Source organism: Tachysurus fulvidraco, chromosome 4 (assembly GCF_022655615.1).
Source record: "Tachysurus fulvidraco isolate hzauxx_2018 chromosome 4, HZAU_PFXX_2.0, whole genome shotgun sequence".
Taxonomy (NCBI): Eukaryota; Metazoa; Chordata; class Actinopteri; order Siluriformes; family Bagridae; genus Tachysurus; species Tachysurus fulvidraco.
Window position 1 is genome coordinate 17,973,709 of NC_062521.1, and position 55,000 is coordinate 18,028,708.

At 36.7% G+C, this 55,000-nt stretch overlaps 3 protein-coding genes across 5 annotated transcripts in view; 2 read left to right on the forward strand and 1 right to left on the reverse strand.

The window, feature by feature from the left end:
* The window catches only part of bcl11aa (BAF chromatin remodeling complex subunit BCL11A a), a 45,454-nt gene extending 36,098 nt beyond the window's left edge, over positions 1-9,356 (reverse strand). The window contains exons 1-2 of the mRNA XM_047812575.1: positions 8,928-9,356; positions 5,363-5,698 (exon numbers count right to left, since the gene is read on the reverse strand). Of these exons, the coding sequence (XP_047668531.1) occupies positions 5,363-5,698; positions 8,928-8,982 (391 nt within the window). The 5' untranslated portion in view covers positions 8,983-9,356. The remainder of the gene's footprint in view (positions 1-5,362; positions 5,699-8,927) is intronic.
* A 15,108-nt stretch (positions 9,357-24,464) lies between these two features.
* papolg (poly(A) polymerase gamma) lies at positions 24,465-39,236 on the forward strand. Of its 2 annotated transcripts, XM_027136327.2 has the most exons (23): positions 24,471-24,623; positions 27,741-27,806; positions 27,943-28,110; positions 28,969-29,035; positions 29,119-29,200; positions 29,329-29,438; positions 29,546-29,599; positions 29,678-29,789; positions 29,927-30,016; positions 31,038-31,176; positions 32,600-32,672; positions 32,774-32,894; positions 33,288-33,372; positions 35,086-35,139; positions 35,604-35,723; positions 35,862-35,971; positions 36,072-36,196; positions 36,394-36,557; positions 36,664-36,773; positions 36,964-37,172; positions 37,501-37,581; positions 37,674-37,733; positions 37,815-39,236. In XM_027136327.2, the coding sequence occupies exons 3-23, from the start codon at positions 27,956-27,958 to the stop codon at positions 37,911-37,913; spliced, it is 2,220 nt and encodes a 739-aa protein (XP_026992128.1). In that variant the 5' UTR covers positions 24,471-24,623; positions 27,741-27,806; positions 27,943-27,955; the 3' UTR covers positions 37,914-39,236. The 2 variants fall into 2 exon arrangements, with proteins under 2 accessions (XP_026992130.1, XP_026992128.1); XM_027136329.2 differs by lacking the exon at positions 27,741-27,806 and having other exon boundaries at positions 24,465-24,623.
* A 1,470-nt stretch (positions 39,237-40,706) lies between these two features.
* Positions 40,707-49,346, forward strand: rel (v-rel avian reticuloendotheliosis viral oncogene homolog). Of its 2 annotated transcripts, XM_027136324.2 has the most exons (10): positions 40,725-40,856; positions 41,271-41,291; positions 42,063-42,202; positions 42,304-42,452; positions 43,012-43,103; positions 45,355-45,495; positions 46,831-46,935; positions 47,215-47,430; positions 47,621-47,746; positions 47,851-49,346. In XM_027136324.2, exons 1-10 carry the CDS (start codon positions 40,850-40,852, stop codon positions 48,654-48,656), a joined length of 1,803 nt encoding a protein of 600 aa, XP_026992125.1. In that variant the 5' UTR covers positions 40,725-40,849; the 3' UTR covers positions 48,657-49,346. The 2 variants fall into 2 exon arrangements, with proteins under 2 accessions (XP_026992126.1, XP_026992125.1); XM_027136325.2 differs by lacking the exon at positions 41,271-41,291 and having other exon boundaries at positions 40,707-40,856.
* Positions 49,347-55,000: the final 5,654 nt, after the last annotated feature.

Consider the following 55,000-nt stretch of genomic DNA (forward strand, 5'->3'; position numbering starts at 1 on the left):
AACCTGAGAGACAGATTGAGGAAGAGGAAGAATGGAAGTATCGATAAGCTTGAAAAGGTGACAGTCATATTTCTAGGAGGTGACTGCTTCTATAAAATGAGACCAACACATAACATGTCATAATTTCTCTCTCTCTCTGTGTGTGTGTGTGTGTGTGTGTGTGTGTGTGTGTGTGTGTGTGTGTGTGTGTGTGTGTGTGTGTGTATAGAACAGTAAAGGTAAACAGAATAGTAAAAGCCTAGCCCACCCTTGGCTGCCAGTCCTGATCTGTGCCAACTCTCCTCTGGCAGCGTCCACTGAGGGATGTCCTGTTGCAACATTGCCAACTCACATAGCCTTTCATGTTTTTCCACACCCCAACACACAACTCGCGCACATACACACATGCACATATGGCTTTCAGTGACCACAAACAAATGTCGAGTTGCACACAAGCTCATATAAGTGCACTCTCAAACATGTAGCACAGTAATTTTGCATCCTTCATCATCTGTTCCCAAAAGCCCACTCTCTAATCCACTGGAACTTATAAATACATTTTGCAGTACATAAACATTTTTACGGATACACACTCTAAAACATATGACATAATTTCAGAGCTACAACATGACAGAATCCAGTGGGTCTGCACACATATAACCACACACACACTCCAGCTTGGCAATGATATCCCAAAGAACAACTAAAAAAGTTTTAATGTGAAAAAAGAGCAAAAGCAGCAGAGCTTTGAAGACAGTGGTTACCTGTACTGAGTTAACTATTCCCTAGTCTCTGTTTCGGAAACACAATGCAGATCTCTGATAACATTAGAAAACAGGGATCTCTTATTTCTTTGAATTGCTTTAAACTGTAATTCTGGATCATTCCTGCTCTGAGGCAGAACAACACCATGCACTGAACAATAAGAGGGGGAAATACGGGAGCAGCTTGACGAGAGCCAAGCTTTTCTCCTGTTGTGATGGAGGACCCGCCATTGTCCTGTTGTGGGAGGGTCGCAGGGAAGAAGCGTCACAGGGTGGTGAGACAGAGAGGGTGGCACTGTGCCAGGATGTGCCCGTCTGCCTGCTAAATACCTTTGTTCCCAACAAGCTGGGTTTCACTGCAAGAGCAGGTGAAAAGAACATTTACGGGGTGATGATTTTTTTAATGTTTTCACCCCTTAATAAAAATATTATTATTATTATTATTAATATTATTATTATTATTATTATTATTAATAATAATAATAATAATAATAATAATAATAATAATAATAATAATAATAATAATAATAATAACCATTACTATTGTTGTTATTAATTATTATAGTTCTTGTTGTTATTGTCGTTGTTCTTATTATTACTTTTTTCTTTAAGGGCAGCACAAAAATTCACAAGTCAACAAAAGTGTGTGCCATGGCCCATTAAATGAAAAAAGCAAACGAGCAAAGCCCACCCACCCCCACAGTACACGGCCGACTGGATCATGCAAATCAGTGCTGAGGATGCTGGATATCACAATGCATCTGTGAACTATGCTCAGAGTAAGATCCACCCAAACACATAACTGCTCCAGGAGAAGAGAATTAAACATTATCATCCACCATTAATTAAACTCCATCCCTAAGGACAGCATTATGCATCTTCTTCTATGTTTCTGTTACTCTCTCTCACACACACTAACACAAACACAGCACACACATTTTTGTCTTAATATATTTTTAAAGCTCAAACAGGAGTAGTTGTAAATATATCCAAGCCGAACACTCTGTGGAGCAATCTCAGCAGAGAAAAAGAAATAAACACGCTTTCTTCGGGAAATTGTAGCCAAGCTACCAGTTGGATGCATATTCATAAAGAGGACCTTTGCAGGTGTTGTACACTGTCATAGCTTTGCGAAGATGGTCATGCGGTGAGCCACTTCCTGATATTTTATGTAATAGTGAAAAAAGAAAGGAGGAAAATGCAGAGAATCAGAGGCTGTGCGTATTCAGAGGTGAAGCATTGCAGCATACAGAGAAATATGTGTCTGTCTGAGCCCCAGTATCAACCTAAATAAAAGGATTATTTTTTCTTTTGTAATGCCTACATAACTCTGATGTAGACACACACCTATATATTTTCTCATTTTCAACTGTTTCTACAGCAACTACATCACTATCCATTTATCATATCTGTCATCACCATGATGACTTGCACACATGCACAGTTATGTGCAAACGCAAAGGAGTTTCAGTGAATGCTGCATGAGAAATGTCATGTTCAAATGCACACAGACACTCACTGCATTTACCAGCTTGATTTACAAAATCTGATCGTTGATGTACTGCTGATAATTATGATCATGATAGATGAGTTCAGAATTTTTTATTTTATTAAACCCTAAATTAAAAAATTCCTGCCAGTGAGGTCACATTTTTAGAACAGAAACTTGCAGGCTGCTCATATGCAAACTAATCATAAAATATAAATCATTGAACACGGATCCAGCAAAGAGCATTTTTTAAAAAAATATATATTAGCTGCACTGAGGGCTATTCTGCATGGTTTCAGTATTCCATTGAATCAGTCAGTGTATCTATTGTAGCGGAGTCATCGTTTTTAAAAGGACACCATGGCAAGAGTCTTGACTGTCTAATCTGAAAGTTCACAATTCCAAATCTGGAACCAACGCAAATTCAGTCTGCAATGTGGACACAATTTCGATAATTAATCTCAAAACAGGAGACAATCCATTTTACTACTTTCAAACAAACATAATGCACTGAGTATCAAAGAACAAAAATAACTTACTTTTTTAAAAAAGGCACCTTTTATTTGTTAGTCCTCTTGTCCAGAATTGAATATATTAATCGCATGAATGACTAACAGAATTAAAGGGCATGTTCAACATCAAAATGGCACGGAAAGGTATGAGTAGGAAAAGAAGAATAAAGAGAGGAGGGAAGTAGAAAAGAAAAAGAGTAGACAGGAGATGATAAGGAACACGAGTAGACATGAAGAGAAAGCTGCAGAGTCGATTAGCTCTATACTTTTTGGCTGGGCCCCTTAACCAGGATACATGGTCTATTTGGGGCACACGCACACACACCTCTGCTCATTGCTCTTTTTTATGTACACACACACAGAGTCCACACACCATTCCTCTGTGACAGCGACTGCCTTTCGTCTCTCTGAGTTACTCTATATGGGAATTGTGATGTTACATCACACATGTAGCTCCATATTTGGTGGCTTGGGCAACACTCTAGATGTAATTAGTTCAAATCTTGTCAAGATATATCTTAAACTAATACAAACAGTAATAATAGCAATGCAATAAATAAATAAATAGATAGATAGATAGATAGATAGATAGATAGATAGATAGATAGATAGATAGATAGATAGATAGATAGATAGATAGATAGATAGATAGATGATAATAATAATAATAATAATAATAATAATAATAATAATAATAATAATAATAATAATAGTGAATTTCTCCAGTTCTCCCACTCACAAAGGCACTTAAGTCCTCTTTATTAATATGGTTAATTAATATTTCTGTTGACCTGCCATAGCAGCAACACAGAGACAGGTTGTTAAGGTCCTTCCCACAAAACTGCTTTAAAACATCACAAGCACACATAATACCAGTGACCCAGTGATATCAGCTGAACCCTGCTACATTATGATGTAAATGAGTTTAATAACCCGCTTAGGGTCTGACAGAAACATGAGACGTGTGTGCGATAGCTAGTGAATATAAAGAGGTTGTATAATTTGCACAGAAATGGCATCAACATTTTTTAAAACAAAGGGGTTAACTACACATAGCTGACCCTGCTTACCACAATTATATATTAAAATCTACATCAATCTAATGTATGTGCTGGCTTCAACAACCACAGCTAACCACAGTGTTCGATGAGACTTACTGACTCTAAAGCGTAAGTGAGAAGTGGAAACAGAAACAGCTGTACGGCTGAATTGTGAGGCTGATAAAAAGCCTGTACTGACAGGCCCAAATCACTGGACATAGGACTGAGTGGCCCAGGCATTTCCGAGAACCTGATCTTTGAAGCAGAGGATGGACCTGACGTACGACCAAGGCAGAAAAACAGGCTGGAGAGACTCACTCACACTTTTTTCTGCTCTCTGCAAATGCTCTGTCTAAATCAGCTAAGGCAGGTCCACACACATACATTTGTGCAGTCATTTCTAATATTACATAGATCACAAAAATGACATATTCCTATCGCTATTCATGTTCTTTCTACTTGAATTTACTCAAGACACAGGATTACAGTGGGCCGCATATAAACACTTCTTTTGTAAGGTTGTTTACCATCAAAGTGATAAACTGCCTTGTAATTTTCTGTTACTTTCTGTAGCAGTATTTAATGTTTTGTTGTGCAATTTTAAAAAAATAACTAGCAGTGTTATAAGAGTGTCCCCAAACATTCAAGGAGAACTGACTAGCCTTCCAATGGTCTTTGATTTTCAGTCAGAAAAGCATGCGGTTACACTTATATGGATAAGACGTGGCCGTTAAAAAAAATACAATGAACTCAAGCTGCATCTGAGTAAACCACATGAGAGCTTATAAGCTATACAGAGCAGGATTTCCCATGGGTCTGTGGATACACACTGAAGGGACTGGCTCTCCTGAAACACCAAGGTCTTCACCATCTAGCCCTAAGGCGTCCCAACTACCCTTTTTTGTCTTCTACCCTCAACTACCCTCTCATTTCCTCATTCTCTTGATGGGTATACACTCCTCCTGACAAACGCTTAGTGCTCCAATCGCCGATCACAAAATGGCAACTTAAAGCGAGGAGTGGATTTAATTACTGTAAAAAAAACACCAGTGTGAAACCATAATGTATTTTGGGGTAATACCTGAGCAGGTTTAACTGCTTAGCTGCTCAAAAACACAGACAACTGAAAGGACAGGAGGTAAAACTAGACACACTCATTTGCCAAAACAAGCATACAGCTAGTGGTTTAGACAAGTGATGTATGCTTAAAGACTGAGTTTAATTTAAAAAATCCCACCCAGTCAGAAAGTGAGAGCTATGCTGACTCTAAACTGTGCAGATCTTGTGATGATAAATCACAACAAAGATTTTTTTTTCTTCAACTTCATGCTGTAGCAGAGCAATGCAATATTATGATATATAAGCCCTCATCCCCCCATCTCCACCCTCCCAACACTGAAAAGTGTCTCCAGAGTTGTGGATGAGAACTCCACAGAGAGAACATGTGTGTGCGATATGTAGACTACACATCCACAAGTGCATCACAAACGTCTTTAACACATACCTACAAAAAACAAGCACACATACAGCATGCAACCGCATTCCTGTCCTTGTCACAGTCTTTTGGGATATATTTACCTGTTATGTGTTCCTGTTTCGGACAGATTCCTCGAGAAGACGTTGACAAGCAATCGTCGTCCTCTGGTGTGACCTGGATGCCCACCTCCACGGGGTTGGATGCTCTCCTCAGCTCGCCATGCGAGGGAGAAGGGGGCTTATCCACTGTCTTGTCCATGCACATGGTGCCATTGCATTGCTTCCTTTTGTGCTCAATAAAAATGAGGATATCCCCCAAAGGGAAGTTCATCTGACACTGGCCGCAGGTAAGCAGGTCCTGGTCTCCTTCTGGAGAGACCTGTACCAGCCCGTGATGTTCCTGCCTTTCCTCTGAGACCACGGACGACAGGGGCTCGGCTGCTCATGGGAGAAAGCGCCGTTCAAGACACAACAAATAAGAGACAGACAGAGGAGAGAGGCAGAAAGGAAATCAGTGATTAGTGGTGTTCTGATGGACACAACAAGACTGAGTAGCAAATTCATAGCAAATTCATAGCAAATATATTGCATATATTTCTAGAATATTTGGCACAACCATCACTCTGCAAAGAGGCAATTAAATTACTATTATTATACTTATTTTAAAGAATGCTGTTCCGACAATAATTAAAAGAAAATCTGTTATATTAAGCATATTTACTGTTCCATAATTTGACAAACTTACACTGGAGAGGGTTTTATTCTTTTACCAGCAAGCTAAAAAGTAGTATTGCTGGACTAATGCAATATCTTGGACAGGAAAGTGTATTTTTCTCCCAGATGTTACTGGAGGCATTTTCACCACTTACAAAGCTGCTAGAATCACACTTTAAGAAAACTTCAAACCAGCCTTAAAGTGTTATTATTATTATTATTATTATTATTATTATTATTATTATTATTATTATTATTATTATTATTCGTTTATTTATTTATTTAGAAAATACATACAGGACAGTTTTTTTCCCAAGTGTTCGGATCACGTGAATTAATTTAACCTTCACCCCAAGTGCACAGAAAGGGGGTAAAATGTGTAGTGAGCGCAACCTTCATCACAAGCCGCGAAAGCTAAAGCGCGGAATAAACGCGATGTGGCCACAGACTACTGTTTTAGATCTTAGGTTATTCAACAAAACCCCGAAGTGTAGGTTCCTGGGTTGACTTGCTTGAACATTTGTCTCTTTGTGCACCAATTCCACAACAAATCGACAAATCAAGTTGTTTACATAAAAATGAATTGTTTTGACTTCTATTCTCCCTAAACTTCTTCTGTTTTTTCCTAGCAGCCTTAACTGTACAGTATAAATCTATAAATAAATCTATAAATACAGTCGCTACTATATTTAGGCAATATTTAGACATTCTTAGGTTAATTGATGCAGGCCATCCTGTTTTTTTTTTTTGTTGTTTTGTTTTTTGCAGGAATCGTGTGCAATAAATAAATAGAAATGTTAGATAAATACGTTCACTTCACTCTCTACTGTTTTCTATAACTAAATAAAACTACACCGTTTCCTTCTCTCTCTTTTTGTCTATATAAAAAAAAAACACGTAACAGTGAGTGAAGAACTAAACACTCTCAACAAATGTAAACGCCTATAAGAGCATTTTCAACGATTAAACTGACCAGGAGTGTCAGTCGGATATGGAATAGAATTGTCTTGTAAAGGTGCTGTTACGCAGTTTACCTTTACGCGCGATTAATTCCGCCTCATTCCCCCCAAAAAAAGATCTCACTACAGTCTCAAAAAAGATCAGTCAATGTATGCGTTTTAATGGTTTAGATTTTTAACTATTGATCACGAATACAAGCGCGAATAAACCGATGAATTGCTGATGTGTTTGTTACTTAACTGTTTGTTTAAAAACAAGAGGAACGTGGTCACTAAAAGTTTTTTAATGGGTTATACCAAGGAATTGGTTTTAGACAATCCAAGTAGGTTAGGAGTTATCCAAGACGTTGAAAAGTCAGTGTAAACGCTGATTAGGATTGTTCATTCAAAAGAAATCATATTCTGTGTATGCATATTTTCAGTTCGATTAGAGTTTTTGTGCAGTTTGCGCAACAGGCCAAAGCACGCATGAGTCCAGGAGGAGAAACCGATCGATTTGTTTTAAAGCGCTTAGAGGTGTCTATAATACCTCTATCTCTATGCTGTCGTTAAATATGTAGATAGAGGTGGCGGTAAAATTGCTCAGGTTCAAGTTCATTTCCAGTTTGTGATCGTAGTGTGCCTCCTAGCGACGGGTGTCACACACACATACGCACACTGATCATTGGGACACTACGGAGCAGCTACGGGACGCCGCTGTGTGTGTGTGTGTGTGTGTGTGTGTGTGTGTGTGTGTGTGTGTGTGTGTGTGTGTGTGTGTGTGTGTGTGTGTGTGTGTGTGTGTGTGTGTGGAAACCTGATAACGTTACACGATACGTTATGATGTTACAACAACGCGGATTTGTATCAAGCATGTTTATCCTTAAAGGTAGTGTAACACTTCTTGGAGCTCGGTGCCGTCTGATAACACGGTCCTGTCGTTTTTCCATAAGCTCCACAGTCCGGAGCATGTTTATGGTTCTGTTATAAATGATAGAACTTTGTGCGGTGGATGACTTCTCAATGAACACTTTTTGTGCTATGCTATATCGCCAAAAAAGCACGCGAGCTTCCAGGACAAGTCTAAAATGGTGTTCCTTGGGAGTTTTAATAAAATAGTTCAAATTACAGTGCAAAGTCGTGTTGCTGTAAGGTCACCAGGTAAAACAAGATGCAACTCATTAAAATAAAATATAACTAGACTATGTTGCTACTTTTCTAGTTAATGCGTTCCAGTCAAGCAGCAATGTTTATCTGCGAATATAGTCGTATTCCTGTTGCTTTCGATAAAATATTCAATATTAACTCGGGTTAATCCACAGGATCTTTACATTCTGATCAACACCTGCCGTGCTTCAACTTTGGAAAAAAAACTCTTGATTATAGGTTAGATCGATAAAATTGTGGCTGATATACGTGTAATTTCCTAAAAGCGAGCGAGCGTCTTTCCTCCGGCTCCAGCGCTGCTTCTTACGGTACACGCGGCGCTTGTAAACATACAGACACGAGATTTTTTTTCCCAATCAAAATGCACTTCCACTTTTTTTTTTGAAAATCTTCCAAAAACGGCGCGCGAGGAGGGGAAATTCTGCCAGTAGTCACTCTAAATCAGCCTTATGACAGAGTCGCAACAGTCAAACCTAAGCATGCGTACCTACCATAGTCCGATACCTTAACGCCTCTTAGGTGGCCGGAGAGACCGTGGCACGTGCGTGCAAAGAATTTAGTTCTATAAAACTTTCCAAATTTCAACAAAGCGGCATTTGTACGAAAGTTAGATTATGACTTTGAACGGGAAAAAGCTACGCGTAAAGGTAATCTGGTCAATGGAAAGGCTTGCTGCGCTCCTCGGTGAAGTCCACTTGACCGCGATCTGCGCTGTCCGCCGTCCGGTGTGCCTTCGCAGTGTCACGCTCTCCGTTACGGGTTTTTTCCTTCTTTACGGAATATTACAACACCGGACCAAGAAAAGATGAAGGTGCACAAGACGTGCACAACACAAAGAGTATACTTACGCGAAAAATCCCGTTTGCTTAAGTGCTGGGGTTTGCCTTGCTTGCGGCGAGACATGGTGGTTGGCGACGGCTTTCAGCTCGGTTCACATCGGGAGAGCCGGGTTAGCGGGGAGACTCCAGAGAAAATATCTTCATCAATGCCTTTGACATCCAAAATAAATTAGAAATAATGCAAAGATGGCGCGAGGAAGATAGATAGTGGGATAGCCGTCATGGCTTTTTTTTTTTGAAAAGAGAGAGAGAGGGAGAGAGGGAGAGATGAAAAAAATGGCAAAAGCCCCCCTGAGCTGCAAGTTCAAGTGCGGACGTGACGTCCCTGCGAACTTGAACGTCAGGAGATGGATGGACACAGACATACAAAACATGGGCAGGGCAAAACCGGGGAGTGGGAGGAGGGAGTGGAAATAACAAAACCAATGGACACTCATTAGGGGCTGGACATGAAAAATAGACCCGGAGAAGCCAATGGACAGAGAGATCAGGGGGCCGGACAAGAGGCGAGAGAGAGAGAGAGAGAGAGAGAGAGAGAGAGAGAGAGAGAGAGAGAGGTGTTTAATGAAAGCAGCGTGCACTGTGTGTGTGTGTGTGTGTGTGTGTGTGTGTGTGTGTGTGTGTGTGTGTGTGTGTGTGTGTGTGTGTGTGTGTGTGTGTGTGCGTGCAGGGGGTGGACGTAGGCACACAGACCACGAAAAGCCAATGGACATGGGGGGGCTGGACATGCGATATGCAAGGGGAGGGGGGAGAGAAACCTTTAATATAAACGGCTTCAGTGGACACCCATCGGGGCTACTAGGTACGGTGGAGCCGAAACACGCGTTCAGCTCCTGCTCTGGATGAAGTGCACCAGACTGTGCAATTTCTTCAAATGGAAAGAACACTTAGAAGTACACTAAAACAAAACAGTAAGAGCCAACAGGACAGACAGGTTCCGCGCAAAACGGTGAGATGTCGAAAGGGCGTGTTATGACCCAGACATGCGCTCCGGGAACCTCTCCAAAATATTGCCTGGTAAATAAAGCGTCAGCGAAGTGAAGGTGTTTTTTTTTGTTTTTTTTTTTTTTTGCTAACGTTGTAGGTGGGGCATACTACAAATACTACACAAGCAAAGTTTTAAAACACACAACACAGTGACGAATATATCACGGGAGCAGCCCACTAAAAAGGGGGGCCGCCGTAATAAGTTTCAGATGTGTTCGGGTCAAGACGGCACTGGAAGAGAGGGAGGGGGAGTGGGGGGTTCATGTACGCTTTTCAACTCCGCGCGGATTTTGGTTATAAGATGCTCAAAACAGCTCCAAAGCTTTCTAAATAATGATACGTAAAGAGCGTATTACAAAGGCGATGACTAAAAAGGCTTCCATACGAGGTGGGAGGAAGAGAGAGACACGCATCTATGCTGAAGTAGCTCAAGTATGAGTAGACTAAAGCGAGCGCGCGACAGAGAGAATCACGGAAACGAATAACCGAGGACAGTCTGCAGGGGAAGGGGAGAAAAAACTAGGTGATGAGAAAGCAAAGGACCTGCGCTGGAAGGGGAATCTCCGAGATAATGTGTGGCCAGTGAGTGAGTGAAAATGTTTTACAGGTTATGTATGGTGTCTTCCGTTTTGGACGAATATCGATCGACGCGCGCGGCAGCTTTGCGTTATCTACTGCAGCAATAAGTGTCAAGCCCCATCCGAAAGTGTCACGGGGTTTGGATAAGACCTTCGTCACGCAAGATAGACAGGTCATGCTCACCAAGTGATATGTGGACCAGAGTTAACTTGGTTAATGCGCAAAAAAGATTAAGGCGTGTATTCCATTTTCCCCGCGGGCTTTAAGAAATTCTGACAGTATAGCTAACATATCGAGGACTATGAATGTCGTGCGTACACGAGCAGGACAGACTAAGAACTTCCGTTTAATGTTACCTTAATGATTCTCATGTTGGCTACTCGTGTGCATTACCCAGCTGCAATGATCTTTTGATTGAGTGGTGTGATGGTCTGTCGGCAGCGACCACATTAGACGACTTTGTTTCCTGTAAGCTTTCTGAGTCCGACTGGCGCTCAATACTTTGCGCAACGAAAAAGAAAAACATCTCTGTCTTACCCAAGGGACTGTATATAAGGCTTAAATGCTGTAGACTCTATGACAATACCTTAAACGCTTTGTGATGCGTGTTCAAAAAACAAGTCGTGCGTTATATTTAGCGTTCCCATCGTGAGTGTTTTATAGAATCTGATTAAATGTGCAATAATGCAAAGTCGCACGGGAATTGGAGAATGCATATTGCATCGATTTCGGACAAATGTACAGCATTAAACCGAATTAATGTTTTTTTTAAACATCCGATATCGAGTTGAGTAAAATCTCACTACATAGTTTTACAGTGTTTAACCTTTGGTATATTTTGTGCTTTTTACATTCACGTTATAGCTGATATTGCTCACTTCGGATCGTCTTGCACAGGCAGTCACCAGTGATAATTAAAAACATCCAGCGTTTATATTATACTTTCTTCTCACGCGAGCCCACAGCTCATATGCAGCGACCACTGATCAAAGTAAATCAACCGCTACACCTCCTGCGGGGGTTTGTTGAGGGTACGAACAGACAGATCCCGCACGGGAAAGAGGAATCTCAATATGTAAACGACTGATCCCATCACACATCAGCTAGCCGACGGTAAATATACTGGAATATCCGTCTCGCGCGGACAGACACATTTCTGAGCTGCCGCTTTCATTCTAGACGTTAATTGTGTGTGTGTGTGTGTGTGTGTGTGTGTGTGTGTGTGTGTGTGTGTGTGTGTGTGTGTGTGTGTGTGTGTGTGTGTGTGTGTGTGTGTGTTAGAGAGAGAGAGAGAGAGAGAGAGAGAGAGAGAGAGAGAGAGAGAGAGAGAGAGAGAGATATGAATAAGATGAATGACCGATACTTATAAATAAACACTTATAGCTCAATTCACGGGGCCCTACGCGTAAAATGTCAACTGCTGCAGCCAGAAGCCAGATTTACAGCAACTTCCAACTTTCATGATAAGATTAGTCTAAAGCTTCACTTAGATTTACTTTCATTCTGATACAATATTCGGTCATATACAATAGGGACGAATTAATTAATATTCCAGTCAAAACTTGTGACACTTGGACGTACAGGTTTAGTTGCATGCCTTTCATGCACTCTGATCATATTGTATTCTTTTCATGTGTACATTTCATATGCACAAGCTAATCTCTGACTACCTTTCACTGACATTTTTAGTGTTTTTTTTGGAATGGAATGGAATGGAATGGAATGGAATGGATTGATATATGTCCAAAGGTTATATAAGTTGTGTATAGACTATGTAAACAAAATTAACTCATATTAAAACATAACTAAATGTTCTAAATTGATGTCCGATGACTTTCCAGGGTTAACAAATTACGTGTTTTTATCAATATTTTAAATAAATATAGCTCAGAAACCACTCTCTTACGTGTATCGTGAGACAATGCTGCACATATGGAGCTGGATTTGCCGTCGGAAATGGCGACACATCCTGAAGCAACTCCATATATAATCGATGAAATAGCATGCTTAGTTATTTCAATTCGTTAGATTGTGAACTGGCAGAGCTCATTTATCTTTTATTACACTTCACAGGTCAGCAATCAAATAATGCCTTTACTGATAGTAAACGGCGCATAAATGTTGGCACAGCTTATCCTGTTATTAAATGAACTAACTCATCTTTAACGAGGGGAGGAGCCTAATGAGCGATATGACAGCCTACATTTATTATCAGGTATATGAGGAAATATAAGTTTAATGTAAAGTTTTGGCTTAAATTATTGATTAAAATAGGGTAGTCATTAGGTTTCAAGTGTACCTTGTTCCAAACATGTTTAGATAATACTACTACTACTACTACTACTACTACTACTACTAATACTAATAATAATAATAATAATAATAATAATAATAATAATAATAATAAGTAGTAGTAGTAGTAGTAGTAGTAGTAGTAGTAGTAGTAGTAGTAGTAGTGGTGTTGTTGTTGTTGTTGTTGTTGTTGTTGTTGTTGATGATGATGATGATATTTTCGGTATAATAACTATTTGTTTTTAAACAAGTTTATGTTTTAATGTACCTCTCAAACACTAATGTGTATTGTGTGCATTGTGTATTGCTCACGTAAATGCTTACATCATGAGCAAAGGTATAAGGAATCGATCGATCAATAGATAGATAGATAGATAGATAGATAGATAGATAGATAGATAGATAGATAGATAGATAGATAGATAGATAGATAGATAGATAGATAGATTGATTGATTGGTTGTTTGATTGGTTTTGGTCGTTTCTTTATAACCAATATTATTGTTTACAAAGAGCAATTACTTTATTTAGATTCTAAGCCTGGTAAAATACCTTTCTATTTATCTCTTGGCGTCTTTTTTATACAAATATTTTTGTACAAATGACTGTATATTTAACATCTCTGACAAATGTATTAGTTCATGCAAGCCGATGCCATTTTCGCGTAAGAGCAGCCATTTATTAGATAAACTCATAATTCTTTCCTTTGATACACAAATGCCTTGTATAGCAGATCTCTTTAGTGTGCTTGTTACCGGTCTTGAACACATAACGCAAATTAAGAGCAGACTTAAAGAGTGAGGTGGAGAATTTAAATAGACCCACTAACACATTTAAAATAACAAGGCCATGATGGTTGTCCTGAACACGTCACCATTTGAATTTCGGGATTCAGTGTGCTGAAGATGGTGATTAGGCCTACCTTTAGCAGCTTGTACACCCGTGACAAATACCTTAATAGTTCTATTTTCAGTGCCATAGGAATTAAGCAGAATATGTATTAAGATAAAAAAAGCCTACAAATATCCTGTTAGTTAAATGGGAGACGTGAAAATCATGAAAACGTGAAATTCTATATGGTGCTCGTTTTAGACCGTGAGCAGAAAATGGAAACCTTTTAAACACCTTAAGCCAAAATAGTGAGAGTGATTCTCACTTCAAAGGGAGGAAAAAGAGGTGGAATAGGAATTATCTTTAAAAATCCCTAGTAAGTCATGCCATGGCTTTTTGAAGAAATTTCAAGCCTTAGCAGTTCAGACATTTGCGGAGACTGAAAATTAATATTAATAGGTAGATTCCACAATGGCATTATCACAGGGAGCGATGTGTGGGCATGCCATCTGGGTTTTGGCAGGTATTAGATCTAATCAAAGGGATTAGAGCTCTGTGGAAGGAAAAATATATATAAATAACCAGTGCTCACCTTATATATATATATATATATATATATATATATATATATATATATATATATATATATATATATATATATATATATATATATAATGTAATATATATATATATATATATTTTTTTTTTTAATCAACGGGTTGTGTCTGTGGAATGGAAGACAGAGAAATATAGATGGGAAGGTATAGAGCGGAAAAAGACAAACAAAGAGGCAAACAGACAGGGAGAAAGTAGAATCAGTTCCATCGTTAGTATTATTTTACATTTGAAATTTTAAAATGTTTACTTTTGGCAGATTTTTTTGGCATTTACATGCTCTCTCTCTCTCTCTCTCTCTCTCTCTCTCTCTCTCTCTCTCTCTCTCTCTCTCTCTCTCACACACACACACACACACACACACACACACGCGCGCCTGTCAGTTGTAGTCTCTGCCCTGCACTCAAAAATGTACAAGCTAATACATGCCCATTGTTATTTGCTGTAATCGTTAAGTCGTTGTTAATGTTACACTAAACGGTAGTTATTATGACGAATATGGAGACCAAGACGGTACACTGGGGACTGTGGTGTTTGTCTGTGGGCCTTCTGTGAAGTCTTGCTGTATACTTTTTTCTTCAGACTTGTTTCATATTGAACACCGAACAATTTGATTGATTTTATAGAGATGAAATGATGTATATTATTTAAACAGTATCCACCCTTCTGGATATGTAAGCAGTGTTTATAGCAATAGGTATATGCTTTCCCATTTATAGGAAACAGTGGTGTAAGATAGATTTTGATCCGGACTATTTTCTCAATCACGAAGAAATGAAATAAAACTTAAAACGTAAAAAAAAAAATCCAATCGAATCTATATATTTCACGACGTCTATGTACGTGTAATCTTTTTGGATGTATAAAATTTTATTAATGGCTGATAGAAAACGAAAACGAATTTGATGATACGTTGTGTTATAATATGGATCTGTCGTGATCCATGCCCCCTCTAGTGTCTAAATGCATTATGACAATTTTCAATTTTGGTCTCAGCCATAATAAAGTAAGACGGTACGTGGACCCACAGCAGTCCTTTGCACGTTCACAGTACTGACAATCGAAGAGCAATACTGTCCTTGTATTAAAGCTGTCGCATAAACTGAGGTTAAAAACATTTATATCGGCTGAGAATAAAAAACATTTCTATAATAGCCAAATTAACCTATCTTTATTTTTAGCATTTGCTGACCATAGATACCACTTTCATGAAGTTATTTACGGTATGAAATTTCTACTAAATACTAAAGAGCAGACCAATTCTGTATAACAGGATATTTGTCAGTTTATGCCTATTCTAATCCTCAAGTGATCTTATTCTAAAGATATACAGCACTGCTTAAAGCACAAAGGACAATTTTATTACTTAGTCCGTTATCTACGCAGTATTTTTATTATTAATATTCATATTAGTAGTGGTAGCAGTAGTAGTAGTAGTAGTAGTAGTAGTAGTAGTAGTAGTAGTAGTAGTAGTAGTATTAAGCTGTTTTTGTATTTTGTCAATACTATTTCAAAAGTAGTTTTTAACTCTTTTAAATGAATTGCAATATATGAATAAAACTGTTTCCAAAAATATTGCCCGCGCAGATGCAAATGCGTGCTTTCACAACTATATATGGCTCCTAAGAATTAAAATGATAAATTTAAAAAAATCCTTCTGGATTAACTAAAAAATAACCAGGTTTTCTGGTTCAAGGAATATTCTAACACTTATTTCACTGCAATTTATTTAAAAATGTATATTTTAACTAAATGAATCCTGAATATGTTTTATTAAATGGAACTTGGGTAAGAGTGTGCTGGAAGTGAGTGTGTGTGAGATCCGGTCAGTGATTCAGTACCATGGATAGCGCCACATTCACTTCGAAATCAGACCAAACATGAGCAAGTACACACTGTACAAAGATATTTAACATTTAAGAACAAAAATTAAACAGCTTAAAAACCAATTCATAAAAAATATTTGCCATATTCGTTCAGATTGAGACTATTACATGCAAAACTAAAGTATTTCAATTTCAAACAAATTCCCATTTAAAGCAAATGATTAAGCTAATATTAGAAAGGAATTTTCCGATTTATTAGTTCGATCCCAGCTGTCAGTCCATATGCTCTAACCATTTTAGCAACGTTTTTATGCAATTTGAACGAATATATTATATATTATTCTATTCTATTAATATATATATATATATATATATATATATATATATATATATATATATATATATATATATAAATGAAACAAGAAAATGCAACTGTCTCTTCATTCATACAATATCAAATCAAATATTATAACATTTTTATATCACAAGAAGTCATATAATGTTTTTGCGCAACAAAAATGAACCCGTATATTTATATATGTGGTGCATTGTGCCATAAGATAATAGCTTAAATTCACCTAACTTTCAAATACATATAATAGAAAGGTAAAATGTAATGTATTTATTACTCTCTGTGGGCTCTTGCTCTTTATTACAAGTTCTCGCAAGACTCGCAAGATTGCATCATTTCCAGTTTGACTGAGTGATCTGGGACCATATCTCTCTCTCTCTCTCTCTCTCTCTCTCTCTCTCTCTCTCTCTCTCTCTCTCTCTCTCTCTCTCTCTTTCTCGTACTTGTCTCTGGTCAGCTGATTGGCTAAACTTTGTGTTGCGGGACTTATATAGCTGTCAGCATACTGAACAATTAGAATTGGGTTCTGCATCATTTAGGCCTCTAAGTAGATGCCAAATGAACAACACATACTAAATGTAAATTTAATAAGAAGAGCAAAGTCTTAGTAATAGTTTGAGCGCACTTCGCAGAAACAATAGACAAAACTGATGCAAGAATTTGCAATATTCTTGCAGCCCTGCTCGAAACAGTTATTAACTTGCAGGCAGAACATGCCAAAACAACTCCGGTAGTCAACCAAAGACAACAATCTTTGTTGTGTCAATCTTAACGATCCGGACAACAGTGTGTCCGCATCCGCCAGAAATCCAGCTGATACCCGATACGTCGCTGCTTCCCAGCACGACGAATCCAGCCACACACTAGTAATTAATCAAATATACGAATAGACAGAAATCTGGATAAAATATTGTCAATTTTCTAATTAAATGCAGTACAGTTATTAAACACGCGATGGCGCTCCTTAGTTTTTTGACTAATTTTAAATATTAACAGCACATTTGTTCCTTTCATCTCAGATTGCTTTATAAAATGAGTTCTCAGCTTAGCTTGGTTGTACGACACAACATGTCTTTGTAAAAATAAATAAATGAATAAAGTGATAACAACAATAAAATCAATACTGATGATGATGATGATGATGATGATGATGATGATGATGATAAAAGAAAAAGGACATTTTTGTAAAAGAAAAAGGAAAAGGCTTGTAAAGCTAGCTGATATGAGAAAGAAACCTTGAGAGGAACCAGGCTCAGAAGGGAAACCATCCTTGTTTGTGTGACACTGGACAGTAAATAATAATATTCTTTCTACAACAGTTCATAATTGTGCAAATTCTGAGTTCACCAACACTAATTCTTGCTAAATCCTGAGATATCAGATACTGTAACTGAATTTAAACCTAAAATATGTATTTTTAGAAATAGATTTTTACAATTTTTTCCTTTGGCTAGTATGTATTTATTACAATGAATACTATATATAACTATTAACTAAATATATAATAAATACATATATTACATATAAAACAGACACATTTTCAGGGATCAGTATCAATTGACACTCAAGGTTTCAGTACAAGTTTCTGAAAAGAAAAAATGGTATCATGTCATTTCCAGTTATTAGACTTTGTGTTGTTGACCATATTTTCACTTAGTATCTAAATGAAATAAGTATGATGGTAAGTACAACATATATATAAACTGGAGGCTAAAGCTAGGCAAGAGCAGATAATGTTATTTCAGCTGGTTATCTAAAATTTGCTAGCTATAGCTATACTGATGTTTTAAATTCATATTTCATACAGTTAGCTTTAATTTTCTGTGGACTGTAACACACTGATTCTGTCTGTTGTTCTCATTGTCCATTTGAACTATTTCTTATTTTAACTGAGGATTGTAAATTCCTCAATGCTGTATAATTGTGATATCTTGTATTAGGCTGAAATGAAATGATTGCTATAATAAACACATTTTTGAATACAGGTTATTTTTGACTCTATTTGTCTATTTTCAAGTTACTATAATTATACACAGTCATTTTCTACATTGAACAACATTACAAACATTATTCCTTCCCTTGTGTAAAATATCATCCATCTTGCATCATTTCATACATTAACATATTTCAAACATGAAGCGCCCATTTCAGTGCATCCTACCAAATTTAGTCTAGGAGCTGTCTGAATAATTTGAAAGATGTCTCAAAGAAGTCCAGAGTTATATCAAGGGATCTACGGGAAACGTCCTAAGATCACTCACAAAAAAATAGAAAGGAAGAAAAAAGGAAGAAGAAAAAAGAAGAAATCTCAAGGGTCAACCAAGAAATAAAGAGCATACCAATGCAGCATACACCTGAGGTAAAATAAGGAAGAAGCATCTACTCTTCACAAGAATAACTGCATGGATGATGATGTTTGGAGTATAGGAGTAAAAGAACAAGACTTTTGTTACACAGTTAAATACTATTATATTAATCCACTGACACAAGTTTAGTTTTTTAGACTCATGATGTATATGAATAATTAAATAAGTCACGTTTTATTGACCGGGACATAAAATTCTTAAGCAAATGGTGGATCAACAGCATGAGTTGATTTTTTTTTAAAATTAGCAAACATGATTATTGTCTACAAAGTAAAAATCCTGTGCAGGATAATCTGAATCATTTATATAATTTTTTCTTCTTTTTTTTTTTGGAAAAGTATTCTTAAAAATCTTTTTATCTATAATACAGAAGTCATACATTTAAAACAAAAATTGTAATTCAAAAACTTTGTCTTTTGCAAAGCACAGTATATATTACAATTCTGTTGAAATCTAATTAATGAATATTAGTGTAGAATAAACCATTTTGTTAACAATTATATTTTTATGTAAATAAATACTTAAAATACTTTAGAAATCGAAATCCATGCCTTTTTTAGGCATTGATCACTAGATGGCAGTGTGGATATTTAGTTTCCAGCTAACAATTCTCTTTATAGAAAGCCAATAAAAGAGAATCAGAACAGTGCCATTAAATAAAAATGTACAGAAAATTATTAGACAATTTATATGTTGATTTATAAATAAATATATGTGGTCACAAATATGTTTCCCATACGCACACAAAGTTAACAAAAATGCTGCACTATAAAAAAAATTATTATTATTTTATTATTATAAAAAAAAAAAGATATTTGCATCTATAAGTCTAGACATTTGTCAGTATTATCTGAAATCTGCATTTCTACATTTGGACATTATTTCTACCTAGAAAAAAAGCCTATAATAATATCTATTACAAATTGTTCACACATTAAATCACTGAAGCATAATATAAGCCTCATCATGAAAATGTTCATTTTAAAGGTTGTGGGATTTAACTTATTTAAAGCAGATTATCTGAATAAAGGTAGGATCGGGTGGTAAGCTTAAATGTCTTGAGAAACAAGAAGACTATCATACAGTCACATTCACACAGCCATAGCTTTAATTTGTGCAATATTTCCAAAACTGGTTGTGAAAAGATAGAAATTAAGGCATGGAATTCCCAGTGAGAATTGACTCACAGGCAATGTCCAGGGATGTCCATAACTGGGCCATCATGTCTTTACTTAAATTGGCCCAAAAAAAAATCAATCTGGTGGCATTCAAGTTATTCCACTTTAATCTGTTTCCTAAAATATACCATAAATTCTTTTGTGGACCAAACAAGTTAAGTTAAACTTCATATATAGAGCATGTTTAACACAGTTAAACCTAAGTTCTTTACAAATAAAAAAACAATCTTAAAAAGACAATAAATAACTAATTAACCAAAAGTATAAAAATAAGTCTTAAGATAGTTTTAAAGACACTGACTGTTGGAGAAGCCCCTAATGCTGAAAGGCAGATTGTTCCAGAGCTTAGGTTCAGCTACAGAAAAAGAATACAGTCTGCCTTAGATTTACAACGAATAAGGAATAGCTCAAAGAAGTTCACTACTGCCCCTTTTCCACTGAGGCAGTTTTACCCCTTTTCCACCAAAAAGAACCAAGTGCTGGTTCAGAGCTAGCACTGGTGCTGGTGATCTGACCTATAATACGTCTGAAGAAGTTCACAGAACTACACAGATATAGTCAGGAGCCATTTGGGCAGGCCTTATAGATAAACAGCAGAATCTTACAATGAACTCCAGATTTAATCAGGAGCCAATGCAATGAGGCAAGAATGGGTGAAATACGATCCTTTTTCTTTGTTCCCGTTTACAGTCTGGCTGCTGCAGTTTAGACCATCTGCAACTGAGACATGGTGGACTGAGCAAGTCGACACACAGGGAATTACAGTAATCCAACTGAGATAAAATGAGCACATTGATCACAATTTCAAGGTCCATCCAAAAAATAAAGTGTTTTAATTTTGAAATAGATCTAAATTAGAAAAAAAAAATAAAGCAGCATTGATTTGCTTCTCACATTAGAGCAGGGGATCAAAAGAAAACACCAACAATTTTCGCATTGCTCAGGTTTGGTACACAGCTACAGTAGCTGCCTATATTAGTTACCTTTCTACACATATTAAAATATACTAATTCTACACATATTAAAATAATATTAAAATCCTTAACTTCATCAACACTCCTTAAAAATCTTTTAAACATCTTTGTGCTTTCTTACTCAGTATTGACCATTTATTACATTATGCTGAAACACACCTGGTCATGATAACTGTTCATGAAGAACATCTGTTCAAGAAAGCTTAAAGGTGTCTTGATATTTTAAGAGGCTTGATATTTTAAGAGGCTTTAAGTTGTCTTGATATTTTATATTTTTATCCGAACCATCTATGAGCAAAAACAGTGGAATTACAAACTATAAAATTCTATGCAATTTCAATTTATGCTATATGTTTTTTTGTTTTTTTTTTGCATAAACTAAAACCAACAGCTTGTGCTGCTCCACATCCCTGTCATTGTGTTTGTATAGTACCTTGTGAACATTCTTTATGTCCACTGAAGAGCATAAAATTACACCCATATATTCTACTGCAGTTTGTAAAGAAATCCTGATAATATTCACAATTTATCAACAGACTTTGTATCTTCTACATATAACCTATAGCATTTTTTTAATAATAACCCGCATAAAATAAATCTAATATATGTCTCTCACTTTTGGTTAAAGCCTTTAATCGTTTAAGGAGATTACAGTGGCTAGAGATCTCCGGTCTCCACCAACAGAGAGCCAGATCTGCTACAAATGAATTTTGGAAACAGACACATGGCATCAGACATACATCCAGAGATCTTATACAGTATGAATAGTACTTAAGACTTCAAGCTGTACATGTCTATGTCCCAGCATGTTTGAATATGTTAGTACATCATTCCAGAACATTACTTTACAAATTGTGATCAGGTTATTATTCATCTAAGGCAAACACAATTTGCTGTAGGAAATAATATCAGTTGGACACAATATGGAATATGAATGCTTATATGCTTAAAAAATGATAAATGGGTTGATGGGCTGAAAGTTCAAGACAAGATACAAACAAAAACAACTAAGGAATTTTGCTCAAATTAAATTTGTAGAATTCTTTTCTTGCCTCAAATTTAATCAATCAAAACCCATGAGTAATCAGGCTACGAGGTTAATGGAATGTGGCTCACTGGGATATTTATACAAAACCCCAAAATCCGTGTCATTAATTTCAAAGTTAAAAAATATATAGATCGACACCTTCTGCATTACCACAGAGGACCACTAGAGGGACCGAATAGCACAAGTTCAGGCAAGTGAGCATTCACAATATGATTTCTCACTTTTGAATTTTTTTTTTTTTTTTTTTTAAGTTTTTTTTTTAAAGTGACCCATGGGAACTTATCTGATGAAAATTTGTAGTATCACGACCATGGTTAGGGTGTGAATTATTAGCAACCACAAAATATACTACATTTCTTTGTTTGTCGTTTTTTTCTGGTGGGGTGGAGGTCGGTCTGCAGATATTGCTTATAGATATTACTTATAGATGTGTCAGACAGCAAGTTCAACATTTTTACTTACATTGTATTACATGTTAATGTCTAGTTTATACACAACTTGGGGGTTTTGGGAGGGGAGGAGTTGTGTTGTTTTTATTTTGACTATGTCTCTCTTATCTCCTAATGTTTACACGTGCCCAATGAGTCCTTGATAGTCATGTCAAATTCCTTTTATTTGCAAGAATACTCGATGCCGACATCAATGTGAGAAAATGAGTTCGTAAAGAAAATAATATGACATGACCACATAAAATCTTTTACAGTGTGTTTAATAGATGAGCAATTTGCCCCTACCCTTCTGTGCTAACTGAGAAAGACCATTTCTGATAATTTTTTGTGTTCTGGTTTAGCTTGCATGCCACTTAAGCACAATGACAATCTGTCCTTCTACGAGTATCTTAGTTTTGTTCCACTGGATGCTCAAGGACTTATATTAAGGAGAACATAATGTGAAATGCAATTTCTCTGCTTTAGGAATCTTTACTGTACCACCACAAATATTAGATTTCAAAGACTAGGAATATTTTGTTTAAATACTATTGTGAGACCCTGGCAGGTACAGGATGGAGTTACAGGAATCTTCCTAAGCTCCATACTGGTTCTCAGCAAACCTAAATAAATGCAAAGATACAAAACAACCAATTGTTAACTTATCCGTCAGAAGAAAGACAGGAATAGATAGTACAAAGAGAAGGAAAAATGGGGGGTGGGGTAGGAGAGATGTAAGGCAAATAGACAAAGGAAAATAGATGTAAAAATACAAAAGGTTGAAGACTTGGTTGAAGAGTTGAAAGACTTAAATATGAGTGACTAAAAAAGACAACGAGGGATCAGATGGCTAGAAGAAGATTCCAAAAGAAAGGAAGATTATAATGCCTTAAGTTGTGTTTTCAAAAGTTCAGGAGAACTCTGAATTGCTTTCCTTTTTATTATGTTCATGTATTCTAATATAATAGAATTGATAAGATTAATATTGCTTATTTTGACAGTAAACCTAGATAATCTTTGCATTTTAATTACTTTTTACTTATTGTAATACTGTTTGATTATTTGAAGATTTTATTTGTAATTTTCTTTTATTTTACTTTACATATATTATACACATTTATCTGTATTACTTTTTTTTAATAAAAACAAGACCTCCTATTGTGAGGACCATGAAAAGACAAAAAGGTCTAAGTCTGACTCCTTCATTTAAAGATTCAAACAATAGATTAGGTAGAAGAACTTGAAGATGATCCTTTGTTAGAAGACCAAGGGGTCTTCGAAGGACACCTGCATTCAAGGTAAGACCAACTCTGATAGTTGATCTTGTGTTTTCAAAACTAACTAACCAGTGCAAACTAGGACACACTGCTTAGTGAGATTGTGGAAGGCTTTCCAACGCAATCCGAAAACATGTGTTACTAAGGGACACGTACATCAGTATAAATTACTTCAGTACAAATCTCAGCTTTACTGGAATCGGCTCCAGATCTGGTGTGACTCTGACCAGGATAATGCAGTTAATGAAGATGAATGAATGACAAATATATTGTTATTAAACTTTACTATTTTGTACCTAATGCTTCATTAGAATTTTGTTGGAAACTTTACAATAAAACATTTAATACTTGGCTTTGAACCTAAACAAGCCCATTAAATTATTCTTCTTATTCTTATTCTTATTCTTATTAGTAGTAGTAGTAGTAGTATCATTATTATTATTATCATTATTATTATTATTATTATTATTATTATTATTATTATTATTATTATTATCATCATTCAGTATTATTATTATTATTATTACGATTATTATTATTGTTGTTGCTGTTGTTGTAATAATAAACACAAAGACAGTTACACTGCACAGTTACACAGACAATACTATACAACACAGTTAATACAGCAATAAATCATTTAAGGCATACATTTTGATTGTGGTTTAATTTAAATGATAAAATAATGTCTCACGAATAAAGCATAACTGTTAAAATGATCGCCATCTCTGTTGTTATTACATCCAAGTGCTCTGAGGCGTTTCCGGTGTAGCAGAGCAAAGAGGTTTTATTGCGCAAAGCCTGTCGGGATGCCGTTGGCCGGTGGGCGCCATATTGGAGTACAACTATTGTTATAAAAAGAGACGGGGCTGCTGTTAGCTGAGTTTATGTTTTCTTCAAGTGTGGTTTAAAAATATATGGTATTTTCTACGAAGGGTCATGAGAGAAATGTCAGCGTAAGTCACTACCGTTCAGAAGCGTCCATTTTTTTTATTTTTTTTTAAATCATGTTTTAGATGTTGGATATAGTCGTGGCTAAGCTAATTAGCAGCTTGCGTGCTTAGCAGGTAGAATATCAACAATCAAAACGTCCTCTAGGAAAATAGTGTTTTTCACGGTATTCACAAATCCTCCCAACAGTAATGAAGTTAGTTTTGCATAGAATATTCGATGACATTTGTCTTGTTGTTTTTGTGTTTCGAATATATATTTGTTTACCAGGCAAAGTGCTAAGTTAGGAGGAACGTTAGGCAAGATAAAGGAACTGAGGTTAGCACCGCTGGACTGGCTATACTGTGTTTGTTGTTAGCTAGCTTTAAAAAAAATAAACATATCCCGATCCACTTACAGTATTTGGTTAATATTTTGCATATGTTAAGTGAACTTTGCTTTGTATAGTCTTGTGTGTCAGAGTTTTAAGGAGAACCGCTTGGTAATTTTAACTTTGGCAACAGCAAACGACCATTGACTAGTTGTGGACTTGGTAGCATGCTTATTATACAACCTCAACCCCATTGGACACAGGTGTATTTGCCTATTGGATGTATATATTACTAGTTATATTACTATATTGGAAGCATGAATTAATACACTGACGTAATCAAAATCACGATTGCGCATAAAAGGTATTTGTTTGTGTCAAACGCTTCCAGTACACAGAGACAACACCACCACATAGGCAGTAAAAATAAGATGAGAATGAAAAATACTCATATAAATACAAATAGACAAAAAATAGTGAAAAATAAATTATGTACTATTATGTGCTATAGACGATAGAATAGAATGAGGTGCAGGGATGTACTAGGATGGAGGTGGTAACAAATAAATATAGATTATTGCACATTGTTATTGCGTAATGGGGGAAAACTGTAGCCCCGGCCAGGCAAAAGCTCAAAAAGCTGATGATTTGGAGGAGAGGGATCCAGAGTGATTTTCTGAGCCCTTTTCCTCACTCTGGAAATATATCGTTCTTGAAGGGCGGGAAGGGAAACACCAATAATTTATTCAGCGGTCCGAATCATTCTCTGTAGTCTTCTGATGCCTGATTTTGTAGTTGAGCCAAGCCACAGTTATTGATGTGCACAGAACAGACTCGATGACAGATAAGTAGAACTGTTTCAGCAGCTCCTGTGGCAGGTTAAACTTCCTCAAATGGCTAAGGAAGTACATCCTTTGTTGGGCTTTTTTTTTTTTTTTTTTTTTTTTTAAATATTATACAATGTTGTTGATCTGAGTGTCCCACCTCAGGTCCCTAGAGATGGTAGAGCCCAGGAACATAAATGCCTTCACTGCAGTCATTGTGCTGTCCATGATGGTGAGTGTGAGGAGTGCAGCGGGTTTCTACTGAAGTCCACTGTCATCTCCACTGTTTTGAGCTTACTGAGCTCAAAGTTGTTGTGACTGCATCAGACAGCCATCTCTTTAACTTCCTGTAACTAGGCAGACTTGCTTCGGTCCTTGATGAGGATGATGACTAGTGTCGTCCGCAAACTTCAGGAGCTTGACAGAGGGGTCGTTAGAGGTGCAGTTGTTGGTGTAGCAGTGGGGAGACAACACAACCTTAAGGGGAGCCAGTGTTGATGGAGCGGCTGTTTGACTAGCTGCCTATCTGTCAGAAAGCTGGCAATCCACTGACAGATAGAGATAGGAACAGAGAGCTGGGTTAGTTTGGTCTTTAGGATTGTTGGAATGATGGTGTTAAAGGTCGAACTGAACTATAAACAGGATTCTCACATAAGTCACTGATTTATTCAGGTGTTGCAGGATGTAACGCAGTCCCAAGTTTACTGCATCATCCATGGACCTGTTTGTACAATAGGCAAACTGCAGGAGGTCCAGTAAGGGTCCAGGGAAGTCTTTCAGATAAGCCTGAACCAGTTTTTCCAACAACTTCTTCATGATGATTCTCTGGTGATTCCATCGCTGCTCAACGGAATTAAGCTTGCTTAGTTTTTGGGAAACTAATGAATATTACATTATTTACTTTTTAGAAGGTTGCCATATAAATCTTCAATTTATCATTTTTAAGCTATGTTAACTATTTATCTATCTATCTATCTGTCTAAACTATTGTGAAATGAATTTACTGTTTAAATCCCACAAGGATGTGGTGAAAGCGAAAGAAGAAATTTAACTTCAAAAACTGTTTAACATGTGTCTCTTCCTGTGTGTATTGCAGAAAGAACCACTCTCAGGTTGTTGTTTTCTTGTTTTTGTTTATACGTTGTATTTAGCTAAAGGTGGGGGAAGGATGCACACTAACTAGCATGGGAAGTGTGCAACAGTGTTTAGCCAAAACATATTGTTGTTTGGATTATCTCTTAAAACCAATGTCATGTTTGCGTGTGCGTTTGATAGCCAAAATGTATAATGAACTTAAAAACACCATATGGAACAATATGGGAATTTTTGTTTCGTGGTATGTTTTGTCTAAATAAATAATTTATTATCCCTGTTTAAATTACAACAGCCAACTGGCAAACATTTAGGCTGCCTGCAAATGAGAAATGATTTTAGATTTCACAAGTGCAATGAATCGGGTGTATATGTTGTCAGCGCAATAAGGTTACAGTGGAGCATGTGCTGAGCTGTGATGGATGCGCAATTATTCGTATTAATGGCATTCATGTGTAAGAATGTTGAACAAAAGTTCTCATCTGTCATCATCCTGTCAGTCATCACGTCTCACGAGAGGCTGTTCATGCTACTCACCTAGCGTTGCATGACTCCTGGTCTGTGCTGCGACCGTGGCTCGTGCTGAATGTAACAGAAGCACTTCACTTTATAACTGTAGGGTCTTTTTGAATAGCTCGTCTCTAGAAGTATCAGCAGAGGTAACAGTGTAGCATGCTTCTAACAGTAACGGATTAGACAGCCTAAGAGTTTTTAGTGCAGTTCATGTCCTCAACTCTGAGAAGCGATAGTTGCAGTATTATGATCTAAGGGGAGTTCAGAAGGACGGAGTTGCAAAATCCATCCTGCTGTGGCACTGTAACTGGGACTTGAATTTTTTATTTTATTTTTTTAATCAAAATATGTGTATTTATTTCATTTATTTATTTATTTTAAAGAGGTAGTGCTGCTAATGTAAAGTCTGAGGTGAAGATGATGGGTTGAGCTGTGACACAACTTTTATAGTGGGTATCAACAACATGTTTAAACTCTTTCCTCCTGCTGTTCCTGGTTAAATTGTCTACTCTGTTTAAATTTACTAACTTCAAATCCTTTTTAGAAACCAACGAGATTTTTGTTCATTTTTACCCCTTTGAACAGTTCGGGAAATAACATGCTTTTTGGGCAGCAGCCTCAGAAACACTATGGCATCACATCCTCAATCAGCCTGGCCTTTCCCCGGGATATTGACCACCTGTACACTCAGAAACTCATAGAGGCCATGAAACCTTTTGGAGTGTTTGAGGATGAAGATGAACTTAATCACAGGTGAGTGTGGTAAGGTGGTGGTGGTGATACACTGTTCAGATATTGTATTGTATGTATATATTCAATGGCAAAAAAGTAAGTTTTTAAATGTTCAGCATCCTACAAACTTTATCACATAGTATTGCTTGATTTTATAGAGATCAGTTCAGAATAAATAATTGTCATTTATGGCAAAAGAGAATACTTATTTTCTTTTACTAAATTGTTATAGCTTCCTATATCACCTTTTTACTTTCTTATAGAACATAAAATAATATTTATCCTCTGTGGCTTATGAATATGGATTTTATTGTTGCTGTTTATTTGATCTGTGGCTATATAAAACTATACACTAGTTAACTTTCACAATAATTATATAGAAACCGTGTAAGCAATTTAAATTTACATGCAACCATGCAAGGATTTTTGTCCATTCTTTATTCTTGTATGAGCTAATAACAGGTGGTGGTTTGCATTTATTTATTTATTTATTTATTTATTAAATTGTATTAAAATAAAACAAGGCTAAATTGTCCTAATTACTATAGGACTCCCCTGAAGCATGAAAGTCAATTGTCATTTTCTTTGGTGTGATTCTTTTAATAACCTGCTTATAACCTTAATAATTATCATGCTGTTATCTTTGTTTATATGTTTGAAACCTGTTGTTTTTTTGTTTTTAACAGATATTTTATATTTTCTTGCAAAATTCTCCTGCACATGACACTTAATTTTTCATTGTAAACTCCTAGCAGGGTGTCAATGTACAGTAGAATGAATCATTCCAACTAGCTGCACAATTGGGAGATGCGTTTACAGTGTACTGTCTTTTTAATGTTGATAGTGACAAGTAAACACAAGCATTTTTAATCATCACAGGCTTGCAGTTCTTGGTAAACTGAATTCATTTGTTAAGGAGTGGATTGCAGAGATCAGTGAATCAAAGGTAAAGTCCTACCTATATCCCAACTTTTGATTGCCTTTAGATGAGTGAGTATTTTTCTCCTAAATGAGTGTTTGCTATTTCAGAATCTTCCACCTTCAGCTGTAGCAAATGTTGGGGGTAAAATCTTTACCTTTGGGTCATATAGACTGGGAGTGCACACAAAAGGTACACTCGACTATTGATTAGTGACTTGAGCATCATTAGAAGTCATTTTCACACCATTTCCTTAAGTCATTTTTGGCTGTTGACTAGAATGAATCTATTCCTCAAATCTGTACAAATGTGTTCTGCAGGTGCTGATATAGATGCCCTATGTGTGGCACCTCGTCATGTTGAAAGGAGTGATTTTTTCACATCTTTTTTTGAAAAACTCAAACAGCATGATGAGATTAAGGACCTGCGGGTGAATGCTCCTCTTTACTCTGTTTTCATTTATTTCCTGATATTTTACTTCCTTATTTCCTAATAAGTTGATTTTGGTGGTTTTATTTATGAGTTTTTGTATTTCAGGCTGTAGAGGATGCATTTGTGCCAGTGATCAAATTCAAGTTTGATGGAATCGAGGTAACATGGATACACAGTGAGATGATTATCAACTGTGTACATTGAAAAATTTATTTTAATCTCAAATACTTCCTACAGATTGATCTTCTTTTTGCAAGACTTGCGCTGCAATCAATCCCAGATAACCTGGACCTTCGAGGAGATTCTTTGCTCAGAAACCTGGATATTAGATGTATTCGCAGTTTAAATGGTAAGTCATTCCGACAAAGTTGGCGTATGCTTAATCTTGTCTATTTTCCCTGCTGTATTTTTAGTCATTCTTTTGTCTTTACATTTTTCTGACATTTTGCATGACACGTCTTTTTCTCTGAATGTCATGTTGTGCAGGTTGTCGTGTTACTGATGAAATCCTTTACTTGGTGCCCAACAAAGAGAACTTCAGACTTACTCTACGGGCCATCAAACTGTGGGCTAAGCGTGAGTTTTAACTGGGACCATTTTTTCTTTTGCTGATTCTGTATGACTTGCTGTAAAATTAACCTCAGATTGATATGGCTTTGAAAATTATACTTTATTTCCCATTGTACGTCACTGACAAGCATTTGGGTGTGTGTGACTGTGCATTCTGTGAATTATGCATCTAATGCAATCGTACTGTTTGATCAGCAGAGATTCTAATCTGCAAAATCCATAAAGTATATACTCCCCATCCTCTTTATTAGGAACATGTACACATTTATACAGTTAACTACTCAGCCAACTATTCATGTGGCGGCAGCCTAAAGCAAGAGAAACATACAGATACAGGTCAAGAGTTTATGCAAGATTCTACAACCACATTATAGCAGTTAAAAAAGAGCTCTTGAATAGCTTTCAAACGGCTTCAGCCCATTCATTTATATTTTTCTACATTTAAATATTTTTTTAAATTTAAAGAAAGTTTAAATACATTTTGAAGCAAGTATTGTATATCAAAGTATAACTGGTTTTTAACCAGGCATTAACAGCACTGCATTTTCCGTGAAATAGCATATATATATATATATATATATATATATATATATATATATATATATATATATATATATATATATATATATATATATATATATATATATAGAATGTTAATTTCTGTGTATTGGGTTAACAGAACAAAATATGCAAATGTGTGTTTTGAAATGCATTCTGTATCATCTGTACTTACTTTGCCTGACCTTAAGAACCCTTTTCAGAAGTACTGTTATGATCCATTAGGTGGCGCCAGAGAACTGCTAGTGTTCTGTACTGATGATCCTGTACTGAAATTCTCAGAATAGTGTTCTGTTGCTTATGGGGAGAAATGCACCAAACTTGCATTAATTAAATAGTGTATCTAAATATTTTGCTAAACAAATGTCCAGTTATTAACATCTGTGCACTGAAACTTGTATACATTTTTGCAACTTGTGTGCATTTTTATATTCCTTCTTTGTTGTCTTCCCGTGAATCTTTTTTCCAGGTCGTGGAATTTACTCCAACATGCTTGGCTTCCTGGGTGGTGTGTCCTGGGCAATGCTGGTTGCCAGAACCTGTCAGCTTTACCCAAATGCCGTGGCTGCCACACTTGTGCACAAATTCTTTCTCGTCTTCTCCAAATGGTATGGCACTTAATATCAGATTCCAGCTGTAATCATTTTATCACAGTGACTAAATACCTATACCTCCTACATAGACATTTTATTAGGAGTTTATTAGGAACAGTCTGTCAGATAGTATAATTATATAACAATGTAGTCAATGTTATAAAAGCTTTGAATACACACCAGATCGTATCTTGCATTACCCAACTGTAATATCAAATAGTGTCAGTTAGATCTGACCCAATACAGACCAGAACATCTGTTTCATGCACTGTGCATATTCCATAACTTTATTCTATATTGCTACAGAACCCCCCCCCCCAAATGTACATTACATGTACAAATTACAACAACCACTGCACTTTGTTGTTGAAAATCACTTTTTTGACAAACTGTTTGTGTAATTAATTCACAAGTTTGTCAAAAAAATTATGTTCAGCTGCTTTCAAATTATACAACCACGCTTCCATCCACAGTGACCCACAACAAGGGGTGGGTGGGTGGCACGGAGTGGGCAGGTGTGTGGGTGGCGAGGGGTGGGTGGGTGTTTTGTTTGGTTGGTAAGGTGTGTGTGTTTGTGTGTGGGGGGAAAAAAAACTATTTTTAACAATAATTCTGGTAAAATCATGTCCTGTTATGGAGCGAATTATGTTTCAGTTGTTTTTCCAAGATCAGTCAATAAAAATTTGGGGTGAATTTATGTATTTTTAAGATATTTTGATTCTGTAGCACATGTTTAGAATAGAATATTAAATGTGATCATTTTGTGTGAAAATTTGGTTAGTTTTATTCAGTCAAAAAGGCACATTGCTTTACACTGATCATTTCTAAGAAATAAACCAGGCATCTTTTCAGTGATTCTTCATCTGTGATTTGTTTAAAACATTTAGATAATTTAATTGAATCTTGAATTGTGATGCATGAATCAAATGGATCTGTGACCATGAATTGTTACACCTGTATATTCTACATAATATAACTTTTATATGATTTATTTTTTATTTTTTTGCATGGGAACAGGAATATGCCATTGCTTGTTCTTTGCTGTAGTGGATTGTCTGTCTTGGTTTAATAAAGAGTATGAATTTGTGGAACCTCTGCAAATTATACCACTGTTCAGTCTTGTTTAGCCATTTCAATCTCACAAAGATGCTTAATAGGGTTGATATTCATAGACTATAGGCCATTAAAGCAAAGTCTAGAACCGCTGACTGACTCACAAGCTCTTTGTTTACTAAGCCGCATTGGAAGTAATGAAGGTCACTTGTTTAATTAATAATGCTGGTCTCCCTGATGTATCACAGTCACAGCATGCATGACTTGAATTGTGTAATTTGTGTAGAGATGGGTACTGGATTTGAAGAAATTTAAATTAACACGAGTTTTATTTTTATTCTTTTTTGTGTCTCTCTTCCCAACACCCCCACCCACCCCCACTCAGGGAATGGCCAAATCCTGTCCTTTTAAAGCAACCTGAAGACAGTAACTTGAATCTGCCGGTCTGGGACCCGCGGGTAAGTGTGTTTTGATAAACAAGAACACCCAAAGGCTAAGAATGGAAACTTGAACACTCTTCATATTCCACCTTCAAGATAATTACATGTTTTGCCTGTAGGTAAACCCATCAGACAGGTACCATTTGATGCCGATTATCACACCTGCATATCCCCAGCAGAATTCTACCTACAACGTGTCCACCTCCACCCGCACCATCATGAGCGAAGAGTTCAAATACGGTTTGTTTTAAGTCTATGGCACTTTACTGCATTTACTGCAACCTTAGTCTCAAAGGTTTGGAGCCAGGAACCCCTTTTAACTAATAAATTCTGTGAACTCTTTAATACAGGCTTATTTCATGAACTTGTCAATATATAGTTTAAAATTAAGTTAACTGTTGGTAAGTGTTGACTGTAACTTCTTAAATTCGAGGGACTATTCAAACAGGGTAATGACGACAAACACTGTTAATATATAGTAGCTTTCTTAATGGCAACTAACTAACAATTATACTATGGCTGGACCCTGTGGTTATGTATCACACACCCTTGGTTACACACTTTGAGAACCGCTGGAAAGGCACTTTACGATCCTATTTACAAAACATTTACATTTGTTTCTTGATCTTTCAGGCCTTGCTGTTACCGATGAAATTCTTCTGGGTAAGGCCGAATGGTCCAAGTTGTTCGAGCCACCAAACTTTTTTCAAAAGTACAAGTATGTATAATAACATGTATATGGTTAATAGTACAGTCCCTGACAAAAGTCTTGTCACTTGTGTTCAAATTGACCTGAAGTGCCGCTGAAATATTTCTAATCAAGATTTTTTATTTATTTATTTTTTTTAATACAAGAAATGGCTCATTTTTATCCCAACAGCTTTTGTAATAATGTTTCAGTGCAAAACAAAACTGTCAAAACTATTCTAATATTCACAGCTTGGTAAAACCCATTGAGTCAATTTTTGTAAATACATAAGTGCTGTCACCTTGTCATATGAGCTTCACCTGTGACTAATAATGGATCAATTAGGGCTCAGGTGTGTATAAAAAGAACCCCAGTATACTAGACCTTCACACCAACTGCAAATAGACCTCTGCAAACATGTCTAAGATTCACCCAGTGACTAAAGTTTTGATTATCAAGAGGCTGAAGACCAGATCCACTTCTGGTGTGGCAGATTTGAAGAGACTGGAGACGTTTTGGGCAAGCCCAGGTCAGGCAGACCCCGCAAGACAACTGCTCAAGAGGACTGTTTGTTGGCTCAAAAATCCAAGGCCAGCCCATTTTCCACTGCAGCAGAGCTCCACGAGACCTGGTCACCTGAAGTCCCTGTGTCAACAGAACAGTTTGTCGGATTCTGTCTCGAAATGGCCTCCATGGTCGAATCAGTGCTCAGAAGCCAGCACTAAACAAAAGACAATTGAAAAACCGTGTGGCATTTGACAAGGCCCACAGCCTGCTAAAAGGATGGACGCTGGAAAAGTGGCAGAAGGTGGATTTTTCAGATGAATCTTCTGTTGAATTACACCACAGTCGTCACAAATATTGCAGGAGACCTACTGGAGCCCGCATGGATCCAAGATTCACCCAGAAAACAGTGAAGTTTGGTGGCGAAAAAATCATGGTCTGGGGTTGCATCCAGTATGGGGTGTGCGAGAGATCTTCAGGGTGGAAGGCAACATCAATAGTCTAAAATACCAAGAAATCTTAGCTACCTCTTATATTCCCAACCATAAAAGATGGCAAATTCTGTAGCTGGATGGTGCTCCGTCGCATACTTCCATCTCCACATCAAAGTTCCTCAAGGCGAAGAAGATCAAGATGCTCCAGGATTGGCCAGCCCAGTCACCAGACATGAACATCATTGAGCATATGTGAGGTAGGATGAAAGAGGAAGCATGGAAGACGAAACCAAAGAATATTGATGAACTCTGGGAGGCATGCAAGACTGCTTTCTTTGTTATTCATGTTGGCTTCATCAATAAATTGTATGAATCCTTGCTAAACCACATGGATGCAGTCCTTCAAGCTCATGGAAGTCAAACAAGATATTACATTTGGATCTCACAGCACCACTACTTAATTTGCTCACACATTTTTGTATTTGCAGTAAATTTGTTCAATTTCTGTATAGGCGACAAAACTTTTGTCTTGCCAAAATTTGACCTTTCTGTCTTGATTAAATGATAAATCTTTTTTCAGTGAAACTAATTTATTTCAGTGCATTAAACATCATTTGGGAGGGTTTTAGCTTTTCATATGAGCTATTTCTAACACCAATTGATTGATTAAAAATCAGGTTAATAGTAGGTGTTTCTACAAAATAGATAAGCGACAAGACTTTTGTCAGGGACTATATAGTCTAATATTTCTATATTGGTTGGTTGTGTAAACCCTGAGACATCATAATTCCTCTGTTTTTGTTAGACATTATATCGTGCTTACTGCCAGTGCATCCACTGAGGACAACCACCTAGAATGGTAAAAAAAAATATAAAAAATCCTGTTGTAATTTAAGTAAAACTAATGCAATTATTTTTATTATTCTTTTACTTAATTAATGTAAAGTTTTCGGTACTGTACTATACTATTTATGCTGGTTAGATGTCCAATCTATGAAATTTGTTTTAATTATAAAAGTAACATTTGTGGATGATGTGACTTTGGAAACCTCTGTGGTGTTATTGCAAACAACTTAACATTATAATGCCATAATTTATTTGGTCTGGTTGCTATTGGCAAGTGGTAATGTGCAAATAAAGAGTATTCAGGACTTCATTAAGGATTTAGTATTTTTATGAGGTTGTAATTATCACTTCTCTTTTCAGTAGTACAAGGATTGTTGTGAAAATTAAAAATAAAATTGAGAATTTTTTGTTGGCCATTTAAAATGTTTACACGACTAATACACTGTGTGGATAATGATATTCATGTGATTTCCTTAGGGTTGGGCTGGTTGAGTCAAAGATTAGAGTTCTGGTTGGCAATTTGGAGCGAAATGAATACATCACTCTTGCTCATGTGAATCCTCAGTCTTTTCCCTGGTCAAAGGAGAGCCGTAACGAGTGAGTAACTTTCACCTAACGTTCACACACCACATTTAAATGTCGAGGACCTCTTGTACAGAAATGGCTCAAAGCATTGGATATATTAGCTATGTCATGGGCTTAATTGTGACACGTTACTGTCAACTTGTTTTACAGCAATGACTTCGTTTCAATGTGGTTCATTGGAATCATTTTCAAAAAGTTGGAGAATGCTGACTGTGTGAACATTGATCTAACTTATGACATCCAGTCCTTTACAGACACTGGTAATTCTTTTTTCATTTCTTTTTTATGTATACATTCTCTGTAGTCTCCCTCACTTGGATAAAGTTAGGATGTTAAAGAAATAAAGATTTTTGTTTGTAGTCTACAGGCAAGCCAGTAATATCAACATGCTGAAGGAAGGGATGACCATCGAAGCCACACACGTGAGGAAGAAGCAGCTGCATCAGTACTTACCTGCTGAGCTTGTACACCGAGGGAAGAAGAAGGTAGGGGTATTCTCCAAAAATGGGGAGACAAATTAAATACAAATTAATGTGACTAATGTTTGTTTTTTTATTTAATTTATTTTTATATTATTCTGCTTGCTTGTTTTTAATGAATAATATGGATTCTAATATTGTGAATGGTTAGTTTTGAATAGCTTACCCTAAGTGTGTGTGTGTGTGTGTTATTAACTGTTCAGAGCTTGGGAGATCTAAATCGCAGTTCAAATGGTGGTGGTTCCAAACGTTGTTCACTGGATGGAAGTCAGCTGGATAGTTCCAGAGACACTGATACAGGCACCCCTTTCAGTTCTCCTACCCCAGTCATCAAAAGCTGCAAGTCTGCTTCAACACCTGATGACAGGTAATTCCAGTCAGAACTGATTTAATTTTTGTATGTGTGCGCACGCATATTACAGTCCTCTAGTTGTCTTCTCTTGACCTCTGTGTTTTTCTGCTGTTTTACATAGCATTACCTCACCCAAGCCTTCAGTTCCCATGTTTGTGGACAGCTCTCCATCCTCAGAGTCATCTCCTCCAAAGATAGGGCCAGGAATGTCGATTCCAGTAATTGGCGCTAGTAAGTGTTTTTTTTGTCCATTTTCTTTTCTAGATTATAAAGTTGTAATGAATACACAGTTGCTGTTGTTAGTAGTAGTACTTGTTTCATGTACATTAACTCTTCTAAAGTTCTAAAGGCTGCTTATGTAGAAGTTATAATGTTTGGTCTTGCCACATTGTCTAAAACATCCTCTATCTCCCCACCACAGATACATCAGTTCCCCATGTGGCCAAGCTTACTACACCCGTTGCAGGTAGCACCATTCCCACAGTGGTGGGCCGAAACGTCCTTCCACGTATGAGCCCACCAAACACCAGCTCATCTGACCAAATCAACGGCCTCAATGGAGCTGCCCCTAAGAGGCCCCACTCTCCTTCAACGGAAGAGCCACACAAGAAACTGAAAGATACAGAGCAGGTAAATAGCCTATTTACATGCAAAATTTTGTATTCTAAATTCTTCACTGGGATTCAGATATATAGTGCACTTGTAAGATTTATTGCATGAAGGTTGGTTTCGCATTCCTTCTCTTTAAACAAAGTGATCTGATGCATTCTTTTAATAGTTTCTGTTTGTTTATATTGATTGAATTATTTGTGTGTTAATATAATTATTTAATAATTGAGGAATAACCTCTATTCTTCTCAACCTTATGATTGGCAAATATTTGAGTTTGATTATATACTGTATGCATTGTCTGCTCTTCAAGAGGTTTCCGATGTGTATTAAATTCTTTTTACTACAGGTGTTCTCTGATGACTATACTTTTAAAGAACCATACCCACCATCCTCAAACGGTGAGGAATCAGGCGACGGCTCAACAGGGGTAAGAGTTGCTTACATGGTAGTTTGTGTATGTGTTTGGCAGAAGTATGTATATTTGTCAAATTTCCCTTCATTAAAATCTCTTTTGAACAGGAGGGTATTGCAATTACAAAGCCTATGCCCATTCCCACTATTGATACATCAAGGACACAGGTATTTGGCATGTCAGGATCTTTTGTTATTCAAATCAGTGATGATGTAGATTGTATAATGTGTATCTTTGTCTTTTTTCAGAGACTTCCCAGTAAAGAACTGCCAGATGCTTCCTCTCCAGTACCTACAAGCAACCTGCGTGTCATTAAAAACTCAATCAGACTCACTCTTAACCGATAGCAGTGAGCTCTCCAAGGTCATGGTAAATGTGGTAGCCATTCCAGGATTTTGGGTTTTTTTTCCTTTTCGACTTAATTTACCATCATTCGAACTCTGCTTGGAGGCTACTTGAGAGAGCCACACAACTGTGGACAGCATCAATGCTTTTAATTTCAGGCTGCCACAGGTGCTCATCTGATCTTCCTTGAGACATTGTAAAACAGTATCAGTAAAACGTATTAGACCATGTTCTTTTATATATATATATATATACTGCCTCAATGTGTCAAAAAGACTTGCTAAGTGGACACCTATCTGAGCGTGTTTTCAAATGTAACTTGTACAGTAGATGTAGTTTGTATATAATGTCTTTAAAGTCATTGTTAATCTTTCTATACCATTATATTGTAGTTTTTACTAACAAAAAAAACTAAAAAAAAATGTGTTTTGTGTAAAGATGTTTTGGTGGGTTGTTTTTTTTTTTGTTTCTTTTTTGTTTTTTGTTTGTTTTTCCTCCTCCCCCCTTTTCTCTCTTCTCTCTCTCTCTCTCTCTCTCTCTCTCTCTCTCTCTCTCCCCCCCCCAAAAAAAATTACTGTCATGATTTTGAATTATGTTTTGACCAGGATATTTTTGAAGGCTGACTGATATCTGAGTGGGCCGGCCTTGTCCTAAATGTGACCTATTTGCTGATCTCTTCGCCCACCGACCCAGCACATATGTATTTACTGCACCAACAACATTTGAAGGCTGAGGTTGGATCTTGTTTGTTAGGCTTGGGTGGACAGAGCTGGTCATGTTAGGCTTGTGTTTTGATGAAATGGGTTATATTATTGCTGTCTGTGTGAGTGAGAGAGATTTATTCCCTGACATTAGGGCTTCACCACTGCGCCTCCCATGGAGGTTTTGTTGGCAGCAGCATCTTACTTACATCTGGAGACACAGAGAAAATTATTTCTCAGTGCTTTTTTTTTTTTTTTTTCCCTCCCAAAAAACCACTGCTCTCCCCATAGATGTACAGTTTAAAAAAAAAAAAAGTATTAAAAACAAGGCTTGCTACTCATTTTGGGGTTTCTTCACCTTTTATTTATTTGCTTATTTGTACCGAATAATTTTTATATTCAGGCATTGCAGTTTGAGATTTCTTCAAACCTTTATTTCCACAAGCAGGTTTTGGCATTTGCTGTTAAAATTTGTTTGGGGGGGGAAATACAAACTATATATATATACACACACTTGTTCTTTTTTTCTTTGGTAAGGCAAAAGTTCTATTTCAATACGTATTTTTGTATATAATGTATTCTGCCTCATTGAAACTGAGACCATAAAAAAAGTTACAAACCCCATAACTTCTACTGTCTTTACTGCTCATCTATTTGTTTATATACTGTGTAATTTCCTTGGTGGTGTGCGCACGCACATCCATTTCCTCATAGGAAGTTTGGTGGAATGGTTCTGTCTCGATGTTGCTTTTCTCGTCCATTTCGAATTAAAATCCGTCTCATGCACAAACAGCCAATGTGTATGGTACTTATTTGTGATATTTGAACGTTTTATTCTGTACCCTTTTGTATAGTTCATTATCAAAGCATGTAAGGCATGATGATAATAATAATACCAGGTCTCTCGTCCATACCTCTGTTGTGCTTTACATTGACTTGCCAGTGAGTGCCATAGTCTGACATTTTGAGAGTAAAGTGTGTGTTTAGGTTATTAACGATTTAGGTCAGTTACACCACTTATTTCACACGTTATTTCCTGTTTTTATATATGTATATGTGTGTGTATATATAAATAAAATATGCACACACACGTACATACATACGTGTATGTCTATTGTGAACTAGGTTGAATTATCTGTTAGTTTGTGTTTTGGATAGTCAGCTTATAGCTATCTATTTATTTTTTGTTGTCTCAAATAAACTTCCTTGTTCTCGTTTTCTGGGAGATTCCCATTTATCCGTGTAGGCGAATGACGTCACAGGGGGATTACCCTTTAGATGACGCTGTGATCTCTAGACTTGTACAATGTTTACAGCGTATGTGTTCATTTGATTAGACATTATTATTATTATTATTATTATAGGGTAAAAAAAATACTATTTTTATATCAGTTTTAAAATGTCAATGTTCATGTTCGTATGTATTATTTTAATGGGTTGATGGGTTTTTTCTGTTTTTGTTTTTTTGTGTCACACACTTGATATTAAACTGGTTAATGAAGTTGCCTGTTATGATTCTTAACCATTTAGGGGCTTGTGTTTTTCTGACACTCCTTGAAAATCATTGCAGATCAAGTAAATTTGTAATGTAGAGGTATCAGTAAGCATTACACCAAGCTTTATTCCGATTGGCTCTAGATAAAAGGGGTGTGTTTTAGCTGGGGAATTCCCGAGCCTTGATAGCGATGTGTCTGTATGCGCATTCGATTCTGCTCAAAAGTAAGAGCCGGATCTTTTGACTCCAAATAGATTCATTGCCAGATTAAACAAACAATCAAATTTTATTGCACCTTAAATTATATATGTTCAAAAAAAATCTATTCAGTTAAAAGCATAAATAGCATTGTACTACACACCTGAACTATATAGCTAAAATAAAATGAATAGCTAACTAGGGTGATTAACCACCTTAAATTTGAATACGATTCCTGTCGTTCGATTCCGAAAATTGACTCCCTAAAATACACCACTCACCAAGAAGACTTGTAGTCTGACATTAATACACAGGAGAGAGTCAAATCATTTTCACAGAATCGTGTATGTACGATACATACTTTTGAATTACCAGTGAGAGTAAAATGATCTAATTCAGAGTCGGCTCTCTGCGTTCAAGTCAAAGAGTCGATTCGTTCGCTACCGACACAGCACTACTTAACATCACTGCGCAGTTCATTCGTCACTCATTCAGTCTACACCAGACGCACGTACTATAATCTGTCGTAAGGGTGTCCACCGAAATGGATGGTAAGTATGAGATTAAAGACTTTACTACTTTAACCTAATAAGGACTAATCAGTAGAATCACCTTTAAGCTTTACAGCATCTCATTTACAATAATGAACTATAGCTTAATTGATTTCAGTTCTCCTTAATGGATTTGTCCGTGTATGTGTTTATTATAATCTCACAATTGAGAGGATGTTGCTGCGTTTAAAAACACTTAACAAATAAATAATCAATCAATCAATCAAACAAAATTATAGAGAAAGTGTGAAAGAAATCATGAAATTCATGGCAGACGTTTTCGTAGTTTGAAATGAAAATGAGGAACATCTGTCAACTGCTTTCGACTTCAAGTTCCCATTAGAGCTGCGACGTTATCAAACTGTGCGCTTGTTTCTTCCATGTACTGATTTCCTCTCGTCTTTTCTTGTACAGCTCATTTCCCTGTGCTGAACAGTAAGTTAATAACTGCTACTGATATGACAAAGTTTATCCTTTGCTTATAACTGTTGCTTATTTGCTTACTTCCCTCTTTTTGTTCTTTTTACTATGAGTACTGTAGTTTAGGTCACTTCCTGTGTATTGCATGAGGAGCAGGTAGTTGAGGCTGGGGTCAGCTGTGTGTATTCACTGCTTTATAGCATTTTCTACATGTGCCTGATAGAAAGATGGACAGCAATGCATCCTATATGTGTATCTCAGCTCCCCTGTGTAAATATTCCCATGGGCTGCTATTATAGACTTTACTCGAAAAACAAGCCAAGAAGATTGGGTACTTGTTTCACAAGAAGACACTGGAACAGGAACTGAGCATCTTGTGCCATGCACAGCTGTGTGATAAAGGCTTGGTAATCATAATTGTACTATGTGGCACATATTATTAACTATTGGCACATCAGACGGCTTGTGAGCAGTGTATACAGACAGGTGTAGCAACAGGGAAATTATTTTATGTCGGCTGTGGTTACAAACAGGTTCTGAGGAAAAAACGCTGTGGTGTTACAGATGTTCATATGTTGACCATTTTCAGGTGTTTCTCACCGTCTGTGAACATTCTGTTACCTGCCAGTCATGTTGCCTGCTTTCTGACATACTGGTTACTATCAAATCTGGTTGTTTTTAAAGGAGATCTGTCCATGTCTTTATTGTCTTTGACAGTTTCTGATATTAACTAAATTACTAGAATCACCATTCACTGGCTGAACCCTGTTCTTTTTTTCTGATTAGTGGGAGAGCCCTGTGTTCAGATCTTTGAACAACCTAAACAAAGAGGTATGCGCTTCAGGTATAAGTGTGAAGGCCGTTCGGCAGGGAGCATACCTGGAGAAAGGAGTTCGGACAATAATAGAACTTATCCAAGTATCCAGGTATACAGCATACAACTCCTATCTCATATCGATCTCCACTTCTTGGTCAGGTTTATTAAGCAGCAATCAACCTTAATAAATTGTTTTCTTCTTGCCATCAGATTCTGAACACCTGCGGAAGAGGAAAGGTGCGTGTGTCATTGGTAACCAAAAATGAGCCATACAGACCACACCCACATGACCTGGTGGGGAAAGACTGCAAGGATGGATATTACGAGGCAGAAATTGCACCTGAACGCAGGGTTATTGCGTAAGTCTGAACTATTTATTAGCCTACTAAATTAACTGCATCCTAAATGAACTGCATTCACATGCACTCACTGTGTGAATTTGTTGTTTTTGTGGATAAACTGCAAGTATTCATTTTATACATTTTTATAAAGCAGAACAATTACAATAATATCAGACTGTTTTGTTGTTATTTTTTTCAAAAGTTTTTTTTTTGGCAAGAAATGTTACTGCTTATTTTCTTGTAGAATTTTTTTATGTATATATGTATGGATTTGCATCAATCAATCTCCCCCTGGCTGCTCACCGTATGAATTTTTAATATCAAAATTACCCAAATACAAAATTATTACCCCACATTCCACCATACACGTAGTGTACCACTTTTCTTCTGAAGGTCTGTCCATCTTTTGTTTAATATAAAAATGTTTCCAAGAAGGAATGGAGTGAGGGGGTTCCCTTGATATGAACATATTAACTTAAACCTGTAGTGTTTTGTCTGAATGTTTATCCATATGATTTGCTACCTTCAAATGACTATATCCTTGGTTTGACTACTATTTCACTGTTTATTTTCATAGCTTCCAAAACCTGGGCATCCAGTGTGTAAGGAGGAGAGAAGTTAAGGATGCCATAATACAGAGAGTAAACCGAGGTCTCAACCCCTTCAATGGTAAGAGGTTTTTTATCTCATGGTGTTACCACGCTTTTCTCTGCAGTCTTACATTTGTTCAAAGGATGATAGGATAACATTCTCATACAAATAAGAGGAACTTAATATCATTAATTTTAGCAGATCTGACACTAAATCACTACATACTTTCTGTTATTGCTATGCTGGTTGTGTTTAAGCAACAGTGGTATCATTAGGAAAGAAAAAAGATTACTTCTCGTTTTAGTAATGTTGCAAAAGTGGCTGCGGTGTCACATGGCATGTGACCGGGGAAATTTATTCAGGGCAGGAATATAGGACTTGCTTATACTAAATATAAAGTATAGTTATATATATTCTTGTAAAAACTAAACTTACATATAAACAATATAGGAAAAAGTATTGAATCTTTTAACTGGCTTACATAGGAATGTTGTAACATGCTGTTACATGCTGTTGATGGAACATTCTTAAACAAAAGTATTATGCCTAATACCATTATGATGCTCACGGGTTTGTCCCTACGGAGTACACGTTCTCAAACCTGGTCCTGGACACACACACATACACCCATACACTTCCACTCAGAAAGGGCTGTTAATTATCTGAATTTATTTTAGTTGGGTGCTCAGGAGCAGGGAAAACACTAAAATGTGCAGGACATGCGTACTCCAGGAGCAGGGTTGGAAACCTGCGCTTCAGAAGGTCCGTTCATGTAGCAAGTTGTGCATTTTTACAAAGATGTCTTTAGGATTGCTTTGTCAAAATGGATCATTATATATCTGCAAGGAGGCTTAAGGAATTGACACAGAAAAGCATTTAAGCGTTAAGCATTTAGGACCTTTTAGTACATCTACATACTCTTGAACAATGTAGAAGCAACACTTCATGACAGACTCGGTTGTCCTGTTATTACTTCCTCTTGTCCACATTTTTTGGCTTGAAGATAATTCTCACTTCTGCTGAAAGCTCTGTGCTTCCTAAAGTGATTACATGTCCATCCTTTTACTTCCTTAAAGCAGCTAAATATTTTTTTCTGTTCAACTACAGTATAGAAGGAGTATGGGTTAGGAAGCTTTTATATACAATATCAGTGAAACAAATGTCTTGGCTGTGTCATTGTAGTAAAATTACTTTTGATATTAGTTTGATCATGTGTATAAGGGAAAGCTTGCCAGCAATGATCTCACTTCTCTAATGCTGTCATGAGTTATTGGCCTTTTTGACTCATGTGGTATGATGTTTGGTTTCAATTAGCATTAAAATAACATCTGTAAAATATTTCAATGCTATTTATGTAGGAAAGAAACCTAAGTGAGGTGAGAAACAGTGTAGATGGCAGTGGCTGGAGATATGTGTAGGTTTCCCTGTCCCTTTTCTATCCTCCCATCGCCCCACATTCACCCTAATGCTTGGTCTATCACCACCCACAAGCCTTATGCGTTAATCGATGTGTTACCGTGTCTCTATACACACACATATATATATATGCAAAACTGTGCACGCACATCACCTCCTCATTTTCACACTCTGCCTTTGACTCTACACCCACTCACCTACTCCTACCTTCTCTCATGTATCAGTGTGTCTTACAAAGCCATTTCTCTATCTGCTTCTCTTTTCTGTGTGTTCTGCACTCTGCATTTTTATATCTATCCACCTCTCCCTCTCAATTTTTTTTCCTCTTTGAGGCCTTGTGGTTTAAGCAGAGGCAGAGCACTGAACGTCAGGTTAGCAGCCTCTTCACTGCAGAGTCGTCATCTATCCTCATAGCTCTCTTGATTTTCGGTTCTCTGTGATATTTCCACTTGCTATGACCTCACCACGGCTGTCAGCCGCACGTCACAGTGCCAGCGGGTGGGAGAGTCCACTGCAAAGAGAGAACAAGTGGGCGAGTGTGCAGGCACTGAGAAACATCTTCACACGCATTTTGTGTGGTATGTGAAGTGACTGAATCTCTAGATGTGAGCTTCTGTGTGCGTGGGTACTGTCAACTTACCCGGGGATACCGCTGAGTAGCTTTTGTAGCAGTATGACGTATAGAGATAGCGTCACTCTGAGATATTCAAGATCATTAAGCACTGAGTGAACGTTTTTGGTCTGTCACACTCCACTCTGACGCTGGTGATGCTGCACCCACTCTGAGAAACTGCCACTGTGCTTTATCTTTCCTTCCACATTCCTCTAACTTTTAAATAAGCTAATAGTAAAACAGTGTAATTGCAATTCGTACTAACATCTATTCGGTCCATATGTCTGTTTGCATTTGCAGTTCCTCGGGAGCAGCTTTTACAGACAGAGGAATACGACCTGAACGTGGTGCGCCTATGTTTCCAGGTCTTTCTGCCAGATGACACTGGATGCTACAGCATAGCTCTGCCACCTATCATCTCCAATCCCATCTATGACAACCGTGAGTTGCTACAAAACACCCCTCCTGCTGTCCTACAGTTAGTCTCCATGTATAGTTTAGTTAGCTTGCATAAGTATTCACTTCCCTCCCCTTCTGCTTCACAGAATAACCCATAATACTGAACTGGAGGGGGGAAATGTATATTTAAAATGCAAAATGATTTAATTTAATTTAATTACATTTTTATTTTTACATTTTTTTTAATAAATTCTGGTGTAACCAGTTGCCCCAAGTCAAGCGATGATTTGTATGGTTATGAATTTAAAGAATTAGAATGTCATATATATATATATATATATATTTTTTTTTTTTAATTATTTTTTTATTTACTTACTTACTTACTTACTTATTTATTTTTAAATATCAACCAAGGTTTGTTAATAAAAAATAAACATCCCAAACTCTGAACATCACTGTTCAGAGAAAATCACTGACAGGGTAAGTAGAGCATTAGTGAGAGCAGTAATAAAGTTCTGTATGTACATAAAATAACGGTTGAAAATGGATCAAGTTTGATTTTGTTTGTGTTTCTGATCACAGAATGATTGTGGATGAACTTTATTGGCTCATCCACAGCAAAGTTTATTGAGTTCAAATTCACGAATGTCACAAGCTGTTAGTGGGACTTATCACCTTACAGGAAGTGACTATGGCCCCATTTAGCACTTCCTGAGTTGCTAGGTAGTGTAAGTACTGTGTGTAAGCGGAAGCCACTCTACAGAGGGCTTTATGGGACAGGTTGACATTGGGTAACGCAGAGCAAGATAGAATGAAGGAAAAAGTGTTATGTGTGTAGTGCATGCGAGGTGTAGTTCACTTTTTGTTGTGGTCATTGATAGCGCATGAACCACAGTTACAGACATACACTTCCCCAAAGTAGATGCTTTATTACACTTTAAATGCTTAAAGAGGAAGTGCAAAACAGCCCCACCCTCACGTTCTAAAACAGGACCTGCAAGTCTGTTGTCTAATTTGATCATTTATTCACTTCCTTTCATAACAGAAAGCTTGAGATTTGTTTGCATAACGCTAAGTGACCACAGCCAATGTGCCACAACCATTGTTTTTGACATATGTATTATAGTATGTTCGAAATGCTTGTTACTTTTGATCCATTACAATATGAGACCCTTCAGAGCTTTCACTTTGAAGGGTGGAGTTGTTAAGGGAGTAGGACATTGTCATGATCACTTCAGAGTGGAACACAGCCAGAGAGATATATAGAAATTCACATCATATCTCATGCTTACATTTCATCTCATGGTCTTGTGTACCATTTGTGTCCTTAATAGTGGCATGACCTTTTAACTGATAATCTCACTGGCTGTTCTGCAGGTGCCCCAAACACAGCTGAGCTGCGTATCTGCCGTGTTAACAAAAACAGTGGCAGCGTGAAGGGTGGAGATGAGATCTTCCTGCTCTGTGACAAAGTTCAGAAAGGTAGAACATTTGCTATATTTATTATTAACACTCAAAAGAATTTACTCCTTATCAAATCCACACTTTGATTTGACTTTTCTTACAGAGCTTCTTTTTCCATCGGTATCTTTGTTATACTCTTTCATCTGTATATCATTCATTGTCGGCATGTCATTCATTGGCATGCTTGTAACAATCATTTATTGAAAATAATACACTCATGCTTTCCTCATGCTACCATGTAACACTTACATTAGTCATATTTCACCTTATCCTTCCATGCTTGCTTCATCACACTAGACGATATAGAAGTGCGCTTCTTCACCAAGACCTGGGAGGCCAGAGGCTCCTTCTCCCAGGCAGATGTGCACAGGCAGGTGGCTATTGTTTTCCGTACACCTGCTTACTGTGACACCTCCATCACGTCTCCTTTCACTGTGCACATGCAGCTGCGTCGCCCCACTGACCAAGAAGTGAGCGAACCCATGGAGTTTAGGTATCTGCCTGATGACAAAGGTAAGACTACATTTTGTCATACATAATACAGAATGTCAGCCAGTTCTTTGACTGTTACAAGTTTATGGAACGTTTATAAATCTTATCCCTTCTGGCAAATAAATATTAAAAATTTCTTTACCATATACATTAACCTTAGATGTCCGGTCTTATAGATGTTGCATGCTTAGAATGTGTGTTTTTCTTTCAGATCCATATGGCTGTCGAGAAAAGAAGCGTAAAATTGAGAATCTAATGAAGTCCTTCCCCAGTTTCTCGTCTGGAGAAATGGGACCAAAATCTCAGCTTCATATGATAAACCCAAGGATTAAAAGAGGTAAGAAACTAAAAGATTCCGAGCAACATTCTAAGAAAATTTCATTGTTATAAAGCATGACTCTTTATTGTGTATCTTATTGTGAATTAATTTGTTTTCCACAGAACCAAATTCCTATGTAAAGCCCCCTCATCATGGTTTGCCCAGGCCCAATCAACAAAACATGTACAACAATTCCTATTCTCCTGAATGTATGATGCCATCCACTTCAGCATCTCCAGCTCCAGTACCATACAACCAAGGTCAATGGGCTTCGCTTCACTACAGCAACAACCCTGGGACCAGTAATGGAGCGGGTATGTCACAGGTTAACCCGGTTATCCAAGTTCCTCCTTCCTCTGGGGAGAGTGGAAACCTTCCCTTACTGAATCCAAGGGACCTGGATTTTCTCAACACTTCAAGCACTCCTGCCACCCAGCCTCAGTTGGAGCAGCTGGAGCACAGTGTCCAGCATTCGCAGCAGCCTCTCCACAGGAAGGAACCCATGCCTGCTGGTGAAACTATCTGGCAAAGTTATCAATTCTCACAAGCACCAGGAACACAGAATGGGACTGCAAACCCAGGGATGATTGAGATGAATTACACATATCCAAATAGTCAGGATGGAAGTGAAATTTTTCACACTCTAGTCGGTTCTCAGACAAGTCATCTTTTAAAACAAGAGCCTCAAGGGCAAAGTACTTTGCCACTGATGGAATCTGAAAGCTACCCCTTCTATGAACAGTCCAACCACATGCTCAACTATCCAGCAACCAACAGCAGCAATCTGGAAGCCATGAGACATGCAGCCAGCAGTGGATCCAATGGACAGAGGAACACACAGAACCCATCCTACTCCATGAACAACGTGGGCCAAGAAACCCAAGTTGATCCAATCAGCTGGTCCTACAGTCAATATAGTGGCGAATAAAAGAAATGGTCAACACTGTTTTAAACCATGGAGAGCAATATATGTATGTTATTTTGAGAGTGAGTAACTGAGTATAATTTTTTTCTGTTTATATAGCTTTGCTGGATGTTGTCTGAAATAATCTTTAGCCCTTTCAATTTATTGCATCACTGATGAGGTACTGAGCTTATTGTTGTAGTAGATGATACAATCGCTGGAACGGGTAAACAAGCAATTGTAAAATTTACTATAACAATGAGATTATTTTGGCCTCCAAAGCCATTAACACTGGGCACCACTGTCATTTTAGAAAAGGCAGCAATGATTTCAATGAACATGTACATAGATTTTGACAAACATGTTTTGGGAATTCTGGAAAATCTATCCAAACTTTCTCAAGTGAGGAAGTAATTCTGTTCTCTGGAACTTTCAGGGACCCTCAGACCCTGTGTAATGGCTATGTCATATTAAACACACGTTCTATCCAAAGTTCTCAAAATGCTGGGTTAATCCTTAGTTAGGTTCAAATTGAAGTTAGGTTATGCCTTTAGAACATGATGTTGATATTCTCAGCTTATTTTTTACAAACATTTACTAGAAAAGATTATGTCGATTGTGGTGTATTTGTGCTTGTTTTAGCTTCATAGTGATATCAATCAATTGCAACTATTTTTGTTTTGTATTTTTATACAATAAAAAGATTAAATATTAGTTGCGTTTTGCTTTTATGAAATACCCAACTGTTGATTTTATTTGATTTATAACTTTATTTTTGTGCCCCACAAACTGGAAAAAAGGAGGAATTAGCTATCAAGGGAATACCATCGTTTTGTGTGTGAGTCTGACATCTATGATAAGAAAAGCCTTTGTAACTGTCTATAGTGCAGAGCATGTTTTTTTTTTTCTAAATAAGCATGTTTGTGCTTGTGTTTGACAAACAACTTTAATGAGCAAATGTGCTTGACAATTTATTTCACTTCAATTTCAACAATTCCAGTCTATAGTGTTATATGATGTAACACATGATGCATTTTGGTTAGACAATTTGCTCAACCTCTTTTGCAATTCTGGATTTTTTCTGATTTTGAAGCAGTCACCTTTTCCCTTTTTGTTGTACATTGTTCGGTTTTTCTTTTGCATTCTAATTGTTTGCAATGGTGAATACACAACACAATTGTTCTAAGAATATGTTTTCCATTGCTTTTTGTATCATTAATTACAGATTTAGAAAAATATGAAATATTGTTACTGCAGTCTTCAGATTGACCGGCTCTATAGACATTATCACATTACTATCAATGTCTGAGCCATTTTTTTCCCTGATGACACTTTTCATGGTAATCCATTTTCAGCTGTAAGTGAATTGATCAGATAATGACCTCTCTTATAGACAGAATAATAGTTATCAAGATTATTGCTATGCAGACACAAACCAGTTCTCAGTACTCAAAGAATAAATTATTTCTTTCTACTGGATGTTTTCAAGACAAGCATTTTTAACTCTGTATACACTCGGATGGACAAACACAAGCTCATTTAGAGACAGTACAGGCTTCCAGACTGTGATTGTTCTTTTATGACACCCCATTCCTCAAAACCTCAGCAACAGGATCCGACATGTTATATGTGCCAGTGTTCTGTGCTGCACATTTGGATATGTGGTTTAGTAAATCCCACTCACAATCTCTTCCTTTCTAGGTTTTAGATTAGTCTAGATTAAGAGACTATCCCAAAGCTTAGGCTGACTTTCATACATTACCTGGCCTTGTATGGAAAGTCAAGAAAGAAAAACAAAAATTGTTAAGAAGGGTTTTGCCTGAAGGGTTTATTGTGAAGTTAGAAAGAGAATGACTTTATTTGAGAAGCAAAGAACAAGGAGCTGTTTCTTCATGTATTTATATTGTGTTTTCAAGGTAAACCATTGTATTTATGGTACAATGTAAATGGGTGATATAATTTACATTAAAAGTACATTGACTTGTGACAAAAAAGGCAATAACCCTTGAACCAGCACTGTCAGAGTTGGATTTGAACAATTTCTAGCCAATAGCACAGAATCTTATTCGCTGAGCTGCCACCATTCATTTTGTCAAGGTTATATTATCCATTACATGGAGCTTATAGGTAATTGTCATGTAGGATATGTACAGTATAGACTTTCTGTGTAATATGGTTCTTGGCCTTAAAATAGTGAGAATGCATTTCTTTAAATAGATACAGTATGTATGATGTATCATGGCAAGTGATACATAACCCTTTTTCATTTATCAAGAACACTTGCAGTTTAAAACAGACACTTCCTGCAGACCAAACCACGAACAGCAAACAATGCAAAGTAAACACAGAGAGAAAGAGTGAGACATTAGGGTGTATAGGTGAAGAGGATGCAACTGGGATTTCCTTTCTTGTGTTTTGCCTACACAATTTAGGTGAAGGAGCCCAAGTAATGCAATAAGACATGAACCCTGACTAAAGAATTTGCACAGGTTGACTACTAGAATAAAATATTTATTTATTAGTCTAGGTTTAAGGAAGAAAACCACAGGAATGATTCAGCATGGACGTAATTCTAAAAAAGAAAATCTAATATTTTTCTCCAGTATTAATGCATTATACTCATGTCTGATAGAGGAAGGTATTAGGAAAAAAAAGGCTGCTACACATATTATGTGAACTGGCTTGCAAATGGCATACACCTGATTTTTGTGCGTCTTTTGTACGTTTATGATGTACATTTTGAATAGCATCTCTGCCCTGGAAAATTGCCAGGGAAAAACATCATAACTTCTATCAGTTCCAGTCAGGCTCCTCCCAAGTCCTCCATGCTTCAAGCCCACCCACACATCAGTCTTTGATGGTACACCTTAAAAACCTGCTTGGTGTGTTTCATCCCTCTCCAGTGGAATGAGGAAGTTACAGGATCAGGTTACAAATCCTAAGGTTCACAATTTACATAAAATACATGAGAAAGAGCACCCGAGTTCCATAAATTAGATCATGTATTGTAGATGTCACCTAGGGAAATAGAAGAAAAAACTAAACCTAATAGGGAACAAAATTGAACTCATGTTACTGAAGCAACTCATGTTTGATGCCTATTTATTTACGAGAGAGAGAGTGTAGTAGAAAATAATATTTCTTGAACCTTGCTTAATTACATATTTCCTGACTGTTTGGGCCCCTCGTGTTTACCTCATACACTGAATGAATCTCAGATCTCTGAGAGCAGGGAAAATCCCTATATAATGTGGAAACACCAGAAGATTCATTGTCCTCTGGCATTTCCTATGAACACAGAATATATAATTGCAGATAAGAATAGCTCTCACTTTTACACTTACAATTTTATTGTGGAATATTATTACACATTAATTAGTGTAAAGAAAAGACTAAGATAAAAAAAAAAAACTAATTGCTGGTTGCTCAAGCTTCTTTGGATAATTAGTGACTGTTTTATCCTGGTATATAAATTTTAACAGCGTTTACTATATTGTAAACTTCTACAGAGATATTTTAAAGGTTTACTCCTAGATTTACTTTTTTGTTCCAGAATGTGAAGAATATTGAATTTACAATGGAAAGTCTATAAAGCACAGAGGATCAGTATTGATATTAATCTAAACAGAAATATTATAGAATATTTAAATATAAATACCTTTTAGAGTTATGTATGTGTATGTTTTTATTGTCTAATGTATGGTATATTGTAAGTTTATTGTGCACCATTACAGTCCGGTGAATCATTAATTCTTAGTAATCCTAGTTAATAATCCTTTTGTGTCGTGGCTGTCATACAGAAAATCTTCCCTTGGGCATTAATACAATTAATACTCTATGTCTATCAGACTAAATTGGCAATCAATAGATTTTTATAGAAAATGTTAGGACTTTTACTACCAAGGATCGCTTAAACTATAAATTAAAGTCCACAGACACACTGTAATCGTGATCTAATTATTTAAATATTAGGTCCATTATTCAAATGTTCATAAAGGTCTGTGTATGAAATAGTTATGGTAGCTGTGGTGTTTTTTATTCCTCCAATTCCACTCAAAGAGAAGATTAGATTTGATTCAGTTTATTATTTATAATTCCCCAGTTGTATAATTATTGAGATTTGGATTAGACTCATTAAATTCAAGTGACAAGTCATAGAAGCTAATAACAAAAAGATGATAGTATCATAATTTGGATAATAGTGGGTTGTGATGTTTGTCACTGGAATTTTGTTGTTTTGTCTAATAACATACCCCTAACTATAGCAACTATAGCTGAGAAACCCCTACTACAAAATGGTAATCTTCAAATTAACATCATTTTAATGGGACGATGCTACGTGCTGCAAGTAACGATTTGAAGATTCTGGATCTGTACTGCTGCAATTTTCAGTGTGTGTATTTTCTTTGAGTGTTTTACATGCATACTTCCTACTGTGACACCTCCATCAGAAATGGGGGAAAGTGAGTTTCACTGGCAGTTGTACATGCTCATACAATCATGTTTCACAGATGAAGTAGGTTGGTCTGAATCATGAGCAGTTCCTTTTTCCCCTCTAATTTGGTACAGAGTGTGCATCATTTCAATATATAACCGACCAGTTCGTATATTTTAAAATGTAATTTAGTTAAACATAACATTTGATATCAGTGAAGCTATAATATTATTTTCTTTATCCTATTTCTTGCTTATATCCTTCATAGTACCCTTGAACTGTTTAAAAGTTTTTCTTTATTCTCACTTGTTTATTATTCATTATTTGAGATAAAAAAAAAAAACAAATTTTGCATTTCCATCTCTCAAATCTGGTAATTGAAAATCTATTAAAAATCCAAACCACCTGCCTTTTTTGAAACTTTGGAAGGAGTATGTGATTATGTAGAGGTAGTTAGAACCCATTGGCAGAACCTGCTGTCACAGGTTAATGTTAGCTTGCATCTCACAAGGGTTGCTTTGAGAATGTGTGCCCTCTGTACAATCTAACACGGTGGTCAAGCACATGTGAGTCAGAGACTGCTAATGGGGGAGGCTAGGTGAGAGGGTGTAAGTACAACTTAAAATGTCACCCTATAAAACCACAATCTTCGACCTCACTCTCGCACTCATACACTGCAATCAAAATCATACAACAACAAGGATCCCTGTCTGTAACTGAGGACGTGTGGTCTATAGATCCATGTACTTTCTGAAGCTACCAGTGTCAGGGAGAGCACCAGTACGTTTTGCTTGATAAAAATCCAAACAGAGCACAGAGGCTAGTGTTGAACAACCACCCACTCTCATGAATCACATGGTTCACTTCTGCTTTTCAACTGTGCACATTTTCACAGCGGAAACACAACAGGTACACCTGCGTTACTAAACAAAATTGCCAAAGAGTAAACAATCTCTCATACACCAAAAAGAAACTATTACTACAAATTTTCTTACATGATCTCTAAAGTCATAAACTGAACAGACACTCATTTATTGTCAAACTAGAACCAGTACTTTGCTTTTTATATGGATAAACAAATGAAGCAAAATTGTAAAATTACACTAAATGATAAAAATCTACAATGATACTCATTACTACTGCGGTATGGAATCGTTTTTCTGCAATTCTTTACACTGTAATGGAAGAAAAAGAAGAAAAAGAAACAGTTAGAACGGTTCCTATGACTGTGAGTAGGATGATCCTGACATCTGCTGTCTTAAAGACGATATTACATCCATTAATTATACACTATTAAATATTTTTTTGAAATATATACTCAAACATATTTGGCCTAAATTTCCTTTAAATTGGCTGACATTTGATACTTGAATAAATATGATGGTTTTGCTGATGGTAATATCAGTAAAATTGTGCTTAGGTGCACTGGTAACATGGGCATCATAGCAAAATACTTAAATTTACATTTAAATTTACAGCATTTAGCAGACGCCCTTATCCAGAGAGACTTACATTTTTTTGTCTCATTTTTACACAACTGAGCAATTGAGGGTTAAGGGCCTTGCTCAGGGGCCCAGCAGTGGCAGCTTGGTGGACGTAAATGACACCACTTATCAATACAGGCCTTTAATCTATTATTTATTATTATAATCTCTAATATTTAGTTCAATGCTGTATTTCTGCATCTAATATTCAAACATTCATGACAATTTTATTGTGCTCCTTGCATTTATGGAAACAGTTGTAGATGTGAATTAAAAAATATATTCATAAGCTACATCTATTTAGTCGTTGTCTGAACTGTTTATTCTAATCCAGGGGTCATCAGCTCCAGTCCTGCAAACCCACTGCTCTGAACAGTTTTCATTTTTTCTTACTCCAACACAGTCACAGTTAATCCAGCTTAGATATAACTCATTATATATGTAGTCAG

What these genes read in the sequence shown, in the direction of transcription:
- papolg (XM_027136329.2), top strand. An exon ending in GAGGACAACCACCTAGAATG is followed by an intron (nt 35,140 to 35,603) that starts GTAAAAAAAAAT and finishes TGATTTCCTTAG; the next exon opens with GGTTGGGCTGGTTGAGTCAA. An exon ending in GATTCCAGTAATTGGCGCTA is followed by an intron (nt 36,774 to 36,963) that starts GTAAGTGTTTTT and finishes TCCCCACCACAG; the next exon opens with ATACATCAGTTCCCCATGTG.
- rel (XM_027136324.2), top strand. An exon ending in CCTGAACGCAGGGTTATTGC is followed by an intron (nt 42,453 to 43,011) that starts GTAAGTCTGAAC and finishes TTATTTTCATAG; the next exon opens with CTTCCAAAACCTGGGCATCC. An exon ending in AGGTCTCAACCCCTTCAATG is followed by an intron (nt 43,104 to 45,354) that starts GTAAGAGGTTTT and finishes TTGCATTTGCAG; the next exon opens with TTCCTCGGGAGCAGCTTTTA.